General features: G+C 41.5%; 1 protein-coding gene across 1 annotated transcript; it reads right to left on the minus strand.

The window, feature by feature from the left end:
• Positions 1–21,904: 21,904 nt before the first annotated feature.
• LOC134612918 (mast cell protease 1A-like) lies at positions 21,905–43,326 on the minus strand. Its single transcript, XM_063457379.1, has 5 exons — positions 43,253–43,326; positions 39,394–39,535; positions 29,434–29,578; positions 22,215–22,478; positions 21,905–22,102 (listed from the first exon to the last, which is right to left on the minus strand). Exons 1-5 carry the CDS (start codon positions 43,299–43,301, stop codon positions 21,950–21,952), a joined length of 753 nt encoding a protein of 250 aa, XP_063313449.1. The 5' UTR covers positions 43,302–43,326; the 3' UTR covers positions 21,905–21,949.
• Positions 43,327–72,089: the final 28,763 nt, after the last annotated feature.

Here is a 72,089-nt window from a genome sequence, read left to right on the forward strand (position 1 = left end):
TGAACAGTATTTCATCCACGGGTTTACTCAGCTCATTTGAATTTAGTTTGCATATTTTTCTAGCTAATGAAATGGGGGCAAACCATTTTCATTTTTAACATCTTTAACCTCTCCTTGTCAGTGTATGAAAGGTTAAAAATGTAAGCAGTAGAGCACTCCACTGCTTCCTTTCCTCAATCATATGATGATCAAATTAGTTCTGCACGCTTAGTTCAGGAGAGAGATTTAACAAATAAAAGCCTACAGGGAGGTGTCAATATAATTATGGCCATGTCTACTAAACAGGGAGCAACCATTGACTGCTCCCTGTCATAAAAGGCTAGCATATAAGCCTCAATACAATAAAGGGGAACCCAGTGACTGTGGTTTCTAATTGTAATAACGATGCAGGGTAATGTCTTCACCAGTCCCACTCATTGGCGGATGAGTGGGAGTATTTGATAGATATTGCCCCCTTCAACCTAATTATAGTGAAGGCAACCCAATGAACAAAATTAGTTAAAATAAATATATATATATATATATATATATTACCATCAGATGTCTTATTTTTTCCTAAAACGTGTTTTCTTCAGCTTCAAAAGAGGGCAAGTAAAAAACCCATTTCCCACGCAATTCTCGAGACAAGGGAGACTTGCATATCAGAGCCATTCTGATTGGTTTACATGCCAACCAATCAGAGTGCTCTACCTGAGATTGCAAAGCGTGGGAAAGCCAAAAAAAGGGCCTTTCCTGCAATAATTCCAGCCCTCGGTACATTTTTAATCATCAAATTTATTTGCCTGCATTATGCATTCATGCATTTATTCCATGTTATCAGTTGCAATTCAACTTTAAATTAAATAGTCTTTCATTTTTTTTCCCTCATATAAAAAAAATACAAAATATTAAACAAACAAAATAATTGACGATAATAATACATATTACATTCTACCTGTGAGGGAAAAAAAAAAAAGACTGAGCTAGGACAAAGATTTACTTATCTAATATTTAAATACCTTGTATTTAAAACTTCTAAAGTGAACATTTTAAAGACTTTACGTAAGTGTTAATACTAGTTCCAAACATTTTTCTCTTGACCGTTTATTCCTGACCAAGGTATTATTTCTCCAGCATATGCCCAATTCCATCTTTAATTGTAACGTTGATTGTTTTACCCACTGAGAATAGCTAATTTCTAAAGCTTGTTGCTAAAAGAAACTTTACGGCCAAAAAGCTGTGTGGTCAGATAATATTGGGATGTTGTTAATTCCGGCCAACCCAAGTGTAGTAATGCTGTCATCTGAGTTTTATTAATTTTAATCTTATCACAATCATATAAAGTTTTATAAACCTGATACCATATTTTTTTTGTTTTTGAACAGCTCCACCATATGTGTAGATAACTTCCAAATGCCTTCATACATCTCCAACACAAATTTGAAACACTAGGATCTATTTTATTAAATCTTATTGGCACTAAATACCACCTATTACATACTTTATAAAACGTTTCAATCAGAATTATGTTATGAATGGTTTTATTTGTTCTGACTAGTGTTTCACCCATACACAAATATCAATATTGATATTCCACTTAGTTTCCCGTATTTTAAACTGTTTTGGCAGAGTAATTTAAGACATTGATCTGATCAGCATATAACATTTTGATAAAAGTTTTGCAGTTTTTCTTATTTAAAAAATGAGTTTCATATATATATATGATGTCCTGATGAAAGTCCACATGATGGACTGAAACGTTGATTTTTATGCATCTTCATTAAAAGTTATATTTTAACCAGAGTATTCCCGTGAGTGCAGCCATACTATTTGAACTTTATATATATATATATATATATATATATATATATATATATATATGAAACTCATTTTTTAAATAAGAAAAACTGATATATGATATATATGGAGTTTTTAATTTTCTCCTCGTCAACATTTCTTGAGACCAGTGATTTAATTGATAATTAAATATTTCAGGTTCTGGTAAATTATATTCTAGGACTAATGATGCAAACGTTTTCATTCTTCCCTTCTTCATTATATTATTAACAGTTTTGATTTTCTGTTCTCTCCCCAGATCTAGTTTGAAATCATCTGTAAGAGATTCCAATATCCCCAACTCCATAAATCCATATATCTTTCCATTATTATTTTTTATCCTTTACTCTGCCAAACAAGTTTATTTAGCATGATCTTATTCCATGACTGAGTTTCCAAGATAAACCATCATGTTTTTTTCGCTTCATTTTTAGTTAGTATTTGAACATGGTGGATTATTCTGGCTTCGTAATGTTTTTTTTATATTGGGGAAATTCATACCCCCATGCCCCAAGCTATTAGTCAACTGTTCCAAATTAATGCGGGGTCTATTCCCTCTCCATACAAAGTTTCTAAAAATTCTTTATAATATCTAGCCAGCTGTCGGGTATCTTTAGAGGAATCATTTTTAAAAAATAGGTCCACTTGAAATAAGCATTGATTAATTCTTCCTAGCCGACTCAATAGCAATTTGTTAATCTAATCAATTTCAAGAAATTATCTTCTACTATTCTATTTGTTTTATCCAATATCATTATACCTAAATATTCAAAACTCCTTTTAGTTTCCTTTTAGCTTTTATATCAGCATCACGGTTGTTAAACACAACCACAGATTTATCTATATTTATCTTATAATTAGATATTTCACTATATTGTGTTATCTCATCTATCAAATGTGCAACAGAAACAATTGGATTGGACAGGGTCATTATAGTGTCGTCAGCATACATACACAACTTCAGTTCTTTAGAGGCTGTTGGAATCCCTTTAATACCAGGATTTGCCCTTATTCTTATTGCTAGAGACTCCATATTTAGTATATATATCATCGGTGTAAGGCAACCTTGGCGGGTAGGGATGTGCATGGGAAAAATATTCTGTTTGGCATTCCGAGGTTCAGGACTTCAGAACTTCAGGACTTCGGATTAGGGGTAGGGTTAGGGGTAGGGTTAGGAATAGTTAAGGTTACCCTACCCCTAACCCGACTCCAACCACTAACCCTACCCCAACCCCTAACCCCAACCCTCTCCTGTTTTGACACTTTTCAGAAATCCGAAGCACTTCGGCACTTCCAAAATTCGGCACTTTTGGAATTTTGGTTTGGTTCGGCATTCCGAAATTCGGCACTTCGGAAATTCGGCACTTCGGACATTTGGAAGCAATCCGAATGTCCGAATTTCTGAAATTTGTCCGAATTTGCATTCGAAACGAATTGCACATGTCTATTGGCGAGTGCAATTATCTAACAAAAAACAATCGGAACATAGATCTATTCCCACCACCCTAGCCATTGGTTCTTGATATATACCGTCTATACTCGAGTATAAGACAAGTTTTTCAGCACCTTTTTTGTGCTGAAAAACCCCCACTCGTCTTATACTCGAATGAGTGTCTGTATTATGGCAACTTACATTGCCATAATACAGACCAGGACCGCCGGGCTCATTACAAGCCCGGCGGTCCTGTTGGAGGCTGGCAGCGAGCTGTTACTTACCTTTCCTGCAGCTCCTGTCAGCTCCCTTCTCTCTCCTCCGGTCAGCTCCCACTGCAAGTCTCGCGAGAGCCGCGGGGTCACAGCTCCGCGCGTTACTCACACCATGAGACTTGCTGACAGGGGAGCTGGACGGACCGGAGGAGAGAGAAGGGAGCTGACAGCAGCTGCAGGAAAGGTAAGTAACAGCTCTCTGCCAGCCCACTCCTACACAGCCCATCCACTGGACTACCAGAGAATGAGAGCCCCCCTCCCTGGCCAGCTGGGGACGAAAAAATATAAATAAAAATTTAAATAATAATAGAATTAAAATATATTAATAATATAAAAAATAATATAATACAGGAGACAAGCTACCGGGACTCTGACATACACAGTCCCACAAAATGGCAGACCAGAGGGCAGGAGCACCACAAAGCACCTAAGCACAGTACAGCCTCATGTGTCTGCGAAAAGTACACACCTGCATGACACCCCAGCATCGACGATCTTGTGTACCCAATTCCAGAGCATTGGCAGATCTGGGATCGGCTGACCCCAGGATCCTATGGGTCATGGGGACGGATCCTGAACCCCCCCGGCTATTACTGAGACGGAGTTCATTACAAGCTGATACTTCCCATATGCACACAAACTTGCCTTGCTTGTCTAGTTTTATTTCATCTTCTATATGCACCCTAGTCATTGCTCTCCCCGCTGACAGTATCACAGAGACCCGTCTGATACCCTCCATATCTCCCATCCCTCTAGCTAGTCACTCACACAAGCTAGGGTTCATGCTCCCAGCAGATTCTTGAACATAACTAGCACTGAATTCTCACCAGCGAATAGCTCTATCTAACCTGTACTAAGGGTCTCCCACCATTATTAACTTGTCTAGCATGCGTTCAACCTGTTTCAAAATATGTTTAAAAAAGTGCAATTCCTTTATGTGCCACAACACTGTACCAACGATGTATACGCTTGTCAATGTTGTTGTGGCATAACAAGCCTGTATGTTAACCTTTGCACACAAAAATAAAGAATTAAAAATATATATATATATATAATATATACAAAAAAATAATATAAAAATAATAATAATTTAAAAATAATAATAAAAATGCCCACCCACCACCAAGGCTCTGCATCACACACACACACTGCATTCATTCATACACACACATACATTACATTCATACACACACACACACACATTACATTCATATATATACACACACACAGACACTGCATTCATACACACTGCACACACACACACACTGCATTCATACACACTGCATTCATACACACACACACTGCATTCATACTGTCAGGATATTTATATCGGCAGACATTTTGTGCTAAAATAGAAATGAAAAGTGTATATTGTCAGAGTCACTCAAAACAGAGCAGACTCCATTTTGCTATTTTTAGGCTAACAAAGACAGACACAAAAACTTCTATCCTTTCTGTAACTAGCCACTGAGCCTGAGCTAAGGAATGCATTATATAAACAAGCCAAGTGATAAGCAATGAAGCAGGGGGATGGAATGCTCTGTCTAAATGTTAATGGAAGAGAAATATTTTTTAACACAGACACAAGTGACAGAGAAGACAAGTAATTAATATTACTTTCTGAATTTTACAAGGTCCCATTGTAAATAAGGGGTGAAATTTAGTTTACAACTGTCAATTTTAGAAATTACAACAGGAATTGTCGACGCACTGTCTGGAGAAAATCCAAAGAAACGCTTTAACATAGAAACATAGAATGTGATGGCAGATAAGAACCATTCGGCCCATCTAGTCTGCCCAGTTTTCTAAATACTTTCATTAGTCCCTGGCCTTATCTTATAGTTAGGATAGCCTTATGCCTATCCCACGCATGCTTAAACTCCTTTACTGTGTTAACCTCTACCACTTCAGATGGAAGGCTATTCCATGCATCCACTACCCTCTCAGTAAAGTAATACTTCCTGATATTATTTAAGACTATGTCCTCTTGTTGTGGTAGTTTTTCTTCTTTTAAATATAGTCTCCTCCTTTACTGTGTTGATTCCCTTTATGCATTTAAATGTTTCTATCATATCCTCCCTGTCTCGTCTTTCCTCCAAGCTATACATGTTAAGATCCTTTAACCTTTCCTGGTAAGTTTTATCCTGCAATCCATGAACCAGTTTAGTAGCCCTTCTTTCAATATCCTTCTGAAGATATGGTCTCCAGTACTCCAAGTGAGGTCTCACCAGTGTTCTGTACAATGGCATGAGCACTTCCCTCTTTCTACTGCTAATACCTCTCCCTATACAACCAAGCATTCTGCTAGCATTTCCTGCTGCTCTATTACATTGGCTGCCTACCTTTAAATCATCAGAAATAATCACCCCTAAATCCCTTTCCTCAGATGTTGAGGTTAGGACTCTATCAAATATTCTGTACTCTGCCCTTGGGTTTTTACGTCCAAGATGCATTATCTTGCACTTATCCACATTAAATGTCAGTTGCCACAACTCTGACCATTTTTCTAGTCTACCTAAATAATTTGTCATTTGGCTTATCCCTCCTGGAACATCAACCCTGTTACATATCTTAGTATCATCCGCAAAAACTTAGTATCATCCGCTTTGTACTGACAAGTAAATTTAAGTTATGGTGGTTATATAGATAAGCCAAATGACGTCAAAATCGTCATTAGGAAAAGTTAACTCTTTCCTGGATAGGAAGGTTTAGTGAGGCGAGACTGCCCTCTATGGACCAAATACCTAAATTGCAATCTGCAGGTTGACCACACCTTCAGTTTCCTATTGGCCTTATCAACTAATGACGTACAGAGAGTCTGGCCCTTTAAAAGTTAGGACAAAGGGAAGAGAGAGGTTAGTTTGAGGAAGTTAGTTGAAGTTGGAGAAAGTTTGGGCTTTTAGATTCGGACATGCAGAGAGATCCATGACAGATATTCACTCTTGGACACAACTCAAGAAACACTCCTGGACACTTAGAATTGTACTCTTACTTTCTAAGCAACACTGTTTTTTTTTTTTCTATTACTTACATACTTCCATACAACCAATCATACACACATTCAAGTTCCTGGGACTACCTACTCATCTGATGATAATATCTACTTAACTGGTAATTATGCTGGTTTTATTTAATTAATCTAAATTAATTAAAATCTAATAGCATGATATATGACTGGATAAATCACAGTCAGATTTCAATATTTAGAAATCTTAACTAAAGAATATATAGTTATAGACATTCCATTCTGCAGGTGGAATTAAGAATAATTATATATTAGTGTGATATTATCACGTGTTAGCATACCGATGTTTTTATCCAGGTGTATTGATTTGCTCTAAATAAGACAAGATATATTTTTTGGCAAATTAAAATTCGGCTTATAGAATCTGGTAGATTATTCTTATTGGATGGTTCCAGGAAATGATTAATGAGCTGGTTTGAATGTTATTTTAATTAAAAATTACATGAGAATAGGATATTATATGCCTAGGAGGATCTAGCCAGCATTGAAAGGGTTAGTCAGTTAACTGTTAGCCAAGGTTTTATGGCTTTTCGCTGGAGTTGAACTTTTATGTCTGTGAAGCACCCTCATAAATCTTGTCTTAACAGTTGATGCTGTAGCTTTGTACTGTGTATTGCCATGGTATTGCATACTGATGTTATACTAAATATTCACTGATTATTATCATGCATGCTGCCTAATATTATTATTTTATTTGTCACAATAAATTACATCTATTTTATAACAAATTGTGATTTTATTTGTATTGAATACATTTCACTTACATGATAACGATCTCTAAGATCTAAGAGAATTGAAATAGTGGGCAATTCTCGACTGTTTAATATTATCATCCCATAAATATCCCCACAATACACACACACTGCATTCATACACACACTGCATTATAGACACACTCTGTAAATAAATATTCAATTAATGTAATTTTTGGGGGATATAATTTTATTTAGAAATTTACCAGTAGCTGCTGCATTTCCCATCCTAGTCTTATACTCGAGTCAATAAGTTTTCACAGTTTTTTGGGGTAAAATTAGGGGTCTCGACTTATATTCGGGTCGACTTATACTCGGGTATATACGGTAGTTTTAATTGCTGCCCTCATCCAACCACTAAAACCTATAGACTCCAGCACCCCGAACATATATCCCCATCCGACCCTGTCAAAGGCCTTTTCTGCAACCAATGACAGGGTCAGAATGGGATTCCCAGATCTCTCTCTCTCCAATCCAACATATTAATCAGACCTCTTGAATTAGTGCTTGCCTGTCTAGTGGGAACAAAACCAATCTGGTCTTCATGAACCAGGCTAGGAAGCAATATTTTTATCCTGTCTGCCAAAATTGCTGAAAACAGCTTAGAATCTACATTTACTAGGGAGATCGGATGGTAATTCTTAAGTTCTTGAGGGTCCTTATCCTTTTTTAAGATCGGTAATATATTGGCATATAACATTTCTTTTGGCCCGGAACCCTTTCCCACACTCTCATTAAAAGCATTTACTAGATGTTCCGATAATATATCCTTATAAACCTTATAAAATCTATTAGTCAGACCATCTGGGCCAGGGGTTTTAAAATGTTCTAATTTTTCAATGACCTGTTTAAATTCTGCTTTAGTAATTCATGATGTTTTGTTAATGTGTTATTTTAGAAAATTATATTTCCTTTAAATATTTAAATATTTGATGTCCCTCATGTTGTTTTGGTGTATTATATAGCTCTTCATAATAAGTTTGAAAAAATTTAGCTATATTTTCTGGGTTTATGTATATGGTCTGCTCTGTTTTGATACATGTTATCCTGTTTTTCGCTGCTTTCTTTTTAAGCTTATTAGTTAACCATTTCATTATTATGTTGTTATCGTGGTAAAAATTAATTTTCATTTTCTCTAGATTTTTATTAATTTATTCCATTTCTATATTGTTAATTTAACTGTAGCTAAGGATATAGAGGTTTAGACACTAAATGCCAACCAGGAGAAAAGCATAAAGAAAGGGCTTACCACTTAATTAAATTATAATTTTCCAGTCTCTTCGTGTTCCTCTGTATGGCACCCTATTAGCTTTTTAATCTTTTCATTTTATTTGTTCTTTTGTCCAGTTCTCCAGTTTCCTTGCCTCATCAAATGTTTTCTTTGTGTCTTTCCAAAATACTGTTATTGTTCTGTTAGACCCCCAGCGATATCTTATATTATGTTGTTAAAGTGGCATCAGGGCTGGGGCAAAACATTTTTCTCCACATTCTTGTAAATGATGAGAGGTCTTGATATATTGTGATGTTTTTAAATCTTTCTTCTATTATCTTCTTAGTTCTACTTGCTTGGATTATTTGCTGTTTTGTTTGTGAAGAGTATAAGGAGACCACCATATCCCTCGGACATGAATCCGAGATATTTTGCGGTTTTCCCACCAGATATGTATTTTCAATCACCATTTCTTGATTTCGTAGGTTGATATTTAGTGCTGCAAAAAATTCCAAATTATTTTATCTTCTCATGTCCTCCGGTATATTTTGTAGATATTTTTTTATTCTTTGTCTGTCCTCCATTTGATTTAATCTGTGTTCTAAATTATTGATATTAATCTTAATTCTTTCTAGCTCCTCAATTGCTGCTTTATACTGGAATTCAATTTTTTTCATATTTTTCTTCCATTTTTTTTTTTTTAATTCTTTATTTTATTGTGCAGTTGGTGTACAGAGTACATTTGCCACGCCACGATAGCGGGACAAAGCAGATAATATCATACATTTTATTACAATGACATGGCATTCATTTGCTTGCACATTTTTGTTATTTACGCAATAGAACAGTATCAGTCGCTAAACATTTAAGAGTATAACTAAGCAACCTTTCGGATAAACAGTACGATTATTGGAGTGTGGAGATTGTAGTAGCTGAAGTTTAGCATGCCTATATGACTACTAAGTGGGTTCAGGGGTAATATGGCGCTCAAGCCTGAGGCCCCGCTGTATGTGATTAGTGGTGATTACATTAGGTTGTATAATACAAGTTGGTTACAGGCATTCCATTAGAATCACCGTTTTTAGTTGCATAAAAGAATAGTGTAAAAACCAAAAAAAACAAAAAAACAACGTGGTAGTGAACAAAAAAGGCGTCTGTTCATGCGGTAGTTCGCAGTGACAGTATCGACGACATAGGTGTCAACCTGCTCTATATATGCTATGTATCAAGAGTCACCATTAGAGTGTAGGAGGCAGCGCTCATTGTACTTAGGGCGGATCAGTTGACAATAAGAGAAAGCTAATGAGTGCGCTCTATTACAGGAGCTAAGACTGATAAGCATAGCCTGCACGCAGTGTGTGAGGGCTGCGTATTGGTCGCAAGACGTCAGTTACATATTTTAAGTGCTTACAGAGCTAGTGTATAGGCTCTCCGTGGAGCCGACTAGTGGGTGCCCTCAGACCTGGTTAGCTGTCTAGATGTGTGAGCACAGGCTCACGATGGCAACCAGACTGAAAAAGGGAGCATAAGATATAAGGAACGTGTCCGTGATAAATACGAAGAAAAAAGGCCCATAAATGATATCCCAATATAAACAGATCACATACTTTGATTATGCCCTGTGTTATGATCTAGGTCTGATGTGTATAGCCTGCCTGTAGTGTGTGAGGGCTATGTGTTGGTAGCAAGATGCCAGGTATATGTACTAAGTGCCGGGATATCTAGTGCACAGACTTTCATTGGTGCCGACCGGTTTGTGTCATATGACACATCCGTAACACAAGGATACATCTATTATAATTATAAAGAGAAAGGCACATTAAACTTATGTGAATATGAAAGGTTTACATACCTATGAATGTGCCCAGTGTCATAATCCAGGTCTGTTAAGCAGAGCCTGCATGTAGTGCGTGAGGGTTACGTATTGATGGTAAAATGGCCGTTATGAATAGTAAGTGTTTGAATAGCTAGTGCATAGCCTCTCATTTAAGCCGACTGGGTATTGTCATCAGACAGAGCAAGTTGCCTGGCTATGTGAGCATAGGCCCACGGTGGTAACAAAAATGTAAGAGAGAACATAAAATATCAGAATACGTATCTTGAGAAAAAAAAAGGCAAAGAACAAAGGAAACTGAAATGCATAAAAATATAAAAAGTTCTCAAAACGTAGTTTAGGTCCATATCATGTATGAGCGTGAGGAAACCTAACATTACATGCATGCCTGGATCCTCGGGTCGTCGGAAGGTTTGTACGGTGATGTGCAGCACGGTACTTTAGGCCTGCAGGTTGTGACCATGGCGTAGGGGTCTACGGGTGGTCTCCGGGGTACAAACTCTGGGGCTTCAGCCGAATACCCTCCCGGTGGGTGCCCTTGGCTCGATGGTCGCGTCGGCTGAGCCAGTGCGTTCAAGGGGAGGCCAAGTAAACCCAGCTTCTCAGTGGCCTCTCGGATGTTGTGGATTGCGTGCCTGTTGCCCCCAGCTTCTACCGTAAGGGTGCGCCCCGGTCCCCACCGGTACCGGATTTGTTGGAGGCGCAGGATAGCTGTAAATGGACTCATATGTCTCCTCCACGCCAGTGTGCTGCCCGTTAAGTCTGCGTAGAATGAGAGGGTCATTCCCTCAAAGGGGTATGTATGTTGACCTCTAACGACATCCAGGACCGCTTGTTTGTCCCTGAACGAGTGGAATTGGAGAATCAGGTCCCCTGTTGCGTTTGGTGGGGCAGTTGCTGGTCGCGGTACGCGGAATATTCTTTCCAGGGTGGCAGTTTTTGCTACCTTGGGCGTTAATAACGCTGTGAGTAGTCTCCTGACAAAATGTGGCAGTTCAGCCTCTGGGATGGTGTCTATAACCACTCGTAGCTTTAAATTATTTCGACGGTTTTTATCTTCGTGGGCGGCAATTTGTTGCTCGTGTTGCCGGTTCTTGTGTTGTAAGTCTCGGATCGCCGCCTGGAGGTCTGCAATCTGTTTCGCGTGGTCACTGGAGGTGGCTTCCACTGCGTCCAGCCTGTTGGTGATGCCCTTTATGTCCCCTCTAAGCAGGGCCACATCGTCCGCTATTTTTTTATGGTGATCAGCCATGAGGGCCCCAATTGCTTCCATGGTCACTGGCGTATGGGGTTTCGTGGGTGGCTGTGTCCGTGATGGTGTCGGGGTCGGCATAGACCGCATAAGGTCTCCCTCATCTTCGTCTGACGACCTATCTGTGAAATCGGAGCAGCCTCCGTGCAGAGACGCCATCTTTGCTCCTGTAGCATCGTGTGCTTGCCGCCATAATTCCCCGATATCCATGCCCTGGCGGGGCTTGTCAGGTTTTGCCTTTTTAGCTTTCCTGCCCATCGTGGTTATGGGGTCTCTAGGTCTCCCCGTGCGAGGTTTGGTGTGAGTTTAGGTGCTGGTATTAGGGTTTATTTCGCTTCTTGGTCCGGAGCTACACGGCCATGCGACCGTCCGCTTCAGACGCTAGGCTCCGCCCCTCTTTTTTTCTTCCATTTTAATTACATGATTTTGCTATTTCATGACGAAAAATCATGATTTTATTAAAGACATGGAGGCGAGTATTGCTTAACCCTTTCTTTACTGTCCACCAATAGCAGCAAAGAATACAAACAGTAAGAAAAAATGGTAACCATAGTGATAGACCATTCCCATACCAAGTCCCAGTATAATAGTCAGCACCTCCCCACATAATTCCTCTTTCTTTGGAGATGCGACACCAAACCAGCAAACAGGAACCGATGAACAGTCCAAAACACAGCAGAATAAACCATGCCAAAATCCAGCCAGATACCAATCAGGAACCATCTGCGAACTGGGACCAAACCCTCAACGAATGGAGAAGCGTCAACAATGAGGAGCACACCACAACACAATCCATAGATCTCCAGCCAACGTGGTGAAGCCGTGGGAAGTAATGATGATTTCTTAACAGCACCAACAGCGCGGAATCAACCTGTGAAAACATAAACAGGAGCCCAACCGTTAAATTGGTAGTTAAACCAATTGCGCATGCCAAGACATAACGTATTGATAAACTGAAACAACACAGTGCCCATAATGTCAGACAAAGAAACAAACCACCAGGCAAACATAACATTAATAAATTGGATGCACATAATAGGCAATACAACGCTGAGCTCCGTGTAATACCTACCATCCCCTGGAAACCAACCTGAGAGAGAAAAACAGGGGGGGGGGAGGGAATAAAATGATAGAAAAAGCAATACGGTGGGACAATACTCGCCTCCCTGTCTCTCATAAAACCATGACTTTTCGTCATGAAATAGCAAAATCATGTAATTTTATGTCAAGACACGGAAGCTCATATTGCAAGTTTAAAGCTGATCAATAACAGAAGAGAAAACAGGGGGCAGAGGCTGAAAGCAAAATTCTCTAAAAGTGGATTCACGGGACCAGTCCGCCATCCTCATCAGGTCTTCCAGACGTGCTCCCGAAGTCACGATAGTCGGGCGGAATGTGACACGGAGTGTCGACCAACTCTATGTGAAACCCCCGCACTGTGGTCAGAACCCAGACATCTGAGGTGATGTTTGAACAGGCTTGGAAAAAATTACGGTGTCTGCCCCCTACACAGATATTGGAAAAAAAACATGAGGTAGGTGTAAGCTTATCGTATGGGCGTCTGGAACCGGAGTTTCCTCTGATGCCTCTGGAGCGCCATGGTCTTCCACGAGAGGGGAAGAAAGGGGACTGGTGTCTCATCTCCTGGTAGGATGGTCTCTGGTTGTAAGAGCCTAGTCCCGATCCACGGGCGTGGTAATTGGACCGGCCGGAGAGACAGCCCCTGAATCTGCCGGCCCTGGTAGAGACACGTCCCTGAAATACCCTCTTCATAGAGGCATGAGCTTTGTCTAGGGCTGTAAAAGCACCCAGAAAGCACCCCCGGTCTTTGATAAAGGATTCTCCAAATAACAGGCCCTGGGCGTCTTTGCCCGCCTCAGTGAGAGCGAGGTTAGTGAGTTTGGGCTCAATTTTAAAGAGAATGGCTTTACGCCGCTCTATAGACAGGGAGGTGTTAATGCTGACCGCTATGCAGATCGCCCTATGCACCCAGCCACGGAGTTCCTCTGGGTCAACCTGTTTTTGGCTCTGGCTAGTTCAGCCAGGTCAAACAGTTTGGCCAAGGGATAAAAAATGTCCAGGTGTTTATCCTGGCATGATTTTTTTTTTTTTTTTAATTCTTTATTTTTCACGTGCAAAGAGTGACAAACAAGCTTGAAACGCCACGATAGCTGTATCAAGCACATCATAAACAATCAGCATAGGACAGTTACATGGCTATATATAGACAGCACATTTTATATTTAAGTAATAATAATAGAAACGTAGATATTCACTAGCTTCAGTCGTTAAGTAGAGGATAGATTAGCTTAGGACTAGCGTGTGAATGTATCTTGCTACTGTTGCGCGTCGAGGCTAAGTGTCTCTGCGGGACATGACATCTCCTGTGCTTGATGTGTGTGTGGTTCGCCTGTGGCTTGCATGCGTGGAGTGCATGTGTGATGATGTTATCATGTGTTTTGTGGCCAGTAGGGTGGTTTAGTATCCCCGGTTACCCTGGGGTGGGGGGGAGAGTGAAAGTTGAGCTCTCTCGGTGGCCCTGTGTCTGTCGGGCAGATATGTGGTTGGAGGTATGGCTGCTGCTGCGGGACAGCTTGTAGTACCTTTCCCTCAGGCTGTGAAAATAAGTGTGTCTTGTGCCAATATAAGGTGTCTAAAATAAGGATAATAACGATTTTAACCAAAATATAAGGAAACAAATAACTTGTGCACGTTAAACTATCGTGCGTTCAGAGTTCCTCTATTTAAGCTCTCGGGGCAAGTCTTTGGGCCTGGGGACCCGTGAAGAACGAGAAGTGGCCTAGTTAGCCATCAAAGTCCCGTCAGGTTGCGGCTGCTGTGCTCTAGCCGTCGGGGGACAAATGGTAGTGTCGTTGCTGGATCCCCTATCCCGGGTGTAGCGGGTATGGTGAGTTGTCCCGTCGTTGGTATGGAGTTCTGTCTGAGGCCCAGTGTGGGAAGTAGGTCTCTCGCGCCCTGCATATCTTGGATGGTTTCCCGGGAATCTCCGTGAGAGAGTTGTAATGCGCGTGAGCCCCTCCACTTGTACGTGATGTTTTGCGTGCGGAGAAGTGCCGTGAAGGGCTGGAGGGAACGGCGCCAGGCCATTGTGGACCGTGAGAGGTCTGAGTAGAATGAGAGCGACAGATTCTCGAACAGGTAGGGAGAACGGTTTTGTGTTGCGTTCAGCACTGCTGTTTTATCCCTACTATTCGGAAGGCGTACCAGTAGGTCTCTGGGTTGTGTGATTGGGGCTGTGGTAGGCCTTGGGAGTTGGAACATCCCTTCCGGGGTTATCTGCTTAGCCTGTTTAGGTGTAAGTAGGGTCGTGAATAGCCTTCTTGTGAAATGAGGTAATTCCTCCTATCTCTCCTAACTCTTCTGCGTTCCCTCGAATCTTAATGTTTTGGCTGCGCCTCTGGTCCTCCAGAACTGCGAATTGGTGCTCAAATTTAAGATTCTGGTGTTGCAGATCGGTCACCAGTCGCTGTAGTTGCTTGGTGTGCGAGCTGGTGTGCAGGGATCCCTGTTCCAGGGCGCTAATGCGGCCTGTCAGGCCCTGCAGGTCTGTGCGTATTTTCGACATATCCGCCTGAATAGCGTGTTGGACTCCGGCCAGCAGGTCCTTCATAACCGCTATGGTGACCGGGGGTGAGTCGGGTCGTTGGGGAGTGGAGAGATGGGCCTTTGGTGCGGGTAGAGGTTCTACCTCCGTTCCGGTCGTAAAATCATCAGACATGTCGGAGCTGTCATCATGGAGGGCGGCCATGTTTGGGCTCACTGCAGTCCGGACCTGTATCCAGAGGTCTCCGATGCTAGGGTTTTGCCGTGGCTTGTCCGGTTTGGACTTTTTAGTTTTACGTCCCATCACGTCTGCTACAGCCAGCACTGCTGTTTTGGGCACTGTAAATAGGTTGAAAATGGCAGTTTTGTCCGGAGCTCAGACAGCATGCGGCCATTCAGCTCCGTGGCTTAGCCCCCCCCCCACGGCATGATTTTTATGCGGAATCCAATCCCTTGCGGGGATTCCATCCCATCTTGGATAGGAATTGGGTCATCTTGGGCTCAACTATGGGGGTCTCACAGACTTTACTGGGAATCAGGGGTCTAGGACATTCTGCCCTGAGTTTGTTGCACGCCGCCTTGCTAAGGAGGGTGCCGTACCCAGTTTTCCAGGTACCTAACCACATGGTCCGCTGGGAGCCATTTCGCCGACCTCGGATGATGGAGGCACTTTGGGCTTGGGCATAATAAATGCTGTGAGATTTCCCAATGACACCAAATATAAAAATTATACTGTAGGGAGTGAAAGCTAAAAATAAAATTACAGAAAATGGAACAGGCTAGCAGGAGTTAATCACCCCAGACTAGCTATACCTTATTTAGAGGGTAGAGATAGGGAGTTCACCAGGGCCCAAACCAGCAGACAGGAAGAGAACGCGAGGAAGAGCAAAGAAACTGAAGGACAGGATGTCAGAAAATGGCCGCCTGCAATCTCGCGAGATTTGCGGCAAAATCCTGAGAATTTGTCAAATAAAGAGCCGAACGTTAGGCAAAAAAGAGTCGAATTTGTGTAAATAAATAGACGAAAGGAATAGTAGAATAAAAAGACAAATTAGCAGGCTGTTCATATAAAATAGGTCGAACGCGGCAAACAGGCGAACAAAGCTATATGCCGGTGGAACTAACGAGCTGCAAGGTTTCGTGAAGAATATAGCCAAACGGCAAGATTCATTCATGAAAAAACAGCTGAACGGAATGAAAGACAGGCGCAAAGGGCACCAAAAAGACAGGAGAAGAAGCAATGGAGTCACAGACAGCCAGAAAGAGATAAGGCAAATGGAGAAAAAGATAAGAGCAACAGGGAAGCGCAAGTGATAGGTATACAAATAATAATACCCTAAAGGAGGTCTGGAACCCTGAGTTCAAAGGATAACACACAAATGTATAATCCACAATAGTATAAAAGAATAGAAACGTAAAATATATGGAAAATAATAAGACTACAATCAATAATGCAAATAAAAGCATAAATAACAATAAAGCAATAATGAGGTTACCATCAATAATGCAAATAAATAGCATAAATAACAATAAAGCAATGATAATAAGAAACACATATATGGAAGAAATTTGTCATGTACTTATCTTTGGTCGGAGCAGCAAAGAAAGAAGAATTGTGTGGGGAGGTGCTGACTATTATACTGGGACTTGGTATGGGAGTGGTCTATCACTATGGTTACCGTTTTTTCTTAATGTTTGTATTCTTTGCTGCTATTGGTGGACAGTAAAGAAAGGGTTAAGCAATATGAGCCTCCGTGTCTTGACATAAAATTAGTTTCATATCAATCTCTTCTATTTGTGATTTTAATTGACATGTACTATTACTTATTTCCGTTTTGAATGTTTCTGTTTGATTTTTCAGATTTATTTTAATAAATTCGTGTAAATTAGACGAAGAGTTTCTTCTCTCCTCCATAATAGATTCTCCTGAAAGTGATCTTTCCTTTCTCTTTTCTTTCTCCTTTCCTGTCCTTTTCCTTTTTCCTTTTTTTTTCCCTTTTTACCTTACGTTCTCCTTTCTAGTTCATATAAACTAATGTACTTCTGCAGTTGTCATCATCCTTAGGTTATTATTTTAACATAGGTATAGATTTTTATAGTAAAGTTTGCAACTGCTTTTTCCTTTAGGTTTTCCACATATATAATTAAGCAAATTTTTAACCTTTCACTTTCTCTCCATTTATTATACAGATTATTTATATATTACGTTTCTATACCGATGAAGCTTGTGGGTATTATATATTTTCAAATTGCATCACTAAAATATCTTTATATTCTTTGTAGAATCCCATCACCATTTTTTTTACTCCAATGGATTTTTTTATTAAACTTGCTTTTGGCGTTTTCCGTTCTCTTTACAACACAGGATGGTTTCCAGTAATGTGGAGGATTTTTTCCCCCACAGTATTGCAGCTTATTTTCTCTGGATATGTATATTCTGTCCCTCTGCCCTAGAGACTTTTCAAGTGGAGACCTACAGCCTTCGATCTCCTATTGTCATGCAGCAATAGTTCTTGTTATGGACTTATATCTTTCGTCTCCTCATTCCCCTCTGCTCGGACGCCAATACCTTGTGGCTGCTTTTCATCTGCTGGTCCGTCAGCCCCCTAAACGCCACCTCCTGGAGCATTACCGCGTCACATCATCACGTCCTCTCTGGTGTACGTAATCTACAATTCAACTTTAATCTTTTTTTTTTTTTTTTGGAGCTGAAGAAAAAAGCATTTAATGGCATCAGGTAACAAGAAACGGTCACTTCTCTGAGTGAGTAAATTATGAAGCTTGAAAGAGTGCAGAAGTGGGCAACAGAATTAAAGGGACACTCCAGGCACCCAGACCACTTCTGCCCATTGGAGTGGTCTGGGTGCCAACTTCCACTACTCCTAACCCTGCAAGTGTAATTATTGCAGTTTTTATAAACTGCAATAATTACCTTGCAGGGTTAACTCCACCTCTAGTGGCTGTCTACTAGACAGCCACTAGAGGTCACTTCCTCCTTCATAGCACAGGAAACCTGTGCTAGAGCGTCGCTGGACGTCCTCACGCTGTGTGAGGACCTCCAGCGTCACTCATTTGCCCATAGGAAAGCATTGAAATTATTTTTCAATGCTTTCCTATGGGGAGCGCTAATAGCTTTAGTAGATAGCCACCTAAATCACACAAGTATTAAGGAGCTATTTACTAAAAAACTGAAAGACAAAAAAATAATAATACTAAGTAAAAAAAGCTGTAAAGCAAATAAGCTTGGCAAAAATTTAAAATATTAACAATGGAGGGACATAGTGTCCCACTCCAGCCCCCGTGTCCCGTGAGTGGGGGCTATTGAACTAAACAATGGACCTTGTGTCCCCTTCAGTCCCCACCCATTGCTGGCAGGTGGGGGTCCAAAGCATAAAAAGGAGGGACCTATTTCCCCCCCCAGCCTCCACCCATTGCCGGCGGATGGGGTCCCCAGATAATAATGGGGGGGGGGACATATTGTTCTCCCCCAACCCTCACCCATTATCGGCGAATGGGGGTCCTAGGTAATAATAAGGGGGAGTCTGTTATGCCCTCCCCCCAGCACCCACTCATTGCTGGCAGGTGTGGGCCCTAAACATAAAGTGGGAACCTATTTTCCGCCTTAGTTCCCTGCATTTCTGTTTTAGGAACACCAGGGAACTGTCCCCGACAATCATAGCATGAGCTCATCATAAGACATGTTTGTGCTATGTTAAGCAATTTTCATTCCTAGATTTGTGGGATTCCCTGCTCTAGTAAACTGGTCTATGTTCAGGGGAATTCCTCCGAATGTAGACCTGCTCTCTTTCGCAAGCTTGCTAGCGCATCCTCACTTACTGACCAATTCTTTTTACGACCAAGTCGGAAGAACGGAACCCGGTTGGTAAGTGAGGACTGGTTGGTACTGCAAAATTCATAGGAAAAAAAATGTATCCTCAATTTTGATATTGAAGAGATTAAATCTGATGGTCAGTCTGTTGAAATACAAATAAAGAGCATGATGAAGACCAAATTGTTTGGTGTGCCTTTTTTATTTTGATTACAAGTATTAAAAGGGTATGTTTTACACACAGCTTTGTAAGGATACAGTAATAAAAAAAGCTTTGTAAGCAAACAATAATATCCAATTTTTAATAGGTAACTGTAATTACATTCTTATCACTACATACCACAAAGCTATTTTTATTTAGGAGGAAGAGTCCCTATTTTGGGCCCAAACTTGGGTATGATGAATAAAACTTAGCTTTTGTTTTATTCTATAAAATATGTCAATGTTTCAGCTCCAACACGGAGCTTACATAAGGACAAACAAGGTGAAATGTTTACATCTTTTATGGAATAAATAAAAGCTAAGTTTTATTCATCATACTCCAGTCCCAGGAGTGTGGTTTTTCCTGAAATCTCTATACGATTTGCCTGACTAGCACTGGGCATTATCTTGAATAACCAGGAGTGCAAGCCTTTGCAATGAATATTTATATTGCTAATAATATAGGGACTCATTTTTGTTATGAAAATAATGATCTTTTGAAATCTTTGGAGGTTTAAAAGGTTACTTCAAGCATAATAACCACTATAGGCTAATGCCGTGGTTATGATGCCAGGAGTACCCTGCAGGGCCGGACTGGCCCACCGGGATACCGGGAAATTTCCCGGTGGGCCGTCGGCACCTGGGGCCGGGCAGGCAGCTGGCTGACCTGCGGCCGTATGGGGGAGCTCTTTTGGCGGCCGCAGGGGGAGCTGGCTGTTCTGTCTCTCTGCTCCCCCGCCCCAGCGCGCAGCTTAATGAGACCGGGGCCGGAATATGATATATTCCGGCCCCGGTCTCTTTCTAGCGCGCGAGGGCGGGGGAGCAGAGACAGAACAGCCAGCTCCCCCTGTGGCCGCCAAAAGAGCTCCCCCATGCGGCCACCAGAAGAGCCAGCTCCCCCATGCGGGCACCATCAAACTGAGCTCTCCATGCGGCCGCCAGCACAAAGGTAAAAATTATGTGTGTGTGTGTCTGTGTCATTGTGTGTGTGTCTCTGTCTGTCTGTGTCATTGTGTGTGTCTGTGTCATTGTGTGTGTGTGTGTCTCTGTCTGTCATTGTGTGTCTGTCTGTGTCATGGTGTGTGTATCTGTCTGTGTCTCTCTGTGTCATGGTGTGTGTTGCTGTCATGGTGTGTGTGTCTGTCTTTGTCATGCAATGTGTGTCTGTGTCATTGTGTGTGTGTATGTGTGTCTGTCTGTGTCATGGTATGTCTGTGTCATGGTGTGTGTGTGTGTGTTTGCCATGGAATGTGTGTGTGTGTGTGTCTGTCTGTGTCATGTAATGTGTGTCTGTATGGGTCACGGTGTGTGTGTGTTTCTGTGTCACGGTCTCTCTGTGTCGTGGTGTGTGTGTGTGTGTCTGCATATGTCATGTAATGTGTGTCTGTGTCACAGTGTGTGTTTGTGTCACGGTCTGTCTGTGTTATGGTGTGTGTCTGTCATGGTAGGTGTGTGTCTCTGTCATGGTGTGTGTCTCTGTCTGTGTCATGGTGTGTCTGTGTCTGTGTCACGGTCTGTCTGTGTCATGGTGTGTGTCTGTCATGGTATGTGTGTGTGTATGTGTGTTTTTACTCACCTTTTTGTTCCCCACGTCGTGCTGGTCTCCCCTCGACTGGCCCTGCCTCTATGGCTGAGATCATCAAGCTTGATAATCTCAGCCAATCCGCACTGACACAGGAAGGACCAATATTTTATATTGAAAAAAGCAATATATATATATATATATATATATATATATCTATATATCTCTCTCAATAATCTAGGGTGGCAAGACATAGCCTTACATATTACATGCGACAATATATGGCGCAATGATTTATGGGGCTGGCATAGATTTTTTTTTTTTCCAGGGCTGCTTTGGAATCCCCAGTCCGGCCCTGGTACCCTGGCCCTGTTCCCCGGTAATGCTAAATGGTTTGTGGCCCTCCGCTGTTCTCCAATGCTCCCTGGTGGTACAGTGATGGACTTACAGCTTCTGTAGGGCTGCAAAAGTTGTAAGCTGTGGTGATCAACAGTCAGCAAATAACTGACATTCTGAATTCAGAAATGATATTAGCCAGTCCACAAATCTAGTTCTTGCTGAATACACCTCTATGATGCTGGCAGAGTTGGAATTACTCCCCTGGCAGATAAGGGGTTAATCTCTGTATGTACTGCGTTTGAAAGTGAAATGATGCACATCCAGACTCCAGACACTATGACCACTTCAAATCACTGAAGTGATCATGGTGTTTTGAGTAACCTTTTAACCCATCAGGCAAAATTATCCAACAGAATACAAGCTACAGACACCATGGACAGAGGAAAACAAAATAGAGGCACTCTGGTATTGAGAAAAATGTGCTGGTCAATTGCACATTGCATATAATTATAAGTCATTAAAAAGCTACTCCCAAACTCTCTTACAGCTGCACTGTCATCTTTGCACAATTTTCTAAATACCCCGACAGTGTCATTGCCGCTGGGGAGCAAGCAAAGGTGAGTTTTACTTACCTGGACCTGTCCCTCAGAGGTGGTGCCATCTTCAGCACCAGGAGCAGAAGCTTGCACTAGTATACAGCACTCAGGTCTATGGAGGATCCCGCAAGACAGCGTGATCCTTCATAGATAGAGCCAATTCCCTGAAGCTGTCTCTGGTGATGGCGGGGGGATTGACACATCTAGACGGTAGCTCTGCCTAGTATCAAGCTTAGGAAAAATACAGAGACAAAGCAGAAAAATACCACAAGGATTTAATTAGCAATTTACATGCCACAGCATTCAGTTCTTTTTAATAACTCTTAAAATCCATGGCACAAAAGAAGACACACGAGTGTACACATCCGGGAAAGTAGGATCTCCACATTTTCTTCCAGAAAAAGACACCACTCCTTCGGCTTGTTTTCTGCACACAAGAGGTCCTCCAGAATCGCCCTACAGAAATAAGAAAATTAACAATTAATATATAGTATAGTGATTACATAAAAGCACAGTTGGGTAAGAGCACATTAGGCTGTTATAGAGGACATGGACATTTGTTACTCACTCCACAGAAACCTTTAATTTTGCCAGGCGTAGCAGTGCACAGCATACTCGGTACAATCGGTACGATTTTAGAATATGCCTTCTTGCAAGTGGTCAATGAGATGACGGTGACATTTACCTCCATCAGTACACCTGGACTGACACGTCTATCAGACACATACCCCCAGCCAGCGACGGAGCAGTTGCTCAAGGGTTTCACCTTCAAGTGTGTGCATGGAAGTTTGATGGGTGACACCGCACTAGTCATAACAGCAGAGCGATTCAGCTGGCAAAGAGGAGTGAAACAAAGAATAGCGTATATCATTAAAATTTTTGTATAGAACATCAAAAGAATAATAAAAAGAGTGATTTATGTAACAAAAAGGGACTTTGCTGCTACTTAAAACCTTACTGGACTCGCATATATCAACTCAGTTCTGCTCCAACCTCTGCCAGAGGTTTCACAGAGTGCGACTGAGCTCTAGTTTTCACAGGGTTTCATTGATTAAATCCACATTTACTTAAATGGTGCTAACATTTTCATGAGCATTCCTGAAAGGCCTGCCTGATACCTAGGGCTGGTTGTGGTGGGTGCACGGGATACCCTGCATCTCGCCCCATTCTTCAAATGGGCTCATGGAGATGTAGACTGTAGGTTGAGGCCTCACACAGGGCCGGCGCTACCATAAGGCGGCACAAGCAGCCGCCTTAGGGAGCTCCGGTCCTAGGGGCGCAAATGAGTCTGGGTGACCGGCAGGAGGTGGGAGCAAAAAGAGCCCATCCCCTGACGGTCACTTAATGTTGTCATGCCAAATTTACTCGCCGCTGTATGTTGATGCCGGTGCCGGACGTGGGAGGGGAAAAAAAAAACTGTGCAGCATCAGAGGGGATGGTAGCCGAGAGGAGCCGAGAGGAGCTGCTGCGGCCAAACGCTTTAAAGGCCGCTGGGATACATAACGTCCTGTCCCGGCGGCCGTGCACTCTGGAGAAAAAATGGCAGTTTCCTTAGGGCACCAACACCTGGTGGGACACCTGTTTAACAATGGTGTGTGTGTGTGTGTGTGTGCAAGTGAGTGTGTGTGTGTGTTTTACATAGTTACATAGCTGAAAAGAGACTTGCGTCCATCAAGTTCAGCCTTCCTCACATATGCTTTTGCTGTTGATCCAAAAGAAGGCAAAAAATCCAGTCTGAAGCGCTTCCTATTTTGCAACAAACTAGGAAAAAATTCCTTCTTGACCCCAAAATAGCAGTCAGATGTCTCCTTGGATCAAGCAGCTATTACCCCACTAATTAGAAATTGTATCCCTGTATGTTATGTTTTTGCAAGTATTTATCCAATTGCAATTTAAACATCTGTATAGACTCTGACAAAACCACCTCTTCCGGCAATGAATTCCATATCCTTATTGCTCTTACTCTTTGCCTTAGATGAAATCTCCTTTCTTCAAGCCTAAATGTGTGACCTCGTGTCCTATGTATAGCCCTGTTTATGAATAGATTTCCAGATAATGGTTTGTACTGGCCCCATATTTGTATAATGTTATCATATCCCCTCTAAGGCGCCATTTTTCCAAACTGAAGAGATTTACATTTTTTAAGAGCCTGCCTGTGTGTGTGTGTGTGTAAGAGCGTGTGTGTGTGTGTGTGTGTGTGTAAGAGTGCGTGTGTGTGTAAGAGCGTGTGTGTGTAAGAGCCTGCCTGTGTGTGTGTGTGTCTGTCTGTAAGAGCCTGTGTGTGTGTGTAAGAGCCTGTGTATGTGTGTGTATGTAAGAGCCTGTGTGTGTGTGTGTGTGTGTAAGAGCCTGTGTATGTGTGTGTGTGTAAGAGCCTGTGTGTGTGTGTAAGAGCCTGTGTGTGTGTGTGTGTGTGTGTGTGTGTGAGTGTCTGTAAGAGCCTGTGTGTGTGTGTGTGTAAGAGCCTGTGTATGTGTCTGTGTGTGTGTGTGTCTGTAAGAGCCTGTGTATGTGTGTATGTGTGTGTGTGTGTGTATGTGTGTGTGTGTAAGAGCCTGTGTCACACAGGCTCTTACACACACACACATACACACACACACACACACACATACACACATACACAGGCTCTTACAGACACACACACACACAGACACACACACACACATACACACACACACAGGCTCTTACACACACACACACAGGCTGTGTGTGTGTGTGTAAGAGCCTGTGTGTGTGTGTGTAAGAGCCTGTGTGTGTATGTGTGTGTGTGTGTGTGTGTGTGTGTGTGTAAGAGCCTGTGTGTGTGTGTATGTGTGTGTGTAAGAGCCGGTGTGTGTGTGTGTGTAAGAGCCTGTGTGAGCCTGTGTGTGTGTGTGTGTGAGCCTGTGTGTGTGTGTGTGTAAGAGCCTGTGTGTGTGTGTGTGTGTGTGTAAGAGCCTGTGTGTGTAAGAGCCGGTGTGTGTGTGTGTGTGTAAGAGCCTGTGTGTGTGTGTGTGTGTGTGTAAGAGCATGTGTGTGTGTGTGTGTGTGTGTGTGTTTGTGTGTGTGTGTGTGTGTGTGTGTAAGAGTCTGTGTGTGTATATGCGTACGTATGAGCCAGTAAGTGCATGGGTCAGTGAGCGATAATGTGTGAGAGGGTTTTCATTCCTATTTGCTACAGAGAGGAGTAAGAAAATCAGAGGCGGTAGAGAGACATAAAGGTGGATAAAACACAGAATGAGGCAAAGGAGATAAGTTATATTAAAGGGAAAAAAATATTCAGAAGGGGTTAAGATCAACAAAAGGTGGAGAAAAGACTCAAAAGTAAAAAAGTGAAAAGAATGACAGAGGATACAATTTGCAAAAAGGGAAAAGAGAAACAAAAAGGCAGCAAGATGCATAGGCACTAAAAACGCTACCAAGTAGTCACAGTGCTACACATACCCTACATTACATACCCCTTTGTTACATGTATTGAATCTCACAGAAAAGCGATGTTATTTTCATGTCCTGTTATTCTCATGTTTTAAAACAAAAATATTGTGCTGTTTAAACTGCCACATGTTGAAATGCTGACAAAACGCTAGCAGACGCTGTCGTGGCACTGCATGCTTTATTGTTACTTCATGCACAAACAAAAATAAAGAATAAAAAAAAAAGGCAGCAAGATGCACAAAAGGGACAAAAAGATGGGTAAGATAGGCAAAAAGGGGGTGGATAGACACACAGGTGTAGACAAATTTTGAGGGCAGCAAAATGCGTCGTCGCCTGTGTAGACAAAATTGCGTGCACTGGCCCTGGCCTCACAGATAGGGCTGGCACAAGTCTAAGGCAACCCAGGCAGCTAGTTTGTGAGCACTGCATTTAGACCAAAGAAACTCCCACTGTACCCCAAGGAGAGGATCCACTTCAGCTCTCCCAACTGGAGGGAGATAGTGGACATCAAAAGATTTTTTTTTTAAATATATGAGTGAGCGAGATTGTGTGTGAGAATATGCGTCTTGAGAGAGTGTGTCTGTGGCTGTATGTGTGTCAGTTTTTGTGAATGTGTTTAACATTGTGTATCTGCATGAGTGCCTGACATTGTTAATATTGTGTGTGTCCAAGGGTGTGTATCTATGTGCATTGTGGTATAGTGTATGTGTATGACAGTTTTTCTGTGTCGCAAAAAGTTTTGGCAGCTGTGTGAGAATGTGTATATGTGTGAAAGAATGTGTGTGCGTGTGGCAGAATGTATTTATAATATAAAACTGCCTGGAAAGCTAGACAGCCATCCAGAGGGCCTCCCCAGGCCTTGGACACCCCTTTGCAGGGCCTTCTCAGCCACCTGGCAGCACCAGCAGCAAGGGATTTAGTAGAGGGGCATTTTTATATTGTAGTTAGCATGTTCATCTTTCATTTTCAAAATAGTATAGGACTCACTGATATTGTGGTACTGTGATGTAGTGGTGTACTTAACATGATATGGCCATATGGTATAACTGAATCCACATATTTGTTTGATAAATATGGAGAACTAGAGATTTGTAGCTCATATCTCTTTAAATCCCTTTAACTGCAGTTGTCCCATATTTGCAATGCAGCTTGGCACAGTGCCCCCGTTTAGTGTCATGGACAACTCCAGGGTCCCCATAGCAGGATTGGTGCTGGACTTTGCAGGCTGCCTAGCACCGATCTCTGTGTGTTGCAGGAAGTGTGAGCTCTCCCTCTAATGCTGCAATCATACTGTACAAGCCCTCTGTACTGCGTAAGATAGGTAATGATGTACTGACATTAGCAGAGGGAATCTCTTGAGAGATGAGATTAGGACTGAGATTATAGGTAGGGTAATAGTTTAGATCAGTGGTTCCCAACCCAGTCCTCAAAAGTTCCCAACTTTAAATATTAAAACTAGCTTATCCTCACACTAACATTAGTGTTAAAGGGATTCCTTCTTCTAATGTCAATGAGAACATCAGCAGAGGGATCCCCCTAAAGGCAGTGTGCTCATACAGTATACTTGTATTTTTTATCTCTGTTATTACTATTATTTACTATCTCTTAAAGTGGTCCTGCCACTTTAACCCCTTAATGCCGAGTGACGGATGAGGTCCGTCTCAGAGGGGAAACCCTTAACGACAAGTGACGGACCTTGTCCGTCACGCGGTAAAATTAACCCCAGATCGCCGCGATTGCGGGGTTAATGGTGCTCCGGTCTGCCTCTGTATTAGAGGCAGACCGGGAGCACCCGATAGTGCTGCCCCAATACCGGTGCTCGCTCTGACAGCCTGTCAGAGCGAGCACATGTGCTCTGTATACTCACCTTCCACCTCCCTGCACTTCCGGGTTCACTGTGAAGTGCAGAGAGACAGATCATCACTGATCTTGTCCCTGTTAGAAAAAAAATAAAGTTAATTAAAAATCCCACCATCCTTTACCCATTTTAATAAAAAAAATTAACCCCTTCCCTGCCAATTGATCACTGACTACAGTGATCAATTGGCAGGGATTACATTTTACTATGATCTTTTTTTTTTTTAACCCCTGAGGGTTAATTCTTTTTCTTTTTTTTTTTTAACCCTCAGGGGTTACATTTATTTTATTGATTAATTTAAGTATTTTAAAATGATATATTTAGCTAGCTGGGGTGGGTGGAAGTTAGTGGGAAATTGGGGGATTTGGTGTTAGGCTAACTAGGGGTAACGTTAAAAAAAAAAAGTAATAATGTTTAAGTAAAAAAAAACAAAAAAAAACATCCCCCTTTACCCAGTCCAAATAATAATTAACCCCTTCCCTGCCAGTCGATCACTGCCTACAGTGATCAAAATACAGTTCAAAGTATTATTATTTTTAACCCCTGACGATTAACTTTTATTTATTTTTTAACCCTGAGGGGTTCAATTTATTTAATTAACTAATTTAAATATATTTTTTAATTATATATTTTGCTAGCTGGGGTGGGTGGGAGTTATGGGAAAATGGGGAATTTACTGTTAGTGCTGCTTACTGCTAGTTAGGGGTTAACGGTAAAAAAAAAGCTTAGAAAAATTTGTATCTGTAAAAAAAAGTTTTAAGAAAGTTTAGGAAAGTTTAAAAAATTAATAAGCAAAACAAAAGTTTAAAAACTAGTTTTAAAAAGTTTAAAAAAAGTAAAAAAAATACATTTAAAAACGCTCATTACCACTACACCTGGAACAAACTAGAGAAAAAATTATCCCAAGCTAAGGTTCAAAATATACCTTTTGAAATACCCTGGGGTGTCCACTTTAAGAAATAGTAGGCCTTTGTGGGGTAGTTTGAATTTAAAACCTACGAAGATGCTTGGAAATTGCACATAGGCCCAGCGTCAAAATTCGAAGTTCGGTAAAAACTGATATGGCTTGGTCTCCTATATGGCACTGTAGCTTCACGAAATAGTGCCAAAGACATACAATGGGGGTATCCTTTTACTCAGAAGACTTAGCTGAGCATAATTTGGGGGGTTTGAACTTAGTGGCACATATGAAATATACAAAATGCCCAGCAAAAATGCAATCCGTAAGTTAAAAAATGCACAAAATTATTTTTTACCACATACTTTGGCATATATTGGTGAAAACATGGGGGCATGTTAAGGCACAATATGCACCTTATGAGATACCCTGGAGTGTCTACTTTTACAAATGGTAGGCCTTTGTGTTTTGTTTTAAACAGTCAAACTACTATAATACCCCAAATGGAAGCATAGGCTCATTAAATCCGTCTCTCAAAATTCTACTGTGAATACTAAGGACAGGTCTCCTATATGGCACTGTAACTTCACAAAATCGCTACGTAGAAAGTGTCAAAACAACCTTAGGTAAATAGCCTGTGATGTCTACTTTATATAAATATATACTTTTGTGTGGCAATTTTGTTTTCTTTTATGACTATTAAGCTTACAAGATAAACATACCAAATTCTAAAATAGCTCCACATTAAAAGTTTATTTTACTCCTTGTGCTTTGTGACCTGTAACTACCAAAAAAAACTTAAAATCCCCGACACATTATATATTCTGTAAATCAGAACAGCTAAATTAATTTATTTGTAATTACTTTCCTTAACCTGCACTAATTGTGCACACATTATTATTGCAAAAACTGTAAAAAAAAAACACAAATTTTTTTTTTGCATTTTTCTGTATTTTTTTTATAATAAATAAGCATTTATTTATATATATGTTACATCAAATTAAAGCCCTTTCTGTCCTTTAAAAAAAACGTATATAATATGTGTCGGTGCAATAAATTAGTAAAATGCAAATTACAGTTGAACATAAACAGCAAAAAATGCTGTTGTCATTTAGTGAAAGACAAGCTTCTGAAGCTCTGTCCTTAAGGGGTTAAACTTGCCTTTCTCCAATTGTTTCTCCCTCTATTGCTCTTTCAGAATCTGTTCTTCTTTTCAGTTTTGATCTCTTCCTCTTTAAAGCATAACACAAAGTGAGGACTTTGTCTTATGCAGTTCTCCTACACTTGACAATCTTGACAAAGGGTGGGGCTTAAGGCAAGCTCCACTTCCTTTTTCAAGCTAATAAAAAAGTGGAGCGTGCCTAGAGATCCACCGGTTGTCAAGATTGTCAAGTGTAGGAAAAAATACACAAGACATTGTAGTCCCTACTTCATTTCTGACCTATTTATCTTTAAACCGTAAAAATAAACTGATTCTGAAAGAGGAATAGAAAAGCAAACAACAGAAGAAAGGTACATTTAAAGTGACAGACACCTTAAAAAGTTTTATTTACGTTACATTCTATCCAGCATAGCAGAATTCCCAGCATGGCTGTGTGTTTAATTATCGTTTCTTACCTTCAGTAGTAAGATATCATTATTATAGGTTCTGTTGATGTACTGAGGGTGTGGAACAGCCTTCGAGACACTGAACACCTGCACATATTTGTCCAGAACAGAAAGTTTATGGGCCCCCAGAATCACACGCATGGATGTCAAAGGCCTTCAACAGAGACACACATCCGTCTGTTACTATAATATTTCACCATTTCCATACTTTGCTGTCTGCAATTGCTGTTTGCTATTGTTTATATTGGTTCTACTATGCTCTGTGTTGTTTATAATGTATCATGTGTGATGTGGCTAGTGTAGGAAATACTGCAGTATAATTTTACTGTGTAGAAAAAGTTATAATGTGTTTTATCTTGGAAAAATGGTACTAGGGTGGAAATGTTTTCATTGGAGGGAGTAACATTACTTTGAAAACTTAAGGGAAACCACCACACACAATACGATACAATATTTTTTTTTGTGTGGACTACATTCCAGTAATCCTTAGCCAATTAGTAGTTTGGTTGAGTGTTATAGAAAATTTAGCCCCCAAGCATCTGAAGTTGTCACGTTCACAGTAAATGATGTGGAACACAACTGCAGATTTCTTAGGACTTTGATATTTTATTAATACACTTAGATGGAACTGAGACTTCAGTTCCAGAATAACAGGTACTGTTTCTTTAAATAATAAACGGTTTGCTTCAGTTAGCAATGACAAGGTTCAGAATTCATTAGAGTCCGTTATTCTTGTTAACAGTTCAAATTATAAGAGATTGTATACATTGGAATTATCAGCAGCAAGACAGGTGCAGCAGAACTTAAATAGTACTTCTTTTGAGGGATGCTGTAGCAGGCTTGCTGGACAACTTGATAGCAGACTTTAGTATTAAGAAATATGACTATCTGTAGCAAGACAGGTACAGCTGAACTTGAATAATACTTGATTTGAGGAAAGCTGTAGCAGGTTTGCTGGACAACTTGATAGCAGACTTTAGTAAGTTGAAATAAAGCTTTTGCATTGTTAGCTCTTATCTCAGAGACTGTAAGATACTTAGCTTCCAGAAGTAGAGGGATTGTGTCCCCAGCTCTCCTCTGAGGCGGTTGCTTCAGTGAATGGTTCCAGAGAGTGCAGGCACTTGTCGGTGATGAGGAGAGATGTTGGGGACTTGAATAATCCTCCAGTCCGGTCTAGTAGCATGTGGTCGTCTCAGCGAGGTATGTGAGCCGGTGAGATAGGTGCGGTACGCGTTTCAATAATCCAGCGTCTATCAGCTGGTGCGGTCGCATTAAATAGCAGACCGCGTCAATGGGGGGTGTGGCTAAGTTCCGTCAAACCCGGAAGCATGAGGAGACATCGGGAGGCTTAAGGCCTGACAGTACCCCCACCTTAATGAGCAACCTCAGGGTGCTATTTCAACATGGTTTAGAAGGGTAGCGTCTATGAAAAGCGGAAATCAATTTGTCAGCATGGATCCCAGAGGAGTTTTCCCAAGTATCTTCATCAATTCCATATCCCTTCCATCTAATGAGGTATTGTAAAGAGCCACGATGAATCCTTGAATTCCGAATTTTGTGAATCTCGTATTCTTCTATACCTTGGACTAGAACAGGATCAGGAGAAGTAGTTACAGCTCCATGGAAAGGATGAGGATGATGAGTTTTACGTAAGGATACATGGAAAACGGGATGAATTTTCAAAGTAGATGGAAGCTTCAATTCAACAACATTACAGTTGATTATTGACTTAATTGGAAATGGACCATGAAAAAGGGAACTTAACTTCTTAGATGGCCAATTTATGAAAATGTCCTTTGAGGAAAGCCAGACAAGATCCCCAATCCCATAATCGGGGGAAGATCTTTCTTTAATATCAAAATTTTTTCTTTGAGTGGATGATGCAAATTCCAAAAGTTCATGTAAAAATTTGAATAAAGATGACATGCGAGAGATTTGATTTGAAACGGAGGAGTTAGACGAAAGACTTGTCTGAGCAGGAAACAAAGAGGGATAAAATCCATAGTTGGAGAAAAATTGAGTCATTTTGCTATTAGTATGATAGGAGTTGTTGTATACGAATTCTGCCATGGGCAACCAGGTTATCCAATCATCTTGTAAGTGAGAACAATAACATCGTAGATATTGCTCTAAGCATTGGTTGACTCTTTCAGTTTGTCCATCAGTTTGGGGAAGATAGGCGGATGACAGTTTACGTTGGATATGGAGAGAAGCACATAATGCGTTCCAGAATTTGGAGGTAAACTGAGTCCCTCGGTCTGAAATGATTTCGTCAGGCAATCCATGAAGTTTTACAATATTGTCAAGAAATAATTTTGAAAGTTCAGAGGATGAGGGTAACATCTTTAAAGGGAAAAAATGGGACATTTTCGTGAAGCGGTCCACTACCACTAGAATGGTGGTATGCTGTTGAGAAGGGGGAAGATCCACCAAGAAGTGCATAGAAATGGATTGCCAAGGTTTTCCAAGAATCGGTAGGTTCAATAATGGACTATTTATGTGCTGATGTCCATGTTTGGATCTTTGGCAGATTGAACAAGTTTTAACATATGATTCAACGGTTTTGTCTTGATGAGGCCACCAATAATATCTCTTGGACAATTCAAGGGTCTTTTTTATACCTGGATGATCTGCCAGGGTAGAATCATGAATAAAATTGAGCACTTGATTTCTGAAAGCAGGAGGTACGTAAATTCGGTCCTTGAAATAGTAGAGACCGTCTTTCTTTGATAGTTTAACTGATGTAGGAAGATTAAGAGTATCTTTACTGAGTCCTTTTATGTCGTCGAGAAGGGAAGATAGAGTCCCAATGACTGTATGAGGAGGAGGTTCTAGTTCGGTGTCCGAATAACAAGAGGGTATTTCTGGTTCTTTAGTAGTCTGAAAGCTTGGAATATGTTGTAAGCATGTTTTCTTACAATAGTCGGAGTTAAAGGTGAGAGAAAAAGGGGACCAAGAAATTTGAGGGTTGTGGTTCCTTAACCAGTTGATCCCTAGTATAATAGGAAAAAAAGGCGATGGGATAACATCAAATATAAGATTTTCAGTATGAATATGATTGGTGGTTACTTTAAGAGGGATGGTTTCATGAAGTATCGGCCCCGAGGAGATGAGGGAGCCGTCGATCACTCTAACAGGAACAGAAGTGCTTTTACGAACACATGGAATTTTATTCTTTGTCACAAAGGCTGAGTCGATGAACACTCCATTTGCACCGGAATCGATGACAGCCTTGGTAATAATTCTTTTATGGTCCCACTGTAATATGAGAATGATAGGGGACATTTGAGTGTTTGCTGTAGAGGGGAGTGCACTTAGGATGGAAGAGGCATGAGTCTGCCTACTGCCCTTTGTCCGTTTCAATAAGGGGCAATCAGAGACCAAATGAACTTGAGAGGCACAATACATGCAGAGGTTTAATGTACGTCGTCGATTTTTCTCTTCAGGAGTGAGGGGGCTTCTTATTACCCCTATTTCCATAGGTTCGGTTGGTAAGGATGAGTTGTCAGAAGGCTTTGGAGGATGAAATGATTTTTTCCCAATTGAAGTTGAGAGAGCCTTTTCAGCCTTTCTTTCTCTAAGCCTTCTGTCAATGCTGATCGATAGATGAATCAGAGCGTTCAAAGTAGTAGGGAGTTCTATTCTGGATAGTTCATCTTTTACAGCTTCAGATAAGCCGATTCGAAACTGGTTGCGCAATGCGATGTCATTCCATTGCGTTTCTACTGCCCATCTTTTAAATTCAGCGATATAATCTTCAACGGGTCTATGTTTTTGCAGCAAGGTTCTAATTGTTAATTCAGCAGTATTTTGTTTGTATGGATCTTCATAGAGAAGAGACATGGCTTTAAAGAATTCCTCCAGTGAATCTAAGATGGGGTCATCATTGTCCAAAAAGGAATGGGCCCAGGACATAGGTTCACCTCTCAGAAATGAGAACGGAAAAAACCTTAGATCTTTCTGTGGGATAAGATCTAGGTTTTAAGCAATCAATAATTTGCAGGAAATAAAAAACTTCCTATATTTGGAATGATCACCATAGAATTTTTCAGGGTTACATACAGCAGGATCGCTAGTTGAGTGCAGAACAGTATGAGGAGTATGTGTTTGTAAGTCTCTGACATAAGTGAGAATTCTTTCATTTGTAACCTGCAGGTCTTGCACACCTTGGTTAAGTGAATCGACTCGTTGATTCAGCAACAATACTTTAGAATCGAAATCTGCTGGTTCCATTACAATGACTGGATTATTCTGTCACGTTCACAGTAAATGATGTGGAACACAACTGCAGATTTCTTAGGACTTTGATATTTTATTAATACACTTAGATGGAACTGAGACTTCAGTTCCAGAATAACAGGTACTGTTTCTTTAAATAATAAACGGTTTGCTTCAGTTAGCAATGACAAGGTTCAGAATTCATTAGAGTCCGTTATTCTTGTTAACAGTTCAAATTATAAGATATTGTATACATTGGAATTATCAGCAGCAAGTCAGGTGCAGCAGAACTTAAATAGTACTTCTTTTGAGGGATGCTGTAGCAGGCTTGCTGGACAACTTGATAGCAAACTTTAGTAAGAAGAAATAAGACCGTCTGTAGCAAGACAGGTACAGCTGAACTTAAATAATACTTGATTTGAGGAAAGCTGTAGCAGGTTTGCTGGACAACTTGATAGAAGACTTTAGTAAGTTGAAATAAAGCTTTTGCATTGTTAGCTCTTATCTCAGACTGTAAGATACTTAGCTTCCAGAAGTAGAGGGATTGTGTCCCCAGCTCTCCTCTGAGGCGGTTGCTTCAGTGAATGGTTGCAGAGAGTGCAGGCACTTGTCGGTGATGAGGAGAGATGTTGGGGACTTGAATAATCCTCCAGTCCGGTCTAGTAGCATGTGGTCGTCTCAGCGAGGTATGTGAGCCGGTGAGATAGGTGCGGTACGCGTTTCAATAATCCAGCGTCTATCAGCTGGTGCGGTCGCATTAAATAGCAGACCGCGTCAATGGGGGTGTGGCTAAGTTCCGTCAAACCCGGAAGCATGAGGAGACATCGGGAGGCTTAAGGCCTGACAGAAGTGCCTGGTTAGCATTTGTTTGGGCACTCAGTTTGTGTGACGTACTCTGGTTTGGCATATTGGGAAGTATGGTCTACAAATATCTGCAGTGGTATGGTTAATAATAATTTTAGAACTAAATTTCCTCTGTCTATGGACTGATTTTCTAAGATACTCATCCAGTTCTGGGAAACAGGTGTTGGATATCAGTGGAGAGGATATAAAAGGGGAATGGTTAATTAAACCAAGCCCACAAGACACCAAAGATGTTCCCAGCCCTTGACCCAACCATGCTTACACCCCACCCCTTTCTCACATGGACATGCTACAGAAATAAATCTTGGCATTCACACACTGCCACAATCGGAAAAATACACGTACACATTCACACACACTGCCTCACTACATAGAATAAAGAGTGCATGTCAAGGTGTGATGGATGGTTTGTAATCAGATCCTGAAAGTGAGCTGATGTGAGGTGTAACTGCTCAAGACTGTTTTAAGGTCCTGTTAATTTTATGTGTGCAATATATGACAAATATAAAAATTAAGTTTGAACATATATCTATCTATCTATTTATATATATATATATATATATATATATATATTTCACGCTGGGTCCCGCACTCCTGCTCCCAGTCATGTTTATTGCCTAGGTGCCACTCTGACCTCAAAATATAAAATACCTTGTTGAAAGTGCACTCACAGGACTCGATACTGTTGCCAAAAATGTGCCATTTATTCAAGCTTCAAAAAGTTGATTACATAGTGTCAACGTTTCAGTCCACTAGGGACTTTTTTCAAGACAATCTAACAATGTGACTTATTGCATTTATACACACTGTGAACTGTTGATTGGAGGGTAAAGTGATGTCATTGAACCTTGGGTACTTAATAACAAATAAGCAAAATGAGGCTGTGTCACCAACGGGTTACTTTGGGAGATTACTTTATCCCTTGCCATGAATAAATTTGGCATTTGGTAGTACAATGAGAGAAGCTAACTGTAAAACGCTGTAGTACTATTGTGCCTTTTCAGTTTGTAACTGGCAACATGTATTTTGAGGTTAACTTTACATCACTTTTACTCAAAGGTGGTCAAGTAAGTTCCCAATGGTTACAGAAATCTGGACAATAATGGGTTTTTGTTGGTGAGACTATACATAATGTCACTCAAACTACATGCACATAACAAAAAAACAAAAGAAGACATGAGTGTCCAAACTTTATTAAAATATAACTTTTAATAGTAATGCTAAAATCTGGAATATGTTTCCTTGATAGGAGTATTATTCAAAAGGATAATAATAAACTAAAGTATATACATTCAAATATTCAAAAATATGATAATAAACCGAGGTGTGTATATATATATATATATATATATATATTCACTGGTTAGTGGTTAGTCAATAGGAAAATATATAGAAGGACCCTGTAAATCTATAAATAAATGAAGTACAGGGCTAAGGTAGATCCTATTTGAAATATTTCAAAACCTTATCTGATGGTGTCTACACAAGAGCGTTGACCAGTCTTAACCAGGTTAACGATCTTGTGTAGACACCATCAGATTAGGTTTCGAAATGTATATACTTTAGTTTATTAATATCCTTTTGAATATTACTCCTTTCAAGGAAACTTATTCCAGATTTTAGCATTACTATTAAAAGTTATATTTTAATAAAGTTAGGACACTCATTTCTTCTTCTTTTTACATTTCTTCAGTTCATGGGTTAACCCCAATACGAGTGCTCCTCAAGCTTCCTTGTTCCTGCTTTGCTTTTACATGCACATAACACAACATTCTGTTGAGCGCAATACTGAAGGCCCTCATACACATTATTACATTGACACACACGGTTGGAGGGTATTTGGGGGAAAAGGCATTCCACCATACCTTTGTTTAGGTATTAGCAGGACCTTTGTTTTTCACACACATCACACACAGCCCTCTCACACCCAGCACACACAGCCCTTTAACACACAGCACTCTCACACCCAGCACTGTCACACAACACAGCACTCTCTCACCCATCATACACAGCCCTCTCACACACAGCACTCTCACACACAGCACACATAGCACTCTCTCACCCATCACACACAGCCCTCTCACACCCATCACACACAGCACTTTCACACAACACAGCACTCACGCACATCACACACAGCACTAGCACACAACACAGCCCTCTCACACACAGCACTCTCACACACATCACACACACCCCTCTCAAACACAGCACTCTCACACCCATCACACACAGCACTCTCACACACATCCCTCTCACACACATCCCTCTCACACCCATCACAAATAGCACTCTCACACACATCACACACAGCCCTCTCACACACAGCCCTCTCACACACATCACACACACACATCACACATAGCACTCTCACACACATCGCACACAGCCCTCTCACACACAGCACTCTCACACCCATCACACATAGCCCTCTCACACACAGCACTCTCACGCCCATCACACACAGCACTTTCACACAACACAGCACTCTCACACCCATCACACACAGCACTCACACACATCACAAACAGCACTTTCACACAACACAGCACTCACACACATCACACACAGCACTAGCACACAACACAGCCCTCTCACACACAGCACACAGCACTTTCACACAACACAGCACTTTCACACAACGCAGCACTTTCACACAACGCAGCACTTTCACACCCATCACATATAGCACTCTCACACACAGCCCTCTCACACCCATCACACACAGCACCCTCACACACATCACACACAGCACCCTCACACACATAATAAACAGCACCCTCACACACAGCACCCCTCAAACACAGCATCCATCACACACACATACTGCACCCTTCACATACACACTACATCCCTCACAGACACCCACTGCACCCCTCACACAATACTTCCGAACATATTTATATTATATATATATATATATATATATATATATATATATATATACACACACACAACAGCACCCCTCACGCACATACTGCACTCCTAAACACATTACGTTCCAGACACACACTAGATCCCTTACCCAACTCTGGATCATATACACACACACTAGATCCCTTTATACACTCTGAATCCGTTATATACACACACTCACTAGATCTCCTACACATTTTGGGTCCTCAAACACACACTAGACTCCTGTATACACACACACTGCACCACCTACACACACACACTACATTCTTAAAATACACACTCTGGATCCCTTATAAACAAACTAGATTCATTGTAAACAAACACATAATACACCCCTAAACACACACTCTCTACAATCCCTACAAATACTACATCACCTATACACACACACACACACACACACACACTATAGCCTGTATGCACACACTTACTACATCCCCTATACACACATTCTCTACAGCCCCTAGCCACATATGCACTACATTCAGGGGTCAAGTCCTGGGGAAAAAAAGTGTGGGAACTCACCCAAGATTCCCCCCCCCCTTAAAAAAAAATACACTACTATGCATATAGTGCAGTGCAGAGTGTGTATAGTGAATGTAGTGTGTTTGTAGTGAGTGCAGAGTGTGTATAATGAATGTAGTGTGTTTGTAATGAGTGCAGAGTGTGTATAATGAATGCAGTGTTTGTAGTGAATGCAGAGTGTGTATAATGAATGTAGTGTGTGTGTGTAGTGAGTGCAGAGTGTGTATAGTGAATGTAGTGTGATTGTAGTGAGTGCAGAGTGTGTATAGTGAATGTAGTGTGATTGTAGTGAGTGCAGAGTGTGTATAGTAAATGTAGTGTGTTTGTAGTGAGTGCAGAGTGTGTATCATGAATGCAGTATGTGTATAGTGAATGTAATGTGTTTGTATTGAGTGCAGAGTGTGTATAGTGAATGTAGTGTGTTTGTAGTGAGTGTAGAGTGTGTATAATGAATGTAGAGTGTTTGTAGTGAGTGTAGTGTGTATAATAAATATAGTGTGTTTGTAGTGAGTGCAGAGTTTGTATAATGAATGTAGTGTGTAGTGAGTGCAGAGTGTGTATATTTAATGTAGTGTGATTGTAGTGAGTGCAGAGTGTGTATATTTAATGTAGTGTGTGTGTAGTGAGTGCAGTGTGTATATAATGAATGTAGTGTGTTTGTAGTGAGTGCAGTGTGTATAATACATGTAGTGTTTGTAGTGAATGCAGAGTGTGTATAGTGAATGTAGTGTGTGAAGTGAGTGCAGTGTGTATAATAAATGCAGTGTGTGTAGTGAGTGCAGAGTGTGTATGATGAATGCAGTGTGTGTAGTGAGTGCAGTGTGTTTAATGAATGTAGTGTGTGTGTGTAGTGAGTGCAGAGTGTGTATAGTGAATGCAGTGTGATTGTAGTGAGTGCAGAGTGTGTATAGTGAATGTAGTGTGATTGTAGTGAGTGAAGAGTGTGTATAATGAATGCAGTGTGTGTGTAGTGAGTTCAGTATGTGTATAGTGAATGTAATGTGTTTGTAGTGAGTGTAGAGTGTATATAATGAATGTAGTGTGTTTGTAGTGAGTGCAGAGTGTGTATAATGAATGCAGTGTGTTTGTAGTGAGTGCAGAGTGTGTATAATGAATGCAGTCTGTTTGTAGTGAGTGCAGAGTGTGTAAAGTGAATGTAGTGTGTAGTGAGTGTAGTGTGTATAGTGAATGTAGTGTGATATAACCAACATGCTCACTTTGAGAGGGGGCGTGTTTGTCATTAGTGATGACGAAACACACCCTGTCTGCCCCGCCCCCTTCTTAGTGGGCCGCTGTGATAAAAAAATGCCCGGGACGAATTTTTCTCCCAGTCCGGCCCTGGTCTCTATGCAAGATTGATATATATTTCCCTTTTTGTAGTTATGTAGTAGTGGTTATCGGATGCATTTCTGATTGTTTTAAAATAGGAGCTATTCATCTTACTTCAAGCAGTGTGCTGCAGTGAGCACCCAGTTCCTGTTGATGAGAAATCCCCCACAGAAATGGACATTTTTGTTCTGCAGTGATGCCATGTAGGGTCTGGAGTGTGGCTTTGCCTCATGACCACCAACGATGTAATAGGCCCCTATAGGAAGAGAGCAATACAATTCATTTAATGATAATCTACCAAGATATCAATTTGTCTACTTAGACTTCCTTGTCCAAGCTAATTAGTAGGTAGGTCAAGACTATGCAGGAGCAAGAATTTGCTCAGGAATTTCCACAATTACACAGTAAATATGTATTGGACCAAAGCCTATGTTTTATTGTATGATTCTTGATCGTGGGAAAGGAACTAAGAGGCAAAAATCCCCTATGCTGTGCTGCTTTCAACATGGTAGGATATTACTTCTTGTTTCTCACCCTCCTCTCTCCCACCCACTAACTCCCCCATCTCAGTTTCATGTATAATAGCCATGCATGAAAAACTACTTGCACACTCATGACTTTTGCTACAAAAGAGCAAAGAATGCTGATAACCAGGAAATTAGTGATTGCAAACGGATGATCTGCATACAGCAATACAGCAAAGGAAGAGGAAGTATAACAACTGTCTCATTCAAGAGCTAAACCTTGAAAATGAGACAGATGTCTCTAAGTGATTCATGTTCCTGTAACAGGGACCAAAATTCCCTCTAGCCCCTGGCAAGGGGAAATTTAGCCCTGATGAATAGAAATTTACCCTTGAGGGGTACACAACGACTTGCAACAGCAAATAACTTTCAATGCCCAACTAGTAGCATAGGACTTTAAATTTTAGGCTCTGTCTAATATACTTGTGAAACCTTCCCAGGTGTCTCTGTTTGTTTGTGTGTACTTCTTCCAATACTTCACATTACCCTTATTTCAAGAATTTTCCTATTGTAAATACCCAGTGTGAGTGTATAGCTTGCTTTTCTACTAATTTATACCAAAATATTATATAGTCGGGGACAAAAGCCATAATAATGAGCAAGTAGACGTATGCACAAGTCAGTTGTGGTGTGCCGGAACCTACGTATCGAGTAGGCCTGTAATAAAATGGGGCAAAAAGTTGATATATATATATATATATATATAATCCTTATCACAATGCTAAATCTTTAAATGCTTGTCTAAATTCCTGTTCTGGCTGAGGTATATATCTGGAATACGTAAACTAAAAAAAAGTGAGCTGTGCCTTTAAGACTATAATAGATTTAATGCCTTATGATAAATACCATATAATAAATGTGTAAAAAGTATAAAATGATTAGTGCAAAACTATATGGCCAAAGTGACAATGTGCACTTGTGAAAAACACACATGTGTGTAATGTGCAAAAATTAATAACCCTCTCTGCTTGATTCAAAGTTCCAATTGGAATTGCTTAAACTGCTTCCAGAGACTCTCTTCAATTTATGCTTTCCTGTTGTCACCTCCAAAGGTGCACCTATAGTGGATGGGTGGAGATCTCAGCCAAATAGAAATCAGGTCTAGATTCCAAATCTCTTAGGGGAGTCCTATGCTAACAGTTTACCTTGTTTCCTTCAGCTTCAGATGAGAAAAATCTCTAATGACACAGCCTCTGTATCATTAGAGATTTTTCTCATCTGAAGCTGAAGGAAGCACTCCACCCATCCAACGAATTGGTCGGTAAGTGAGGAGTTAAGGGATTCCCTGCTCTCGTGCGTTCGTCTATGTTCGGGGAAACTTCCCCGAGCATAGACGAGCGCACCAGAGCAGGGAATCCCTCTAATCTATGCTAGGGGAAATTTCCCTGAACATAGATTAGAGGTATTCCCTGCTCTCGTGCATTCGTCTATGTTCAGGAAAGTTTCCCCGAACATAGCATGCGACCAGCGCAGGGAATCCCCATGACGGCTCGCACTTACACCTGGTCGTAAGTGCGAGCTGTCGTAAAACAGGTAGGTTGCTAAATGAGGACCACCTGTATAACTTATTTCTCCACCAATACCTGACATGTATATGCGTAGGGGAGGCAGGTTAATGCCTATATATATCTTTTTTTTTTTTTTTTTTAATATTCTTACCTTTAGCCTGGGAGGAGGGCTGTGGTGCCATCCCTGGTTGTCCTAGTGGTGAGTGAACTCTAGCCTGCGGGGCTAGAGTTCACTCTTTCGAGACTCGGATGCTGCAGGTCTCATGAGGAGAACCTGACGGAGCTGTAAGATAGAGCTCCTCCGGGTCCTCCTGTCCCTCCCCAGACGGTGGCCGCATCACACTGCCTGTGGGCCGGTGAGGGAGATCTTTGATCTCCCCACAGGCTTGTCATAGAATGCAACAGGGCCGGTGCTCAGATAGCATGGGCAGGCCGGTGCGATCCTGTGAACTCCCCTACTGGCCTCGGCCCATAGACATCGCAGCCCACTGGGCCTTGCCGAAGGACATCTGCTCTGGACTGAGGTAAGTGACAGAAGGGGTCCCCAGAGGGACGGGGAAGTTATAGTGCTAGTAAAACAACTTTGTTTTCCTGCTACTATAGTTTCCCTTTAATTGTTTTTAAAAGTACAAATTTCTTACAGAAATCAGCACTTTTATAAAATGTCAACGTTATGGGATTCTCCTCACCCATAAAGCACTTCAGCGAGCTATAAATCTCTTCAGCGAGCTGAAGTGCTTTATGGGTTTGGAGTGGTTCTTTAAAATGCATTCAAGCAGATTTTCCTAATGGGTGTAGGTATGGGAATGGCTGCAGGGAGAAAGAAAAGTGAAGATTAAAAGGTGTCTCGTGCCCCTTTGTATAGAATTTAAAAAAACACTAAAAATCTATAATAAACAAATAAAAGATAAATAAGAGATGGGCTACCTAGCCATGAGCAGAAGCGAAGCACGTAAAACAGGAGATAAAGAAATTAAGAAGTTAAAAGTTAAACATGGGTCACCACTTCTTAGAAAGGGCAAGGCACTGTCTGGGTAGAGAGAGACAGAGAGGAAAATTGAGAGAATATGAGAGCTCCTTGACAAAACCTTGTAGATTTATTGCTCTTAGTAGTAATATACAGATGCAGTGAGTACTGTTGAAAAGATATTGATTGAAACATGTTATAACTTACAAGGTCCTTGCTGCATTGTAAGCCAATTCCATAGTTAGAACCCATAGTGCTTTACATTGAAAATAGCCTAACAAAATTAGCCCTTTAAAGCACAAGTCGTGAATCTATCGCAATTAACTAATCCAGGGATAGCTAACCTTGGCACCATGTAAAATTGCATTTGGGCCAATATCAAAGGATTTGATCAATGAACTGCAAGCCAGTTGAGCATGTGCAATACCAAGTTCTACGATTCCTAGGAATGGGTCACTGATATCACAAAGCAGAAGAAACAGGTAAATATGAAAAAAGATCATATGTATCTGGTTTTTCAGATTGCAGAATCACACAGCTAAAGGTTGTGAATAAGACAGTTGCCTCTAAGTGACACATGTCCCTTTAACTGAGGAACAAGGAACTGTACATTTTAGCCTAAAAAAATCGCTTTGCTTCATCCCACAATTTCACAAATGTTTAGCATAGATTAAGACTTACCTAAAATGTTTGCCTTCATATTGGCAGATAAGCTTACACTTTAATGATAACTGCAGTAGTGCCAAAACCTTTTATTTTTTTAAATGCATATAACTATTTTGGTATTGTGATGGTAAAATGGTAGTAAATCACTAACACAAGGCACAATTGTTCGATCACTTTAAACAACCTACTTAATCTTATTATCTCAAGCTCAATCTGTGAAAATTTTTAGTTTTTCATTTAAATGCAAATTTGTGGAATATGGAACAGAGAGGTTGTTGTGTCAAACAAACAAACAAACAAACAATTACCTGATAGAGGGAGACTACACAAAGCAGTTAGTAGCAGTAGATATTTCATGGTTAAATGTTTGTCCTCTGGAGTTAATGGATGTATTTTGTAGAAATTAGATGCTATACAGGATTTATATACAGAATTTTAGCCTACATATGAGTTCTAAGAAAACTGGATTTGCTACGAAGAAGAGATAAAAGGGAACTGAAACATGAAATCTTTCAAAGTTAGCATCAACAAGAAAAATGTAAATTAGATATTTACCAGTCTTAGTAAAAATGAAAGCATAATCCTTAACAATTTAAGGATCCAAAGTTCTGGTGGCGGATCTGGGGGAAGCACCATGGCACTTGCTCCCCTTAGGAAAACATAAGTATTTATATCTGGTTAGCAACAGGGAATGAATGAGTGGCCTGACCACCTCTACTCTGTCAGAAATAACTGAAGTCATGTTGTGTATACCTTTCTCTCTCTGCATTGTTTTATATGTCTGCCTGTATACGCATGAATCTGGGTGTGGTTGTTGGTGTTTATCATTGTGTACATGTTTGTAAGTGTGGTTGTGTGGTTGTATGTGTTCACAGTTGAAAACCTCAAAATCTAGCAAGTTACCTCCTTAAATTAGGTCCCTGGTCCTTCATCCCTTCATCATGAACAAATTGCCTATTTATTTATGTCAGTATTGCAGGAAATATAAAATAATTCTCTCTCTCTCTCTCTCTCTCTCTCTCTCTCTCTCTCTCTCTATATATATATATATATATATATATATATATATATACTGTATACATTGATCAGTCACAACATTAAAACCACCTGCCTAATATTGTGTAGGTCAACTTCTCTTACTGCCAAAACAGCTATGACGCCGCAAGGAATAGACTCCACAAGACGTCTGAACTTGACCGGTGGTATCTGGCACCAAGACATTACCAGCAGATCCTTTAAATTCTGCAGGTTGCAAGGCGGGGCTTCCATGGATTGGATTTGTTGTTTCAGCGCATCCCACAGGTGCTCACACAGATTGAGATTTGGAGGACAACGCAACATCTTGGACTCTTTATCATGCTCCTCAAACCATTCCTGAACAATTTTTGCAGTGTGGCAGCATGCCTAATCCTGCTGAAAAAGACCATTACAATTGGGGAACGCCATTGTCATGAAGGGGTATGTGTGCAACAATCTCTAGTTAGGTGGTATGTGTCAAGTAACATGGACATGAATGCTAGGACCCACGGTTTCCCAGATGAACATTGTACAGAGCACATAAGAATATACAATAATAGTGCATAGGCGCTTCACAATTGGATAAAACAAAAAGTACGTGGTCGAATGAATCAACAGGCAGTGTGACTGATAAAGCAGTGCTTCCCAAACACTTTAAACATAGAATACCAAGAATAAAATATATCAGTGTACACACAAATCCCAGTGACAATATAAGATGTAAGTAATACCACCATGTAACGATGATAAAATGGATGGTACCTAAAATATGAATATAAAACACAACATTGTGTGAACTGTATACACAAAAACAATGTGAATAGAAATAGGACTAGCACTGACATTGTCCAAAGCCATACCAGGCTCTGTATAACGGGCTCAAGGGTGCCAATTCAGGCTAACAAATCCACTTTCCAATAGCAGAAGATGGGACTTCAAGTATGTTGTTAAAACAAAATTTATTGGGAATATTACGCATAAAAACTCAAGGTACTAAAATAGAATGGGAGTGGAACTGAGCATAAAAGTCCAGCATTAAAAAGCAAACAAAGTTTCCACTCACCACCAAACATGTGCACATACTGACACAGATACACTGTATACAGGTACACAGACACACATCCACGCAAACTGACAAACATGCAATACACACGATATACACACTAACACACATACATATACACAGACACACATGCAGATCCACAGATAGAAACACTGCAACACATGCAGATACAAACACTGACACACATGCAGATACAGATATACGAACAGATGCAGACACACAGATACACACACTGACACACATACAGATACACAGATACACACACTGACATGCATATATAAAGATGCACACACTGGTACACTTATATACAGATACACAAACACACAATGACACACACAGGTCAAAATATACACATTTTAACCACCCTCTTGTTTCTTCTTGGCAATCACTGCCAATTCAATGCTTTCCTATGGGAAAGCATTGTGATTGGCTGAGATCACCACTTCTGATCAGCAGCAGAGCCAGATGGTGTTTTAACACTTTAGGGTCAGGAATACATATTTCTGTTCCTGACCCTATAGTGTACCTGTAATGATTCAAAATAAGGCTTACACAGACACGCTCTATGAGAATAAAATAAAGACCTCTTTAAATAATTGATCACTTCTTTGCCATGGACTTCTATGTAATTTAGCAATTTCTTGTTTGTCCTGCAATCTCTTTGCAGAGCTGGGAAGAGGCCACCATGAACTGACATAGACACTGACACAAGTTGTTCACAGGAACATCTCCAAAATGTAATTGCATATCACAGGTTATATTGTGTTCTTTAACAAGGTGTGCTTTTATTATTTATCCATTCAGATAGTTACACCTGGTCTTAATGTATAGAGAGGGTAGTAAAAGGTGGGTGAAGAGTTTGAACTTTCCTGCTGTTACTGGGCAGATCAGCAGTATGGAGGGTGTTTAATTAGGACTTTACTGCTCTTACGATGCAAACACCAGTAGGGGGGTAAGATATTGGAAAGACGGAATAAAGTCCAAACTTGTAAACAACCAAAAAGCTTACTATGCTAAAACTTTGAAACTTTATTCACAAACATATTACATAGTTACATAGTTACATAGCTGAAAAGAGACTTGCGTCCATCAAGTTCAGCCTTCCTCACATTTGTTTTTTGCTGTTGATCCAAAAGAAGGTAAAAAAAAAAACCCAGTTTGAAGCACTTCCAATTTTGCAACAAGCTAGGAATAAAATTCCTTCTTGACCCCAGAATGGCAGTCAGATTTATCCTTGGGTGAATTAGTTATTACCCTACATTGAAGGATTATATCCTTGAATATTCTGTTTTTGCAAGTATGCATCTAGTAGCTGTTTGAACATCTGTATGGACTCTAATAAAACAACTTATTCAGGCAGAGAATTCCACATCCTTATTGTTCTTACAGTAAATGACCTTGTGTCCTATGTAAAGTCCGGTTTGTGAATAGATTTCCACACAATGGCTTGTATTGGCCCCGAATATATTTGTATAATGTTATCATAGCCCCTCTCAGGCAACGTTTTTCTAAACTAAATAGGTTTAAATGTGTTAACCTTTCTTCATAGCTGATATATTCCATACCTTTTATTAATTTTGTAGCCCGCCTCTGCACTTTTTCTAGTGCCATAATTTCCTTCTTTAGAACAGGTGCCCAAAATTGCACAGCATATTCAATATGTGATATTAAAAATCAAAAAGCATAAAAATAATTACATTCCATCACTTCACACAGACTTACTCAAATAGAAACAGCACTTTTGCCATTTACTATCCTCTTGCTATATTAGATATAATGTTCACAGACGTGTGCACAGACAGAAATTTTAGTTTGGTCCGAATAGTTTTGTCCAAAAATAAAAACACATTTGGATGAAGAAAATTTCATCCATGGGTTTGTTCACCTTGTTTAAAATTTAGTTTTCACATTTTCCTTGCAAATGAAATGCAGGCAGCCCGTGTTAATTTTTAACCTCTCACGCATTTCCAGTGAGTAAAAGGTTAAATATGGAAGCAGCGGTGAGCACAGCTCTCCACCACTTCCTTTAACCCTATGAGAGGTTAAATTAATTCTGCATTCAAGAGGGACATTAAACAAATAAGAGCCTATGGGGTTGTCAATATAATTAGGGCGTGTCTACTAAGCAACCGTTTACTGCTCCCTTTCATAAAAGGCATCTGTGCAGCAATACAATACAAGGGGAACCAGATCGATGTCTCTGTAACCCTCTTGTGGGGCCATAAATAAATAATGTGGGGGAGATATAATGTCCCCCCAACCCCTATCCATGAGCGGCATGTGGGGTTTCTTTTTTTTTTTTTTAAATTCTTTATTTATAACAAGGCAAAGCACCACATGAATTCGAAAACGACAACAGTAAACAGCAGTGACTGATGGTTATAACATTGCATAGGAAAGCATCAAATACAGTTACTGGTACATGAAGAGAGTAAATAAATCACTGAGCGGATAATCCTGACGGAGTCTCCATTAACGGTTGTCTGTTCGCCATATTCCAACGGGATATAAATAATCATGGTGCAGCGCCTTGGGTTTTTAATTTTTAAGAAATATAGAAAAATAGAAAACGATCAATCCCCATACACCGTTCGATCTAGCATAGCACTCGTAATTAGTAAGATGTAGGGCATGTGTTCATATCAAATAGACCGTCTATCCCCAGCAAAACATTCGAAGCCCCCGCGAGGGTGGACTAGCCAACCCTGCAACATCAATATGGTCTAACTGACCAACCGCATCTACAGTGCTGCATGCATAGGTCGTGAGAGTTTTGCTATAGAGGGAACAGAGTAAAGGATGATATGTGGTGAAAATGGAGACGATCGTAGAGAGAGAAGAGAGAGATGGAGGAACTTCCATGGGGGGGGGGAAGGGAAGGGGAGGAAAAGATGTAGGGAGGGGGGAGTGCAATATACTGCTAGCCGTCGATAACTATGAATATTTTCCGTGGGTTTAGCGCTATATAGCTATAGGAGGTGGTATAGATCTAGAAGCCCAAAGCACTGGACAGAGGTCGGGGCCACCCCAAGGGTTTGAAGTTTAAGGCAGGGGAGGACCCTCACAGGGCGTTGTCTCGTGGGCATGGAGCGGGGTCGAGTGTTCAGCCCTCGAAACGAGGGCTCGGGGGAGATATCCTAGCCGTCCGGTCTTAATCGCCTATTCCGCTATCTATCCACGGGGCCCAAACCCTGTCAAACTTTTTGAGGGTGCATCTGACCCGCGCCGTTAGCTTATCCATGAGGAAAGCATCTTTGATTTTCTGTACGACAGCTTCAAGCGAGGGAGCCTCGCTATGTAGCCAAGCTTGGGCGAGTGCCCTCCTGGCCGCTAAGTTCACTTTATGCAATAACGCCTGTTCCGCCCTGGACCAGTCGTCTAAAGATCTGGCCAGAAGGAACACCCAGGGGTCTAATGTAACTGCTTTGTCAAAGATATCTTTCAGAAGCCCGGCCACTAAGCTCCAATATTTTTGTGCCTTGGGACAATCCCACCACATATGTAGGTACGTCCCTTGCAAACCACACCCTCTCCAGCATAAGTCCGTGGGCGATTTACGCATCTTGTATAACTTTACCGGTGTGGTGTACCACCGGAAGATAGTTTTGTATGCTTGTTCCTGCATGGAGACACATATAGAGGAAGTGGCCGCAGCTTCCCAAATCTCCTGCCAATCAATGCCTTCCAGTTCCTCACCCAAATCAGCTTCCCATTGAGATATGTAAGTGAGGTCCCCCCATTCTTTCGTACTCGAACTTAAGTGAGTGTATAATAAGGAGATTAGGCCCCCAGGGGACCGTTCTTTGAGACATATAGTTTCGAAGAATGTGAGCGATTTCTGGGCACTGATCTTAATCGAAGGGGTTTGGGCAAAGTCCCGAATCTGGAGGTAGCGAAAAAAGTCGGCAGGGCGCAGTGTGGCCCTATCTTTCAATTCTTCAAACGTTACTAGGGAGCCACCTTTGTACAGATGGCAAAGACGCTGTATCCCTGTACTTTCAATGCCCCCGAAGTCTCTAGCCTCCAGTCCAGGAGTGAAGGCCGTGTTTCTCAAAAAGGGGGCTAAGGGTGAAAGCCCGGGTGATAAACCGTATTTAGTCGAGGTAGCATCCCAAATTCTCAGGGAATTCACAATAGCCGGACATTCGATGCAGGTCGAGGGTCGGTTTTCCTTAGGGACCCACATCAGAAATTGAGGTAAGTCGGGACCTATGAGAGACGATTCCAAGTCTACCCACCGCCTTTCCTCCGGAGGGGAATGCCATAGAACTACTTGTGACAGCTGCGCCGCCAAGTAGTAAAAGTATAGATTCGGGAGTCCCAGGCCCCCCCTTGTTTTAGCCCTATATAGAATGTTTCGGGAGACTCTTGGCCTCTTATTTTGCCAAATAAATTTACCTATCGCCTGCTGGAGCCCGCCTAGGTCAGATTTAGTCAGCTTAACCGGGAGGGCCTGGAACAGAAACAAGATTCTGGGCAGCACGTTCATTTTCACCGAATGGATTCTACCAATCCAAGAAATTGGTTTGTCTACCCATTTCTCCATATCGGTGATCAGGGCACGTAGCAAAGGTGAGAAATTTTGTGTATATAGATGTGTTGGATCCGCTGTCAACTTTACCCCCAGGTACTTGATCTGGTCCCTCGCTATCCTAATCCGGTAGGTATCCCCGATAGTTGTTATATCTGTGTCAGTCATGCAGAGAGGGAGTGCGCTCGATTTAGGCATATTCACCTTGTACCCGGCGAGCCCGCCGTAGGTATCCAATATTTCCGCCAGTGTCCCCATAGAGCCAATCGGATCTGTTAGGGTCAGCAATATATCGTCGGCAAAACCCGACACTATGTACCGCTGACCCCTGATCAAAACCCCATGGACACCTGGGTTACTACGTATCTCTTGCAAAAGGGGCTCCAGGGAGAGGACAAACAGCAAGGGGGACAAGGGGCATCCCTGCCTGGTACCATTCCCTAGGTGAAAGGGCGTCAGTGACGCCCCTGAAATCCGAACCCGTGCTTTAACGTCCGTATACATTGCCTTGATCATGGTAATGAAAGTATCCGGTAAGCCAAAATGGCGAAGGACCTCAAAGAGATAGGGCCACTTAACCCTATTGAAGGCCTTCTCCGCGTCGAGGGACAATAACAGCGTTGGGATTTTTCTAGTTGTTTGCCTCCAGATAAGGTCGACATTCCGCCTGGGGCATGTGGGGTTTCTAATTACAATTACAATTATGATGGGGGGACCTGGACCTGATGTCTGCCCCATGCTCCATATAAAACTTCGCCTGGGAGGGACCCTAAGCATCCATTCATAGGTAATGGATTATGGTTAATAATATTATATACAAGGGTAGTGGACATACTATTGTCCACTTCCCTTAAAATGTAACCCAGGTTATTCCACTGTCTCCAGGTATATCGAAGCCCTAGCCACTCCCCAATAGAAAATATCTGCCTCCCCCACTCACCGTAATAAGAGTTAGGAGGCATCATAAACAAACTTATAGTAAAAAAATAATAATTTCCTATTAGGACAGGAAAAACAATTAAATAATTAGGTAGGCATGTATAAGAGTACCACCATTAGCACCTGCACCTCAGTCTTTTTTCCTGTCCTCTTAGCCTTAGGACAGTTTTTCTTGGGATTTTATTCCTTAAATATTTAGTTTTTTATATGCTCACCTGACTAAATTTGTATTCCTTATGCTTGGAGAGGTCAGCCTCCCTCTCCATGAAGCTCCAGGTACATGTAACCTACCTCTAAGCAGCGGGGGACCCCTGGAGACTGCAGAGATTAGTTCCCTCTGCGTGGACCTTATCCTGGCAAGCTGCCTTTGGATGTGAGCCATCCAGACTTCTTTCAGCTCGGAGGGCTGGTGCAAGCAGCCTCAGGGCACTCTAGTGCCAGGAAAACGAGTATGTTTTCCTGGCACTGGAGTGGTCCTTTAAGTGCGAAATTCAACTGTAAGTACGTTTCCGTTTTTGCTTCATTGTCTGATAGCAGTTTTCTGGCGGTTTTTGGCTTTCTTGTCTGCTTTTTCTCAAGCTCTGCAGGTAAGATTGATTAAAGTTAACTTTTGATGACAATCTTTTTTTTTTTCAAAGTAAAAAAAAAAAATTTCATGCTTTATATCATTGTTTAGTCCAAGTGGTAACATGGACATTCCTCTTACTTCTGCAAAATCATCTGCAATAGGTCATAGGTGAACATAATTTTTATTTTTCATCTGCATAAATTAATTAAGAGTGCAATAGAGGGTACAGTCTTAATGACTTCTGTCTTCACAGCCCTCAAGACCGGTCTGGCCCTAGATCTCCATCCAGGAGAAGGGAAAAGCTGGCGACCTGCCCTGGATGTGGTGCAAGGCCTTTGGAAATTGGCAGGCTTTGCAAGAAATGCTTGGCCCATTTATCTGAGACGGAACAACGTCAATCACCACAGGCCTCAACTTCTGCACAAGATATAGACTTTTTGATAAAACAGGCAGTGGCAGAAGGTATGGCGGAATCCATCAGGGGAAAGAGACACAGATTTGATACTTTCCATGCGGAGACAGACTCATCTGAAGGAGAAATTGGAACTATGGAGCTGGAGTCTATTTCCATGCCCTCTGGATTCAAAGGCAATTGACCATCTGATTTCCTTGGTTAGGAAGACCTTGGCAGTCGCAGATCCATCAGCTTCAGATAAGAATTTGGGGGATTTGAATAGGAAAAGGTCATCTTTTCCGGTCCACAGATCAATTAAGGATGTAATGAAAATGGAATGGGCTACTCCTGAAAGGAGATTTTTCCTTCAGGGACGTCTCCTAAAATTATACCCAATTAGGGAGAAAGATTCCAGACTTTGCACCTCCAATCCTAAAGTGGATGCTCCAGTCATCAAGGTGGCAAAGAGATCTACTCTGCTGATTGACAGTAACGCTTCCCTCAGGGATCCAATGGATAAGAGAATCTATGCTAATATCTCAAAATCCTTTTTGGCTACACGACTTGGCTGTAATCCAGCTGTCTCCATATCTGCAATGTCCAGAGCCATGAGATCCTGGATTATGGACATAAAGGAAGTCCTAGAAAAAGAAGTAAGAAGGAACCACATTGCTGAATCCCTTAAAGAGTTTAAACTGGCTAGTGAATGGCTTTTAGAAGCTTCCACTGATTTGATTAAAGTATTGTCCAAATCTATGGAATTTTCTGTAGCTGCCAGAAGGGCACTTTGGCTTATTTGTTGGAAAGAGGATATCGCTTCCAAACATAATTTATGCTCTCTTCCATTTATGGGTGAATTCCTATTTGGCAAACCCTTGGAGCAAGCAATTAAGAGAGTGGTGGGTGTGAAACAAGCACAAATTCCGCATGATAGAAGGTCCAGAAGGTCTACCTTCTTATAGATAAAGCAAGGCATACAGACCTGGGCGCGAATTCTCCAGAAATGCAAATTGGCATAGCGGACAATCTGGTAAGACTTCCAGGGAAAAGAATCCTACTTCTTCCTTTTGTCTCCAAAAGCAGTTCTGAAGGTGTCAGATTATTGTGGTTCCAGGATGCCTGGGAAGTAATTCTGGATTTGTGGGTAAAGGCTAGAGTCTCATCAGGCTACAACCTATAATTTGAAGGGGAAATGCCCCATTCTCAATTTATCAGAACGAGAATCTCGACCAATCCTCAAAAGAGGAAAGCCTTAAGGCAGTATATCTCTGTCCTACTTCAACAGGAAGTCATATGTCATCTCCCAAATCAAGAACAGTTCCTGGGATTCTATTCCCTGCTCTTTCTGGTAAGCAAACCTGGGGGCAAATGGAAATCCATTTTGGATCTATATCAGTTGAATGTCTTTCTTTAAATAAGAAGCTTTTGTATGGAATCCCTGAGATCCATCATTCCAGTGATCCATCCAGGGGATTGGTTGATTTCGGTGGATTTGAGAGATGCTTACTTCCACATATCTATGGCCACTTGCATCAAAGGTTCCTCAGGTTTTGTATAGGTAACCGACATCTTTAACTCCAGGCTCTATCCTTCGGGATAAGCATGGCACCAAGAACCTTCTCAAAGGTATTGGTCACCATCATCGCCTTGCTGAGGAACCAAGTTGTGGTGGTCTTCCATTACCTGGACGACATCCTGGTAGTAGCACCGGAATACAACCTTTTGCTGCAACAGAGGTCACTGGTACTCCAGACACTTTCCCATTTCAGATGGCTACTAAATATGGCAAAAAGTCAATTGGATCCTACCAGAGAAATAATTTTCCAAGAGGCCAATTTCAACACCCGTTCTGTGGTAGTCTCTCTGGCACAAGAACGAAGGTTCAGGCTTCTGAAGTGCTTAAGAAAGTTTCTCAGAAGGAGATTTTATGAAGCTTTTGGGTGCCCTATCTTCGACCATAGGTCTAGTCAGGTGGGCCCAATAAGAGGGCCCACCCTTGAGGTGTATTAATTATAGATGGCATAGAGTGAGTGAAGGGAGGGGCATAGAGATGGCCAGACAATTAACGGTATAGTAGGAAAGGGGAGGAGTTCCTTATAAAGATAATTAAACCCCTCCCACAACTCCAGGCAAAGCCTTAACATTTGTGTTTGGGGCACAAAAGCTGATACTAGTATTTGAAAGTAAATTGATTTAACGTAGCACACAATATAGGAAAAGTCAGTTGTGGTGTGCCGGAACCGACTATGCGGTAGGCTTGGAAATAAAAGAGGGCAAAAAGAAAATGCAATACCAATATTTATTCATACAACAAACATAATACAATATATATATATATATATATATATATATATATTTAGAGCTGTGCTCAAAAGTTTGTATACCCTGGCAAAAATTGTGAAATTTTGTCTTTGAAAATATGACTGATCATGCAAAAAAAAATTATTTTATTGAAGGATAGTGATCCTTGAATAGTGATCCGATGGTAAAATAGAGATGTATGGTCACAACCTTTGAAGAGGGGTCAACAAGGCCTATAGTGAAATAATACCATCCCCACTGTGAAGCATAGTGGTGGCTCACTGATGTTTTGGGGGTATGTGAGCTCTAAAGGCACGGGGAATCTTGTGAAAAATGATGGCAAGATGAATGCAACAGTTATCAGAGAATGCTGGCAGACAATTTGCATTATTCTGCACAAAGGCTGCACATGGGAGGCTCTTGGACTTTCCAGCATGACAATGACCCTAAGTACAAGGCCTCCGGTGGTTACAGCAGAAAAAGGTGAAGGTTCTGGAGTGGCCATTACTGTCTCCTTACCTTAATATAATGGAGCCACTCTGGGGAGATCTCAAACAGTTCATGCAAAATGACCAAATACTTTGCATGACCTGGAGGCATTTTGCCAAGACGAATGGGCAGATATACCACCTGCAAGAATTAGGGGCCTCATAGACAACTATTACAAAAGTCTGCACGCTGTCATTGATGCAATACACAATATTAAGAACTAAGTGTGTGCAGACTTTTGAACAGGGGCCATTTCATTTTATTCTTTGTTACCTTGTTTTGTTTTATGATTGTGTCATTCTCTTATAACCTACAGTTGAATATGAAAGGAACACTATAGTCACCTAAATTACTTTAGCTAAAAAAGCAGTTTTAACTCAAAGAGCTCGCATTCAAACACACATTTAGGAGAGAGGGAGAAGACCGGAGGTTAGGCTCAGAGACTGCCTGCACCACCTGTACTGGCTAGATAGCTTCAGAGCGGGGGGGGGGGCAGGGGGACACAGGAGACCAAGACAGGAGAAAGATCCACTAGGCCCTAGGCCCTTTGAGGGGAAAAGGGGAAAAAAGTCCGCGCTCCTAGTAGACAGGGGCACACAGACAACGGCGGGGGGATTCGACGGTGCCGACAGGTGCGGCGCAGTCGACTCCTACCTAGCCCATACCCTAGTCTTTTTTGTTGTTTGGATACCCAAAAAGGTTTATTGTTGAATTTTATTGTAGCGTTTGTTATTTACTGTTGTAGGTCGCCCCGCCCGCGGAGCCCACGGGGACGGGGGACGAGCCCGTAATCTTAGACCCGCCCACCAGACGTACGCAAAAGCTTTTTGCACCGACCTGCACTCCCCTACCCTACCCACCACATCCTGAGAAATTAGACATTAGACACACAGACAACGGCGGGGGGATTCGACGGTGCCGACAGGTGCGGCGCAGTCGACTCCTACCTAGCCCATACCCTAGTCTTTTTTGTTGTTTGGATACCCAAAAAGGTTTATTGTTGAATTTTATTGTAGCGTTTGTTATTTACTGTTGTAGGTCGCCCCTGCCCGCGGAGCCCACGGGGACGGGGGACGAGCCCGTAATCTTAGACCCGCCCACGAGACGTACGCAAAAGCTTTTTGCACCCACCTGCACTCCCCTACCCTATTTTTAAAATGTATCAATAGTGACATTGTAACACTATTATCTGTCATAAATTGCTAAATAACACCCCACATGTACATATTTTTTTAAAAGTAGACAACCCAGGGTATTCAATATGGGGTATGTCCAGACTTTTTTAGTAGCCACTTAGTCGCAAACACTGGCCAAAGTTAGCGTTCATATTTGTTTGTGTGTGAAAAAAGTAAAAAACTAAATTGAACGCTAATTTTGGCCAGTGTTTGTGACTAAGTGGCTACTAAAAAAGACTGGACATACCCCATTTGCAATACCTTGGGTTGTCTTCTTTTGCAAATGGTATGCCATCATGGGAGTAATTCTCATTCCTGGGCTACCATACGCTCTCAAAGGCAACGTAACCAACCTGGCCATTTTCAATGTATAAATATTTGACCCATATATTTGACCCTGTAACTTTCAAAAACGCTATAAAACCTGTACATGGGGGGTTCTGTCCTACTCAGGAGACTTTGCTGAACACAAATATTAGTGTTTCAAAACTGGAAAATGTATCACAACAATTATATCATCAGTAAAAGTGCTGTTTGTGTGTGAAAAATGCAAAAAAAGTCACTTTCACTGACAATATCATCGCTGTGATATGTTTTACTGTTTTGAATCACTAATATTTGTGTTCAGCGAAGTCTCCTGAGTAAAACAGTAGCCCCCATGTACAGGTTTTAGGGTGTCGTAGAACGTTACAGGGTAAAATACAGTGATAGCAAATTAAATTCTCTGGACTTTCGGCCTGGGTTGGCAGGCAGGTCCCTTAAATTGCAATCAATAAAATAACTTAATTATGTAAAAATATTACATAAATACGCACGTAGAATTTAAATATATATGCATATTTATATATTTGAAGTCTACGTGTATATTTATATAATTATTTATGTAATTTTGTATATGGACATATGAATAGTTTGCATTCTTTTTATTTATTTATATATACAATTTCATTCTATGTGTATTTTGATATAAATATATATATATTAATATCAAAATACAGCTGGAATAAAATGTTGTATAGATATATAATTTTTTTTTTTTTTATTATTATTTTTAATTTTTTTAATTTAATTTAAATTATTTATTATTCGTATTTTATAATAATATATATATACAATATATATAGTTATTATATATATTATATATATACGTGTGTAAATTAATTATAAGTGTATTTTTATATTAATATATGTACATATTAATATAAAAATACACTTAGCATGACATTATATATATGATATATAGACATATATTATATAGGTATAATATATGTCTATATATCATATATATATATACACATATATAATAATATTTTTTTTTATTAACTTTCACTTTAAATTTTTTTATGATTTTACAGTTGCAGGGAGACTGCCTGTCAGCACAGACAGTCCCCCTGCAGGCAGAGACTAGGACACCTATTGTGACCATGTGGTCGCTCTGTTGGGCAATCACATGGCCCCAGGGGTCCTAAACCGCCATGGGGAGACTGTCTGGGCTGCAGGCAGTCTCCCCACACCGGGAGCACCGCCGATCGCCGCCGGGGAAACGACGGCGATCGGGTAAGTACATTTTAAATTTAGGACGGTTCAGGACCGTCGTCGGTCGGCAAGGGAAAAATGCCGATGACGGTCCTGAACCGTCTAGCGTCCTCAAGGGGTTAACCCCTTAAGGACCGGACTGTTTATGCGATGTTTGTACGTTAAGGACCAGAGCTATTTTAACACTTTTGTGGTGTTTGTGTTTAGCTGTAATTTTCCGCTCTCTCATTTACTGTTCCGATACAAATTATATAATGTTTTTTTCAGGACAAAAAGGGCTTTCTTTACATACTATTATTTTTATCATGTCATATAATTTAATTAAAAAATAATAATAAAATATGGTGAAAAAAAAAATATTTACAAAAATCTTTTACTGATCTTCAAAATCGAATGAAACAAACTGCTAAATAGATTCAAAATGTTGTCCTGAGTTTAAAAACACCCAATGTTTGTGTTTTTTTTTTTTTTTTTTGCTTTTATTTGCAAGTTATAGGGCTATAAGTACAAGTAGGAAATTGCTGTTTCAAAATGTATATTTTTTAAATGTATCAATAGTGACATTGTAACACTGTTATGTCATAAATCTCCAAAAAACACCCCACATGTATATATTTTTCTTAAACTAGATAACCCAGGGTATTCATCTAAGAATATTTTGATACTTTCTATGCAGCCATTTTACCACAAACCTTTGCCAAACTTTGCATAGGTATTTTTTTTTTTTTCACATACATTGCAATTCAGGTGTAAATTCACAGATTATGTTAGGTGTCACTACCAAACCCCACCCGTTAATGTTACCATCATGACAGTATATATAGTATATATTTTTATAAAGTAGACATCAAAGGTTACAGAAGATGGGGTGTTTTGACTTCTTTCCCCCAACCATTTTGCCCCCCAAAGAAAGTGTAGTGGTAATTTTTTTAATTCTGTTTTTTATGCACACGTCATCTGGTTTTGGCCAGCTGGTTATGTGTTACTGCCAGAAAACTTGTTAGACAAAATGTGCTGGTAGCAAATGTACATTTAGCAGCAATCTTTAAACTGACTCCTGCAAATAGAATCTAACTGGAGATTTGTGGGGAGGAAACTGACTAACAAAATATGGCTGCTTTCCAAAGAAACAAAAAATAAAATAAAATTTCAGGAACACTTCTTACAACTATTCTGTGTGGTACAGCTTGAAACATGTTCCTACACACAGTCCTGGTTTCGAAGGGCAATTAGGACAGTGAGAAAAGGGTTGTCTGTCCTTTTCCCGTTTTTAAAACAGACCCGGCAACGTTTCGGGGGGGGGGGGGGGGGGTTTCTAGCAGTTGATGGTAACTTAAAAATAAAATGTCTGGACTCAGCTTGTACCATTGTTGGAACTTGTCCATCTCCATAAATTGTTAAAGAAATTATTTTCAACTGAAATTGGAGAAAGGTGGTTTTCCCTGGATTATTTTGTTTAAAAAGCAAAAATGAGTTGTGGGTTGCTATTTGCATCAGATAGATAGACACCTTTTTATACCATGCTTTGTAAAATAAGATATGGCTGCATCAGCTGATCAGCCAAATCAACACTCCCCATGTACTTATTATACGCCCTGATGTATACCGGTTTGGACTCTACTCTGCCCTGGACAGAGACGTCTGACATGCGTTCGTCATGGATGGTGGTTAGCATGTTGACATCCTTCCTGTTCCTAAATTTTAGTGCAAGCACTTCAGCTTTACGAAGTGCTTTACATTCGCCTTTTTTAAATTTTGACTCTACGAGAGATCGTGGAAAGTCTTTGGAATTTTTTCTGGCAGTGCCGCAGGCCAGTGTCTGTAAACCCTAAAGTGTTTTAAACAGATGGACACTACTATAAAAATTATCCACACAAGGGTGGTAACCTTTATTAAACAAGGGGTTTAGTAGGTGCCATACAAGTTTCCCACTTGTCCCCAGGGAGTCAGGACAGCCAGGAGGGTCCAGTTGACCATCTTTCCCCTCATATACACGAAAGGCAAACGTGTATCCACTTTCGCTCTCGCACAGTTTGTACAGTTTTATACCATACCTAGAGCGCTTTGAGGGGATGTATTGTCTGAACCCTAATCTCCCTTTGTATTTCTTTAGAGATTCATCTATGGATACATTTTGTTGGGGGTATAAACATCCGAAAATTTGTCATGAAAATGGTCTAGCAGTGGGCGTATTTTATAAAGCCTATCGTATTGGGGGTGATCTCTAGGGTGACAGGAGGGTATTGTCACTGAAATGTAAAAATCTCAGCAGTAATTCGTATCTGGCTCTAGGCATGGTTTGGGAGAATACTGGACTAGACATTATTGGGTTGGTGCTCCAGTATGAGCGAATCGATGGCTTTTTTATAATCCCCATGAGCATTGTAAGAGCCCAGAATTTTTTAAGCTCTGGGACATCTGTGGTATGCCAGTCATGCTCCCTTACTGTATAGCTACCTGGATTGCTATCAATAAATTGGGTAGCAATCTCCTCCCAGATGGTATCTCCTAAAAATAGTTCTACATACTGCATTAGGGAGAAGCCATCCACATTAACATTAATGCCTGCGTTGGCACTAAAAGGGGGGACGTTGGGCTCGGCTAACTGTGGAGGTACCCAGTCCTCCTCCACATTCGGCGTAGCAGAGGAAGCACAGCTTCTTTCTTCAGCCGGCTCACACACAGATGACATGTCGTCTTGACTAGACGTGTCAGAAAACTGACCTGAGTCAAAATCTGACGCAGTGTCAGTGGCGTCAGAGTCTGACGCCAAGAAGGCATATGCCTCCTGGGAGTTATGCATACGCTGCATGTTTTACACACGACTAAAACTAATTTTTTTTTATACTTTTTTTTTTTTACTTAAACAGACTAAACAGCAATCCCTAAACTAACTCCTCTCACAAAAATCTAATGGAGATTTGGGGGAAGGAAACTGACTGACCAAGACAGACCAATACAGACCAAGACAGACCAAAACAGAACAAGACAGACCAAGACACAGATTTTTAAAACAAATTTAACCCTTTAAGGGAAAAAAAATACAGACAGTACAAATGCACTGCTGTAACAAATCTGGCAGGGAAGGGGATTTTTTTTATTCACTTTAGATACTGTATAAAGCTCTGGACACTTCTGCTGCAACAAACTATCACAATCTCTGTCTCTCTCACCTCACAAAATGCTACAGAGGAGAGAGAGGCAGAGATCCAGGGCCGGCCTTAGGGGTGGGCGAGCTGTGCGGCCGCACAGGGCGCCATGGAGCAGGGGGCGCCCTGCGGCCGCACAGCTCACACATGGCAGAAAGAAAAAAAACAAAATTTTGCGGTGGGGCAGAGCTTAGCGTGCGGTGGAGGCGGTGCTTAGCGTGTGGCAGGGGCGGAGCTAAAATACCGTCTTATTGCTGCAGGGGAAGCAGGAAGGAGTCCCTTCTTCCCCCCACGACCAGAATCCAGGAGCTTCATTGCATGTCTGCCTCCACAAGGAACAGAGGTAACTATGTGATTGTCTGCTTGTGTGTGTCTGTGTGTTTGACTGTCTGCCTGTGTTTGTGACTGTGTGTGTGTGACTGTCTGCCTGTGTGTGACTGTGTGTGTGTGTGTGTGACTGTCTGTGTGTGTGACTGTGTGTGTGTGTGTGTGTGTGTGTGTGTGACTGTCTGCCTGTGTGTAACTGTGTGTGTGTGTGTGTGTGACTGCCTGTGTGTGTGTGTGACTGCGTGTGTGTGTGTGACTGCCTGTGTGTGTGTGTGTGACTGCCTGTGTGTGACTGTCTGCCTGCCTGTGTGTGTGTGTGTGTGTGTGTGACTGTCTGCCTGTGTGTGTGTGTGTGACTGTCTGTGTGTGTGACTGTCTGTGTGTGGCTGTCTGCCTGTGTGTGTGTGTGTGTGTGTGTGTGTGTGTGTGCGTGGCTGTCTGCCAGTGTGTGTGTCACTGTCTGTGTGTGTGTGTGGCTGTCTGCCTCAGTGTGTTTGGCTGTCTGCATGTGTGTGTGTGTGTGTGTGTGTGCGTGTGTGTGTCTGTCTGCCTGTGTATGTGACTGACTGGGCAGACTAGATGGGCCGAATGGTTCTTATCTGCCGTCACATTCTATGTCTGTGTGTTTGTGTGTGGCTGTCTGTGTGTGACTGCCTGCATGTGTTTGTGTGTGCGCATGTGTCGGGGTTTGTGGGAAGGGGTGGGGGAGGGGGGACGGGAAGGGGGGGGCCTGAGAGATCACTGTCAAAGTGAGTGTTTGTAACATCCACTTTGACAGCAGCCAATTGTGAGCAATCGCGGATCGCTCACACGCCGCAATTGGCTGTTACTATCTGCCTGGGATGTCTGTCAGATAGTTACAGCGTTATACTGGTGGGAGCTATCTTTGATCGCTTCCCGCAGCCCGTTTTTCGCCATGACGGTTCAGGACCGTCAGAGGTCCAAACACACGTTTTACCGCTGACGGTCCTGAACCGTCAGCGGTCCTGAAGGGGTTAAATCACTGTGTTTCTGTTTATGCAGCCCTAGCCACACCTCCCCTGGCTATGATTGACAGAGCCTGCATGAAAAAAAAACTGGTTTCACTTTCAAACAGATGTAATTTACCTTAAATAATTGAACTTTAATCACATACAGGAGGCTCTTGCAGGGTCTAGCAAGCTATTAACATAGCAGGGGATAAGAAAATCTTAATTAAACAGAACTTGCAATAAAGAAAGCCTAAATAGGGCTCTCTTTACAGGAAGTGTTTATGGAAGGCTGTGCAAGTCACATGCAGGGAGGTGTGACTAGGGTTCATAAACAAAGGGATTTAACTCCTAAATGGCAGAGGGTTGAGCAGTGAGGCTGCAGGGGCATGTTCTATACACCAAAACTGCTTCATTAAGCTAAAGTTGTTCAGGTGACTATAGTGTCCCTTGAATCCCATAAGAAATAAAATAAATGTGTTTTGCCTGCTCACTCATGTTTTCTTAGTAGCTACATGAGTTAAACAAGAGGAAATCATAATTGTGTAATAGAATACATGTGTTTATAAACTTCCTCTAATCTTTTGTTTTTGCTCTGTGTATTTGACTGATGTATACAATGGTCATTGCTGCTGCCCAAAATAAATGGGAGTTTGAGCCATGTTATAGTGCTGCCGCAGAGGTTTACAAAAAATACTCCTGTCTGTCTCATTGGAGACAAAGAGATTGGGTTCACGGGTGTTATGCTTGTAAAGAAAGGGGAAGTGGAACACAACTGCAGATTTATTTTGGGAGTATACCTTAAAAATAAATAATTTACTACCAATTCTTGGAAAGTTGTGTTTCCTTTTTTATTTATAATAAGACAAATAATAAAGTCCAAAATTAATATTCAGGAGAGCTATTGGAGTGAAAAAATTAATTTGCTGAAATTTCAGAAATGCAATATTCAGTAGAGGGTTCCCAAAATTAGTTGGAGCCGTAATTAACAACAGTTTACTGAATTGAATTGAAACAAGTAGCAACTTCTGCAAATGTATGGTATAAGCAATGGATAAATGTTAGGGAGATGAACATAGAGTCCGTTTGGGTTACGTTAGAATTTGGTAATCACACAGTAACTTGTGTAGGTGTGATTTATAGGCCCCGAGGACAAATAGAAGAGTTAGATAATCTACTTGTTGAGGAAATAGCTAAAAAAAAGACAATGAACGGAGAAGTTATCATCATGGGTGACTTTAATCTTCCTGATGTGAACTGGAAAACCGAAATAGCTGCTTGTGCCAGGAGCACACATATTCTAAACTCCCTAATGGGATTGTCTTTAAAACAAGAGGAGCCAACTCGTAAAGAGTCCATATTAGATTTAGTGTTAACAAATGGAGATTTGGTATCAGATATCACTGTAGGTGAAAGTTTAGGATCCGGTGAATATCAGTCAGTGTGGTTTAATATAAGAACAGTGACTGAGTCACACCATACAAAAACAAAAGTTTTAGTCTTTAGAAAAACAGACTTTTCTAAAATTAGAATATGTGTAAAGGAGTCATTATCAGACTGGGGCAATTTAAATGGAGTCCAAGAGAAATGTGATTATTTAAAAGTTGCACTGCTGAAGGCAACAGAAAACTGCATTAGGCTTGTGATTGAAAGCAAACCAAATTAGGAAACCACTGTCATACTCCACAGAAGTGTTCTTTTTTTATTTTGGAGCTTTCTAATAAATAGTAGTGGTATACTTAGAGTTGATATGAATTATACTTTTCTAATTCTAAAATGCTGCTAACACACTTGTGTGCTATACCCCAATACACAAAACAAAGTAAAAAGAAAATGTATATAGATAAGTTGAGCAGTATATTGAAATGGCAATTTAGGTGATATTCCCATAGCAAAGTGAATAGACCAGGGGTAGGCAACCTATGGCACGTGTGCTACGAACGGCACTTGAGGTATCTTTGCACGGCACTCAAGGCTGCTAGAGTCAAACTCTCTGGCCTTTGAGAGTCCCAGTGGAACTTCAGATATCTGCTAATGTGAAAAGGTGATGAAAGACAATCCTCAATTTATGCATTGCAGCACGTAGAGGAAGTGATTGCCGATAACTTCATCCCAGCACTTGTGAATGGGAATCTGCCCTGGAGTAGAGCAGCCTACAGCAGCCATTGCAGTTCCTGCCTTTGACCTGTACCTAGCCGGCACGGTCCACACTGGACTCCAGGGAAGCCACCCACACTGCTAGATATACAAATAATACAAACAGCTCACACACAAACACACACACCGTCTGCACAAACACAACACCAATAACAATCCACATAGACGCACACAACCCCACAAGCAATCTCTCACATGCAATACCCCAAGCAGCCCCACAGATACCCACCCCACCAAACACACAATGTGAAATGTCCATCAACACACTCAATTCCACAAGCGGCCCAGATACACAGCCGACATTCATAGGTATCATACACAATACCACAAACTACTCATGAACATATACAATATAACAGCTCATATACGCATGAATACAGCAATACAAAGCAACTACAGTATAAATAACACAAGCAGAATACGGCAATTTACACACCTCAATTTAAAAAAATAGGACCGGCACACTACAGGATATCACAATCTTATTTTAGTACTGTTAGAAGGTTTCCTACCCCTGGAATAGACTATGAAAAAAAGAGAAAAATGGTTGTGATTATACTTAATGATCAGTAGATGGCCCCAGATCGACACATGTCACAGCATATATGTAAAAAAAAGTATAAACACAGATGATAGTGCAGACTGTTGGATTAAATGTACATTCAGAACGTAATATATTAACTATACATAAATTCCCATAAAAGAATACCCATATATTTGGGCTAAGTAAATCCAAGTATGGTTATCCATCAAATACTTTAGACAAACAATCCAAATGTTGTTTCCAGTAAAGTGCAAATACGTTTTTTAACATTAGAATCAGTGATATATAAAAAAAAAAAGCAAACACACTGCCTCTTACAAAAGAGCGTGGTGAGTAGGTTCGGCATACGCCGTTACTCAATACCAGGCTTATTCAAAGTACATCAAGTGGTGGTGCTGGAGTGGCTGTCTCAAGGTAGTTTGTGTGCCCTGGACGCAGCTGGACGCAGCGATCCGGTTTCACTGCAATACGAGCGCCGTTGGTGTAGGGTTTCCTGATCTCTCTGCAGACTCCGCCCCACGTGTGACAACACGTTTCACAGGTTTGCCTGGCTTCCTCAGGATGTGATGCTGTCGGCGCCATCTTGGAGAAAGGTATTCTTTTATGGGAATTTATGTATATTTAACATATGACGTTCTGAATGTACACTTAATCCAACAGTCTGCACTATCATCTGTGTTTATACTTTTTTTTTACATATATGCTGTGAGATGTGTCGATCTGGGGCCATCTACTGATCATTAAGTATAATCACAACCATTTTTCTCTTTTTTTCATAGTCTATACACTTTGCTTCGGGTATATCACCTAAATAGCTATTTCAATATACTGCACCACTCTTACTCCACAGAAGTGGGCAAAATAGTTAAAAACAAAAAGTTAGCATTTAGTAATTGTGGCAAAAGTAACCTTGCTACTGGTTTTTGGAGGGACCTGTTTGCCAGTCGTTTGCCCCAGGATTATGGCCCATATGCTAAAACGTTGTTATTGACCGTGAAAAGGCTTGTTCATGCCTTTTCCCTATGTTACCGAACAAACTGTCGAACAGCCGGACCACACGCAAGTGGAGTGGGCAGCCTATTTACCCCCCAGGATGGTGGTTAACCGCAAGCTAATTGACGAACAGCTGGGTAGTCGCCGTTCGTATAATCGAACACGTGGCGGAGGCCATCTTGTTTAGCCGAGGAACTATTTTCGGCATGAAAACTATGCTTGTGGCCAGTCAAAAGGGACTTCCAGGAATTTCCTAAACCACTGCTCTGATCTGGGTGATTTTGGGATATGTTGCTCACCCAGATCAGGGCTATCCGGGGATGTAAGATGGGGATATGTTGTGTTTTGGGAGTTTTCTGTACTTTGGGAAAAATGTGTTTTTTCTGCATGGAGATAATTGAGTTACTTACAGTACTTTATTCAATTATCTCTCGGGCAGAGGGGAGGGAATGTGTACTGTGTGTGGGAGTGTCATTCTTTGTGCAATTGTTTTGATTAGTTTAGGTATCTTGTATTCCTGTGCCCCACAAGGTTCAGGGGGTGTTCCTCTGGCCTGAAACCACTGTATAAAAGCAGCCTGTTCAATTAAACTTGCAGTTCTACTTCACCCTCAACATAGAGCCTCGCCCAGGGCCGGACTGGGTATGAAAACCAGCCCTGGAAAAAATTACATACCAGCCCCATAGCATTGCGGAGTCATCAGAATTCAGCTTAACAGCCCAGTAAAATGCGGACGGCATATAACGCCGTAACAGCGTTAAAGGGACACTATAGTCACCCAGACCACTTCAGCTGAATGAAGTGGCCTGGGTGCAATGTCCCTCAGGTTTTAACCCTTCACATGTAAACAAAGCAGTTTCAGAGAAACTGCTACGTTTACATTTGCGGTTAATCCAGCCTCTAGTGGCTGTCTTCCGGACAGACACTAGAGGCGCATCTGCGACGCTGGAGGCACATTTCCATTGAGAAATGCTTTCCTATGGGCACTTTGAATGCGCGCTCGGCCATGCGCATTCAGCTCCAGTGACGTCGGACGGGGGAGCTGACGTCAGACAGGGAGGAGAGGTCACCAGCGCCGAGGGAGCCTGGCGCTGGATTAAGGTAAGTAACTGAAGGGATTTTAACCCCTTCAGCACCACGGGAGGGGGACCCTGAGGGTGTGGGCACCCTCAGGGCACTAAAGTTTCAGGAAAACCGCTTTGTTTTCCTGACACTATAGTGATCCTTTAAGAGTTTAAGGGGTTATTTCTGCCTGGGGAAACCAAATGGTTAAATGGTTAAACCAGGAGTAGACATCCTTTGCCACTCCAGATGTTGTGGACTACACCTCCCATGATGCTTTACAAGCCTTAATGGAGATGTAGTCAAAAAACAAAGTGTCGAAGGTTACCTACCCCTGCACTAAACCAGAAATATATAATACAGTTCCTACCCCCATAAATATAATATTTAATGGTCTCATCCAACCCCCTTCCCTCCACAGTTCCTAATAAATATATTACAAATATAATTCCCTCACCCCTGTAGCCCCCTCTATTTACATTTCCTTCTACACACACATAATATATATACGTACATATATATGTATATATGTATATATATATATATATATATATATATATATATATATATAAAATATACATTGGGCTGTGGTGGAATCTCTGTAAAAATAAATTTAGTAGGCCGAGATTACCACGTGGCATGTGTACGTGCATATGCTGACGTATCGATCAGTTGGTTGCACGAGGCAAGATACGATCAGTAGTGTACGGAGCATGTGCAAGAATACAGGATGTAGTATTCCCCCTCCTCCATTGTGCTGGACAAGCCATGCGGTCAAACAGGAAGTTAATTCTTATTTGTGTTGATTGGTTAAGAGAATGTGCGGGTGGAGCTTAATATGGGAGGAGTTATGTGCCTATATAAGGAGCCTGCACTATTGTCCGGGGCTCAGAATTTGCTGTATTTTGGTGACGTTAGTCCCTCTGAGTCCCGATCGGTGATCCAATAAAGAATCTCTTCCTTCCTGAAGAAACCTGTGTCCATCTCTCTGTGCTTGGCTTCCGTCAGTTTCTCCGGTATCATTTGGTGCATTGGCCGGGAAGCTCATCGTTCAACGGTAGCTGAGAGGCAGAGGCGTGAGACGGTCTATCTTTGCCCACGTTCTCTACGGCTGCACCCCTGAACTTCTGCGTGGACCTCCCTTCGTCTCGGCGCCACTGGTCTGTTGTCCAGGAGATCATCGGCCTCTACGTGAGAAGTGCTGGGGTGTCCCCGTCGATGAGTGTGAACTCAGGTTCAGGAACGAGGAGGTAAGAACACTGCTGTTTTAGACGGCAGGACCCACTAGGGGTATACCGATTGTGCGGTAGGCCCAAAGGGGTTTTGAATCTGTGTATCTGCCCCCTCTGTCGGAGGGAAGGAGCGAAGGCGCACCGCTCGATCGAACGCTCTTTAGTCAGACTGTTTGATTTTGTTAGTCAGGCGGGGTCCTGGTGTAAATAGCCCTAGCCGGACACCGGTGTCTTGTCTAGACTAGCGTTCTAGGGTGTATATTACGTTCGCTAGGTCGGAGGGACCGGGAGACTAAGCGGCGCCTGTGTAAATTCGGTTCGCTAGCTCTCAACCTATCTGGGCTAAGTGGGAAGGCGTGTAAATTTGGAACCCACTAGACTTTTGATAGTGCGACTAAGAGGCGCCTGTGTAAATTCGGTTCTCTAGCTCGCTATATGTGGTGATTGGGCAGTGTGGCTAACCAAAACGGGTGTATATAGTTTTAGGTAGTCCATTCAAGGTACTGGCCAATAGTTTAGTTGGGAATTGTAAATGTGTTAACGATTGTTTAGTAAAGTGTATATCTTGTTAGATAGCGCGAGCTCAGCCGTCTAGCGAGAGTGTTAATAGTGTGTTGCTGTATTATAGTGCACGGTACCATAACCCTGTATATTTACTGACACTGTATATAAGTACTAATCATTGTCGTCCATTGCATGTTTAACAACATAACCACTAATAATTGTATTGTGACCTTAACTTGTGCTTTGACCTATGCTAACCGTACTGTAACCGCTATTTGTAAAAGACGATGTTACTGGGGTGTGTTATAGACGGGTAATTCGTATATAGAGAATTATAGCGTGGGTGACTGTATAGTTACGCCAAAGGGCATAATATTGATTATCTAGTGACTGGTGTAACAGCTGTGTGTGTACGGGAATTCCCTGAGTGTTTATTGTGTTATTGTGTACGTTTCACTTGGTAACCGTACCACGTGGTGCTGTTGCCAGAGGAAACGGGTGTGACTGTTGAATAGTACGCGTGTATAGTATTCGTTGTCGACGACGTTCCATTGTTAAGTATGGGTGCGTCGCAGTCAACGATCCCGGATCCCTTAGGTTGTATGGTGAAGAATTTTAAAAAGGGATTCAAAACTTGTGATTTTGGGGTCAAAATGTCTCCTGTACGTTTGGTCACTTTGTGTACTAGGGAGTGGCCTACTTTGGTTGCGGCATGGCCGCCACGTGGCAGTTTGGATCCAACTCTGGTACAGCGCTTACATGTGGCTGTATCAGGTAGGCCTGAACTTTACGGCCAGTTTCCTTATATTGATTGTTGGAGACAGGCCGTAAATGACTCGCCAAAATGGCTCTGGACATGCCACGAGGAGCAATGTCGCCTCATGGTAGCTAAGACTTGTTCGTCCACTAGGACTGGTGTTAGGCCCATTTTGGACACGCCCCCTGAGTCCGAGATCCCTTTGCCGCCCCCTTACTTTCCGTTAAGAGGAAGTGACGCAAACGCAGGAAGTCCTGCAACCCTCCCCTCATTACCCCCATCCACTTCCGCTTCCTCCTCCAGTACAGGATCCACCCCCCCTCGTACTAAATCTCCCCTTCCGGAATCAGAACCAACCCCCATTAAAAACGAATATCCTGATTTGGCGCCACTTCAGACTTCCGGTCAAGCTTCATCTAGCTCGGCTCGAAGTGTTTTATTTACAACCTTTTCCCAAAACCAAGCTCCCATATCCCCATACCCTATTTCTCCCCGACTGGAACCTATGACTGACGCCCCTCCACGTAGCCCCATACAGACCCGACAGTTGACCGGTGCCCAACAATTAAAACACTATCAGATGCCTCTTCGTCTGAATCCTGGGTCAGCCTATATCGATGCCGCAGGCCAAATGGCACATGCTGACCCAGTCTTTGTATACGTCCCATTCACGACAACCGATCTTTTAAACTGGAAGACCCACAATTCCTCGTATACTGAGAAACCACAAGCTATGACTGATCTGTTCACCTCAATAGTACAGACACATAACCCGACATGGGCTGATTGCCAGCAGTTATTAATGACTTTATTTAACAATGAGGAAAGGACAAGGATTAATCAAGCGGCCATTAAAGCACTAGAGGATAAAGCCCGTACTTTAAACCAAGCCAATCCATCGGCATGGGCCGCAACACACTATCCCAACACCGATCCCGATTGGAATGTAAATGGTGCTGATTGAAGGGATAGAGAGAGTCAATAAATGGTTAAATCTCATCCATTTAATATACTATATTTTTCTAACATTTATAAAGACTTATTTTTCTAACATTTATAAAGATTTACACAAGAGCTAAAAAACCAGACTAACCACAGGTTATTTTTGATTTATAACTTCTGCTTTGCAACAACAGACGCATCCGCAAGTTGACCTGATGCTTCCGAGAAGAAGTATCATGAATAAACAGACGTGCTTGACCACACGAGGTTGTGGTTCTGCAAGATCAGCTATTGCCACATTTAGCATAAACATTTATCTTTTGTAAGCACATTTATTGCATTTTATGTAAGTCAAAGTTCATATCCGATACTGTATAAATATAACTGTCTATCCCTAATACATTTGAAGTACGTTGGACAGCAAACTGTGTGCGTGTCATTATTTGCTCCATCGTCCTTCCCTGAATTCAGCTAACAACGGAGACCAGAGAACGACTAAGTGGGACCGAGTCACTTAGGATAGAAGTTGCCTTTCAGCTTGGTGGCAGCGGTGGGATAGCAAGGGGTAGCAAGGGGTGTTCTTCTTTAAAATATTCTACAGTACCAGGGGCTAGCAAAATTGTGCTTCACGACAAGACACCCAAACCCATGTTAACTAGGGCAACGAGTAAAGTAGAGCTGGTAGACATGAATTCCGACTCAGCCCAAACCTCTCAGTCTACAGATATGACAGTGAGTGATGTAGGTACATATCCTTTCATGACCATTGGCTCACAACTTATAATAAAACCCCTGGCCCCTAATGTACTTAGAGAATTGTCAAGGGTGCCCCAAATCCCAGAAAGAACCCTTCTGCATGTCTCTTGTATTTGAAGAGAAGTTGTCAAGGTCAAAATATGACCCAAATTGATATGAGACTAATCATAGATGGCATTCTGGGATATGACTCAGAATCTGGATGGAACTGGTCTAACGTCCCTTCCATTAATACTCCAGATCTCAGTACTACTACCCCTGCTGACCAAAAAGAAGAGCCATTTAAGTTAGCCACAAGGGATGGGATTGAGAATATGTGGGAAGAAATTGAAAAGGAATTAACAAGATTGTATAAAAATAGTTCTTCCATGTCTACTGCTTTGTCATGCAAACAGACAAAGGGGGAAGATGTTGTAATATATGTAAAGAGATTCTTTAAATGTTGGAAAGAGGAGGCAGGATTGTCATCCACTAAAGAGATGGATGTATTAAAACTACAGACATGCATAGGAAACATGATACCTTCTATTGGTCTCCTGGTTAAACAGTTGATCTCTGAATGGCCATCCCTTACTAGTCAGGAATTTCTTGTGAAAATCCAAGAAAAAGACAATGCAGGATGTTTTACATCCCCACCCCAGTCCACTAAACCCAGTACCTTTGTGGTACAAGGGTTAGCACACACTCAACCCTACAACTCTAGACCCCGAGGATGGGATGGGACACATAGGGCTAGACCCAGAGGTGGTGGTTTCCAAAGAGGGGGCCGTCCCCAGAGGGGAAGGTATCAGCATCAACAACAGTACCCTGACCGCAATACATGCTTTAACTGTGGCCAACAGGGTCATTGGCGAAGTGCCTGCCCTTTTCCCCCTAAAGCCCTGTCAAATTCACATATGTCCCAAAACCATAATGCACAAACTACTACCCAAGACTCTGCTGCTCCGATGACATTCCCAGCACCTCCACCCCCTCAATTTCCCTTTCCCCCTCCTCCTCCACCTCCTCCGTCCCAACCCCAGCATGCCCATCACATTCCATGGCCACAATAGGGATGCCCGGAAGGAGACACTCCTGTTTTTCTCCAACTGTCCAGTAATAGTATGGCTCAACCCTTTTATGTGTTACACATTGAAGGTACCCCAATTCCTTTTCTTGTGGATACTGGAGCAACTTGCTCCAGCATATGCACTGCCTACTACGAAGGACCCAGGTCAAAAGCAGAACCTTCTGTGGGAATTAATGGAGTGTCTGTTCCAACATTCTGTACCCCCCTGCTTTCTGTCTACTGTCCTCTTAATTTTTCCCTAACCCTCCACTCTTTCCGCCTAATCCCTAACTGTCCTGTAAGCCTTTTGGGGAGGGATCTCTTGGGTATCCTGGGTGCCAAGATTTTATGCACACCTCCAGGGGGTTTAGATCTTACCATGTTAGCACAACAAGAAGAACAGATAGACCTGTCATCCATCCCCTCCACAGTTTGGGCCTCCTGTAAGTTAGACGTGGGTTTTGTTAACTGCACACCATACAAGGCTAAACTTAGGTTTACCAACCCAATCTACCTCAAACAATACCCATTGTCTGACCAAAAGGTCCATGCTGTCCGCCCAATGATAGAGTCCTTTTTGACCCAAGGAATCCTCACTGTAGCTGTCTCACCATACAACACCCCCATTAATCCGGTCCCTAAAGGTGAAGGATACCGTTTTGTACAAGATTTCAGAGCCCTGAATTCACTAAT

Source organism: Pelobates fuscus, chromosome 5 (assembly GCF_036172605.1).
Source record: "Pelobates fuscus isolate aPelFus1 chromosome 5, aPelFus1.pri, whole genome shotgun sequence".
NCBI classification, from domain to species: domain Eukaryota; kingdom Metazoa; phylum Chordata; class Amphibia; order Anura; family Pelobatidae; genus Pelobates; species Pelobates fuscus.

Bases quoted from the DNA above. Each gene is read 5' to 3' on its own strand.
- LOC134612918 (XM_063457379.1), bottom strand. From the start codon at position 43,301: ATGAAATATCTACTGCTACTAACTGCTTTGTGTAGTCTCCCTCTATCA. The intron at 39,536-43,252 runs GTAATTGTTTGT...CTCTTCCTATAG, and splicing joins GTGTAGTCTCCCTCTATCAG to GGGCCTATTACATCGTTGGT. The intron at 22,479-29,433 runs GTAAGAAACGAT...CCTCTTTGCCAG, and splicing joins ATGATATCTTACTACTGAAG to CTGAATCGCTCTGCTGTTAT.